At 42.3% G+C, this 72,089-nt stretch overlaps 3 protein-coding genes and 1 long non-coding RNA gene across 10 annotated transcripts; 1 reads left to right on the top strand and 3 right to left on the bottom strand.

Annotated features, from left to right (window-relative positions):
* Positions 1 to 7,628: 7,628 nt before the first annotated feature.
* On the bottom strand, positions 7,629 to 22,442 carry LOC109908447 (sorting nexin-10B-like). 6 transcript variants are annotated; one of them, XM_031793136.1, is made up of 7 exons: positions 22,049 to 22,442; positions 13,324 to 13,363; positions 12,543 to 12,629; positions 12,259 to 12,339; positions 11,121 to 11,219; positions 8,987 to 9,193; positions 7,629 to 8,769 (listed from the first exon to the last, which is right to left on the bottom strand). In XM_031793136.1, the coding sequence occupies exons 3-7, from the start codon at positions 12,584 to 12,586 to the stop codon at positions 8,586 to 8,588; spliced, it is 615 nt and encodes a 204-aa protein (XP_031648996.1). In that variant the 5' UTR covers positions 12,587 to 12,629; positions 13,324 to 13,363; positions 22,049 to 22,442; the 3' UTR covers positions 7,629 to 8,585. The 6 variants fall into 6 exon arrangements, with proteins under 6 accessions (XP_031648996.1, XP_020362671.1, XP_031648995.1 ...); XM_020507082.2 differs by having other exon boundaries at positions 12,259 to 12,359; positions 22,049 to 22,380; XM_031793135.1 differs by lacking the exon at positions 22,049 to 22,442 and adding an exon at positions 19,107 to 19,168 and having other exon boundaries at positions 12,259 to 12,359.
* A 475-nt stretch (positions 22,443 to 22,917) lies between these two features.
* On the top strand, positions 22,918 to 56,989 carry LOC116354330 (uncharacterized). Its single transcript, XR_004203553.1, has 3 exons — positions 22,918 to 23,011; positions 49,814 to 49,888; positions 56,940 to 56,989. It is a non-coding gene; the product is annotated as an uncharacterized LOC116354330 (long non-coding RNA).
* Positions 35,624 to 39,451, bottom strand: LOC109907267 (chromobox protein homolog 3-like). Of its 2 annotated transcripts, none has more exons than XM_020505145.2 (5): positions 39,274 to 39,451; positions 37,809 to 37,957; positions 37,427 to 37,595; positions 37,158 to 37,252; positions 35,624 to 36,868 (listed from the first exon to the last, which is right to left on the bottom strand). In XM_020505145.2, exons 2-5 carry the CDS (start codon positions 37,949 to 37,951, stop codon positions 36,742 to 36,744), a joined length of 534 nt encoding a protein of 177 aa, XP_020360734.1. In that variant the 5' UTR covers positions 37,952 to 37,957; positions 39,274 to 39,451; the 3' UTR covers positions 35,624 to 36,741. The 2 variants fall into 2 exon arrangements, with proteins under 2 accessions (XP_020360734.1, XP_020360733.1); XM_020505144.2 differs by having other exon boundaries at positions 37,809 to 37,987; positions 39,274 to 39,418.
* On the bottom strand, positions 48,892 to 60,009 carry LOC109907268 (endoplasmic reticulum membrane sensor NFE2L1). Its single transcript, XM_020505146.2, has 5 exons — positions 59,138 to 60,009; positions 56,227 to 56,331; positions 55,871 to 55,978; positions 55,198 to 55,678; positions 48,892 to 50,725 (listed from the first exon to the last, which is right to left on the bottom strand). The coding sequence occupies exons 1-5, from the start codon at positions 59,648 to 59,650 to the stop codon at positions 49,953 to 49,955; spliced, it is 1,980 nt and encodes a 659-aa protein (XP_020360735.1). The 5' UTR covers positions 59,651 to 60,009; the 3' UTR covers positions 48,892 to 49,952.
* Between the last annotated feature and the right edge of the window lie 12,080 nt (positions 60,010 to 72,089).

Genomic DNA, 72,089 nt, shown 5'->3' on the forward strand with positions numbered 1-72,089 from the left:
TTCAGAATCCGTTAGAGATGTCTATCATAGTCGCTCCTGATGTGTGTGTGTGGTGTATAGTGAGGAATGGGTGTAATGGTGGTGGGGTTGGTTAGAGTTAGGGATATCCCTGAGATAAAACATCATGACAGCAGAAGCAGTAGAAAGCTCATGCCTTGCCTTCCAAATGGTTCCCTATCTAGTGCCCTACTTTTGACAATTTAGGGAATACAGTGAAAATAAAGTGCCATTTGGAACACAGCCTACCTCAAACACAGAACGAGGGAGGTCCTTTACAATTGAAAGCCCAGGTCATTGTGACATTGACAGCTTGCTATACACTGAGTGGACAAAGCATTAGGAACACCTGCTCTTTCCTTTTTGTGTGCATTGCATCATCCATGACTTGATCCAGCTTGACTTGATGTGTTGTACAGGTGTGCAGAATGCCTCTCTGAAACTCCACAGGGTGAGATAGAGAGAGCAGATGGAAGGAAAGCGATGGAGAGAAAAAGAGGGAGAGAGAGGTACAGCATGTACCAAACAGGAGATGGTCTCATGCTTCCCCTCTCTCTCGCACTCTCAGCCACAAATCTGCACATCACACATATCAAATGTAGGCATACATTTACAAACGCTCGCACACAAACACAAACTGAAATTCACACATTTGTATGGGTTGTTAAACTGTGTGCTATGCAGAGTTAGCATTCTGATCAGAAGAGCTCACTGTTCCACACTTGTGGCCTGTGTACTATTGCATAAACTGGGACGGTGTCCCCCAAATGGCTCCGTTGTCCCTATATAGTGCTCTACCACTTTCCCTATATAGTGCTCTACCACTTTCCCTATAGAGTACTCTACCACTTTCCCTATAGAGTGCTCTACCACTTTCCCTATATAGTGCTCTACCACTTTCCCTATATAGTGCTCTACCACTTTCCCTATATAGTGCTCTACCACTTTCCCTAAAGAGTGCTCTACCACTTTCCATATATAGTGCTCTACCACTTCCCTATATAGTGCTCTACCACTTTCCCTATATAGTGCTCTACCACTTTCCCTATATAGTGCTCTACCACTTTCCCTATATAGTGCTCTACCACTTTCCCTATATAGTGCTCTACCACTTCCCTATATAGTGCTCTACCACTTTCCCTATATAGTGCTCTACCACTTTCCCTATATAGTGCTCTACCACTTTCCCTAAAGAGTGCTCTACCACTTTCCCTATATAGTGCTCTACCACTTTCCCTATATAGTGCTCTACCACTTTCCCTATATAGTGCTCTACCACTTTCCCTATAGAGTGCTCTACCACTTTCCCTATATAGTGCTCTACCACTTTCCCTATATAGTGCTCTACCACTTTCCCTATATAGTGCTCTACCACTTTCCCTATATAGTGCTCTACCACTTTCCCTATATAGTGCACTACCACTTTCCCTATATAGTGCTCTACCACTTTCCCTATATAGTGCTCTACCACTTTCCCTATATAGTGCTCTACCACTTTCCCTATATAGTGCTCTACCACTTTCCCTATATAGTGCTCTACCACTTTCCCTAAAGAGTGCTCTACCACTTTCCCTAAAGAGTGCTCTACCACTTTCCCTATATAGTGCTCTACCACTTTCCCTATATAGTGCTCTACCACTTTCCCTATAGAGTGCTCTACCACTTTCCCTATATAGTGCTCTACCACTTTCCCTATATAGTGCACTACCACTTTCCCTATATAGTGCTCTACCACTTTCCCTATATAGTGCTCTACCACTTTCCCTATATAGTGCTCTACCACTTTCCCTATATAGTGCTCTACTTTTCACTAGAACATGTTGAACACTGCTGTGAACGGACATATTTGGAGGTTTGCAAAAGATGTAATAGAGTGTCATTTTTGTAGAATGTGTTGTATGTAGCAGAGGTGGTGAACTGCACTAATGAGTATCTTTACCTATGACTTGGTTCTCCCAGAGCTAAAGCCAATAGGGGGTTATCAAAGTGACTGTTGTGGGGTTAAACTAGTTTTCAGAGTGTGTGTGTGGGGGGGGGGGGGCGATTAGCTGGTTTTAATGGGAAAATAACGTCAGAGCCAGTGGGACGTTTAATCCATCTGGGCTGATTCTGTTTCCATCACAGTTATTGATCACTAGTCAGATGACAAATCAAACAGGGGGCCGCTCTGCTGTGCTCGCTGTGAGGGTGTATGTGAAAGAGAGAGAGAGAGTGTGTGGGGCATGTCTGACACAGCATGTTAGTGTTTCTCCATGCATTACAGCATCAATAGTAACAGAAACAACTGCTGTAAGAAAGTCTTTTAGTGTTTTAAGACAGTATCAAGTTGGATAAAAGGCCTCTGTCAGTGAAGCCTGGTTAGTAACATATATTTGGACAGTAGGTACAACTAACCTGTACATTCATTGACAACAGTAAACTAATGTTTGAATGCACCCATCCTGATCTGTGTGTTAAACTCAGCTTTTTCTTCCATTTTCTCAGTCTCTTCTCTCTCTTACCCTTTCTCTGAAAAACTTTCTCCTTCCCTCTCTCTCTACCAGTTTCTCTCTCCTAGACACGCCCCCCCCCACCCCCCACCTCCCTCACCCTCTGTCTCTAAGTGCTATTGGCTTTAAAGGGCAGCAGATCAGCAACAGATTAATACTGCATTTTGGGGCCATTTGTCTCTGCTACTCCTGACTCTAACACCCTCCTCTCACCTCCTCCCCCCTCTGCCCCACCTCCATCTCACCTCCTCCCCCTCTGCCCCACCACCTCCTCCCTCTGCCCCACCACCTCCTCCCCCCTCTGCCCCACCTCCCCCCCCCTCTGCCCCACCTCCGGCTCACCTCCTCCCCCCTCTGGCTCACCTCCTCCCCCCTCTGCCCCACCACCCTCCTCCCTCTGCCCCACCTCCTCCCCCATCTGCCCCACCACCTCCCCCCAAAGCCCCACCTTCTCCCCCCTCTGCCCCACCTCCATCTCACCTCCTCCCCCCTCTGGCTCACCTCCTCCCCCCTCTGCCCCACCTCCTCCCCCCTCTGCCCCACCTCCTCCCCCCAAAGCCCCACCTCCTCCCCCCAAAGCCCCAACACCTCCCCCCTCTGCCCCACCACCTCCCTCACCTCCTCCCCCCTCTGCCCCACCACCTCCCCCCTCTGCCCCACCACCTCCCCCTCTTGCCTCCCTCCTACCCACCCCTCTGCTCCACCACCTCCCCCACCTCTCACCTCCCCCCTCTGCCCCACCTCTCACCTCCTTCCCCCTCTGCCCCACCTCTCACCTCCGCCCCACCTCCCATCTCATCTCCACCCACCTACACCCTCCACCCCCCCTCTCACTTCCTCAATCTCACCCCCCACCTTCCTGCCATCCCCAGCCGCTGCTGCCCATCTGTGACACCCCCCCCCACCTTTCAATGGAGACGAATTACCCACTCTGTTGCTAGGAGATTAGAGTCGTCACGGTAACCTGTGCCTTGACAAAGTGGTTGTGATTGGTGACCAATGCACTTGAGGGCAGGGTCATCTCTCTCTGTGTTTAAAACAGAGCACGTTTTGTGAGTGTCACTGTGCATATCAGAGGTTGTATGTCAGCAGGTTCTTTGTGTGCATTTTTTTTTTATCAGGGCAGGGTTAGGTCCTGGCCATATGACACTGATCCTGGCAGACAGAGATTGGCGAGGGCCACATAGGGAAGTGACTACTGTGAGACCGGAGAAACCTTTTACTGGCCGCCGCCGGACACTGATGAATGGACACGGGCTGTTATCGAACACTACCCTAATCAGCCCAACGATCCAACAGCAACAACATTTTTCAATTTTGTCCCAACTCATAAGGGGAGGGCCATCAGCCACGTCAGGTTTCATTGGCCCAGCCCTCTGTCACTCGGAATAGACCATGATTAGGTACATTACCAGATGATCAAACACAAGGTGCTGATCTGGGGGGGAAGGGTGTTTAGGGCTCAGGTGCGGAGGAAGGGTTGTGTGAGTGCGCGTGGATGGGTGTGTAGGGCTCGGGTGTGGAGGAAGGGTTGTGTGTGCGCGTGGATGGGTGTGTAGGGCTCAGGTGTGGAGGAAGGGTTGTGTGTGTGCACGTGGATGGGTTTGAAGTAGGATGGAAATGGAAAAAGTGTGTGTGTAGGGTTAGTGACACATGGGGCAAAAACGGAAAAATACAAATGAAGAGGAATATTTGATATTCACAGTTCGACATTCCATCTCTGTAGGGTTGTCAAGAGATGTAAAATGTAAAACAGCCATAAAATAAGTTTGTCCATTTTGTTTTTGTCTCCCTCCATTACACACATACAGATGTAACAGACACAGGGTACAAGACTCCCCATCCGAACGGGAAATATCAAGTGTGAAAATGTGAAATTTAATCTGTCGCCTAGAAAGCCAGTCACCTGCCCAGCCTGGGATGTTGACTAATGTGACAGAAAATTAACAATTAAAAATATCACACAAGCCTGGAGCATCGGGCGACGCAGTGCAGCTCGTTCACAATTCACTAGACACCCTAATTGCTTTGTAGAACATTCGGGTTGAAGTTTTGTTTTGTAGGTAAGGAGCGCATCGATGCACACCGTAAATTGAGTTAGAAATTACTGCTCTGCAACAGACTTACTATGAATACGCAGATATCTGAACTGTACACACACCCACCCCTTCCTTTGAGGACCGTGAAGCAGCATTTCCTTTCAGAAGGAAATTGACTATAGGCCCTGGAGGAATGAAACGGGTTCTGTGCGGTGTGTGCAATGCTCAGGTATTACCCAGCGTGCCCGTTAATAAGGTCAAACAAACACTTACTGTACAGTTTGAATATCACGCTTTCTGTACGAGTGTGCATGGTGCATGTGTTAAGAGTGCCATATGAATATCATTAGGTCTCTGTACTACTGCAGAGTAGGGACTCATATCATCTCACAGCTTCACTGGCTTAGAAAACGCGGCAGGTAGACACACGGTTAAGAGCGCTGAGCTAGTAACCGAAAGGTTGCTGGTTTGAATCCCCGAGCTGACTAGGTAAAATAAATCTGTTGAAGTGCCTTTAATTGCTCCTGAAAAACCGCTCTGGATAAGAGCGTCTGTTAAATCCCTGCGGACGGGCTGGCTAGGTCTTTGGTTAAAGTGGTCTGCAGGACAGGAGTGGAGGGAGACCGATGCCGTCTTATTTGAGCCTTCACCTGTTTTCCCCATTTGCCAATTTACGTGCTGCACAGTATTCCTACTAGCCCCAAATTGACACATAGAAGCACACACAGGTCCTGCTGCTGACAGGTAAATCCTTGGAGCGTTTAATAACAGATGAATCCCCCCCCCCCCCCTTTAAATGAGTGCAGAACTGACTGGGTGCTGCAGGTGACCAGCTCAGGAGTAGTGTAGCAGGAAGAAATACACCAACATTAAAAATAACTCATCAGCATATACAAACCAAGGCGTGTGTTCAGTCTGCTGGCCTGTCTTTGTGAGAGGGGAAGTGACATTAGCCAGCTACCGTGATCCATTGTCAGAACACCCAAATCACAGTCCAGTCAGCACTCTGCCAGACCTGACACACACTTTAATAAGCTAGGTAGCCTACACACATGCAGCCCCCCTCCCCGTCAAGGGAGAAATACTCCCAGAGCTTAAGACATCTCTAAGCAGTGTGTGAGAGCGAAATAGATGGGAAACACTCCTCACACCACTTCAAATACAGAAATTACTTTTTCGGAGGGTAGAACTCACGGAGAAGGTTAGTCAAATTAAGCAGTTGGAGACTGAGGTTAAGGTTAGGAAAAGGGCTAGCAAACAGAGTTAGAGGGGAGAAAGGTTGACTCACCATGACAAAGGGTTTGGACTATAGAATACTGTCCAGCCATCCCTACCACAGAAGACCCGGGATTTCAAACCCACAACATGCCTCAGAAGCACAGACAACACCAAGTTACTGACCCAGAAAAGCTACATCTTGGCAATATGTCACCGAGTTTCTAAACCCAGAGGTGCAACATCGCGAGACTTCAGGATACGATTGCAAAGCAGACCAGGCCAGAGTTTGAGAAGTCAATAAGAGAAGTGAAAAATGATTCCTTAGTTCATTCTCACAAGCTAGAGTCGGGCTAATCCAAGGCGTGCCTTAGATTTGACAGCCTGCATATGCACAGTTTGGCATGAGACGGCCGTTAGACCCGATTGTGTTTATGTGCATGAGTTCATCTAGCCAATGTCACCTCCAAGTGTGACCAGGGATTTCCATTGGAGAAGCAGTTAAGGCCGAGCTTCATACTTTGTCTGACTATAGTTTCAGGATTTCATTGAAGACGCAGATTCTTTTGAATCTCCAAATCAGACAAACATTGTGCATCTTAAACTGTGGACATTAAATGAAAAGGATGAATATATTGAACTGGTTTAATCTCCAAGGGAGCTCATTTTAGATGTTACAACACCCTCTACAGGGCTGATAGCACAGGACATCTGGTGAGGCATCCAAAAGCCAACTACACTGAACAAAAATAAAACAAAAAAATAAGATAGAGTTACAGTTCACAAGGAAATTAGTCAATTGAAATAAATTCATTAGGCCCTCAACTATGGATTTCACATGACTGGGAATACAGATATGCATCTGTTAGAATTCATTTAAAAAAGTAGTGGTGGATTAGAAAACCAATCAGTATCTGGTGTGACCACCGTTTGCCTCATGCAGCGTGACATCTCCTTAGCATCGAGTTGATCAGGTTGTTTGTGGCATGTTGTCCCACTGGTCAATGGCTGTGCAAACTAGTTTTTTTTATTGGCTTGAACTTGCTGTCATAAACCTCAATTCGGATCCAAAACATGCACAATGGTGACATTTCTGGTGAGTATGCAGGCCATGGAGGAACTGGGACATGTTCAGCTTTCAGGAATTGTGTACAGATCCTTGCATTATCATGCTGAAATGTGATGGCGGCAGTTGAATGGCACGACAATGGGCCCCAGGATCTCATCACGGCATCTCTGCATTCAAATTGCAATTGGAAAAAAATGCAATTGTTCATAGCTCTGCATGCCCATACCATAACACCACCATGGGGCACTCTTCACAACATTGATATCAGCAAATCACTGACCCATAACAAACTAGGTCTGCCAGTTACAGTCGAAACCAGGATTTATCCGTGAAGAGCACACCTCCAGCGTGCCAGTGGCCATCGAAGGTGAGCATTTGCCCACTGACATCAGTTGATGCCGAACTGCAGTCAGGTCAAGACCCTGGTGAGGACAACGAGCACGCAGATGAACTTCCCTGGGACGTTTTGACAGTTGGTGCAGAGGTTTGGGTTGTGCCAACCCAGATTCATCAGCTGGATGTGGTTCTGGGCTGGAATGGTTACACGTGGTTGTGAGGCCGGTTGGACGTACTGCCAAATTCTAAAACCACGTCCCTGCAGTAGCACGTCAATTGCATGGTCCCTCAACTTGAGACATCTGTGGCATTGTGTTGTGTGACAAAACCGCACATTTTAGAGTGGCCTTTAGTCCCTAGCACAAGGTGCACCTGTTTAATGATCATGGTTTAATTAGCTTCTTGATATGCCACACCTGTCAGGTGGATGGATTATCTTGGAAAAGGAGAAACACTTGAATTGAGAAATAGGCTTTGTACATATTCAACATTTCGGGGATCTTTTATTTCAGCTCATAGGACCAACACTTTACATGTTTATATTTTTTGTTCAGTATAGATCGTCACTCATAACAGAAGACATCTAGGCCAGAGGCTGGTGGGAGGAGCTATAAGACAGGCTCATTGTCATGGCTGGAATGGAAGTGTCAAATGTGGTTTCATATGTTTGATACCATAGCAGCCATCACAATAAGTCTTACAGCACTTCCCACCAGCCTCTAAGCCTGAAGTTAATGCTGAAGGAAAGCCCAGGGATAACCTTAAAAAGAAACCAAAGCACATTTCAACAAATTACTTGGACATTCCAGGATTTCAAAGGGCACCAACCAAGTAAATAAAGTTAGTTCTTAAAAAAATAAAAAAATAATTGATACTTGGAATACTTAAAAGTTAGCCTACACAACTCGGCGTCCCTTGCTAACCTTATAGCAGTTTAATCGTGCAAATTATTATAATATTTTTTTTAAAGTATAATTTAAGAACCTTTCCTAGTATGACTGCAGGTAAACCGATTCACATACAAAGGAACAAAATGTAAGGCACAAGTTAGATTTCAAGAATGAGATATTGCATTAAGACAACGTTCTGTTTTGGACAAAACTCATTCACTAGAAACACCAGTTGGTCCACAATAGAGGGAATGTCAATAAAATATCCTTTAAGAAAACATGGCTCAGTCATTTTAAAAAGGCCGATGGGGACGCAGAGAGAAATCCAACAGAACCACATAAAAATACCTTTCTACGCCACCAGTTAATCAGAGGTTTGAGAAGCACATCAGGAACAGTAGCAAACAGTCTTTTGAGTAGTTTCCCAGACAAAGATTGAGCCTAGCCATGGAATAAAAGCACTTGAAAGAATCTCCATTTAGCATGCAGGACTAGGCTTAATCTTTGTCTGGGAAACAGCCCCTTTGTGCCTGTGTGTGGAAGTGGTGTGTCAGGGCTCCATGTGTTCCTGGTCACACGATGACTCTGACAGACTGCAGAAGAATCCCGCATCCCGGATGCGAATGTTGCCGTCAGAATTTTCACAGGTGCTGCAGTCAAAGGGTAGAGGGCTGGGGCTCTGGGGGACCCCAGAGTCATGGCTGTGGCCCAGACTTGATGTGGTGCTGGTGAGGCTGAAAGTACGGAATAAAAGGGGCAGAGGTCATGTCGGCTTGCGTCGTTTCTCTGACAGCAGCTGATATCAAATCATGCATTTTTTCATAGACAATCGCTGTTGAGAGTCAATGGATGTCATTGAAAAAAAGTCTTAATCAATCTGTAAAATTTAGTACGAAATCTGTAGCTTCTTGATATGCCACACCTGTTAGGTAAGTAATGGTATGAACTCACCTTTCACAGTCTGAGTTGAAGTACACCTTGCTGCCCTTCTCTATGGGGAAGCGTGTGCGGTGACAGTCGCTACACATCTGGATGGCCTGTGCCACTGTGTAGCGTGTCCGACCCAAGACGCATGCCTCCATCTTGGTCGTACTCAGCTGGGATTGGAGGAACAGGTGCACTCTACTGTCAGACAGCAGCAGGGGGTCCTGGAGGATCCTGGGGACGAGGAGAAAAATATTAATTTGTTGGCTAATTAATGAACAGTAGATACATACAACTATCAAGAACACCACACAAGCCGTATTTTCAGTTTGTTTTTGAAGTTCAGTGCTCCAGGTTACAAAGTGTGGTAGGAGATTAAGTGAATTGTTATTCTAAGCTCTGGTACCCTATGCCAATGCTCTATGACAGGAGAAACTAGGCGAAAATGAGATCAACATTGTAATCAGTACATAAATGGCTTCTGTTTCAAGTGGAGGAAATGAATGAAGTTGCTGGTAAAAGCCACTGGATGGCGTTTGGTGCCATAAATATAACATGTTATACAGGGCAAGCAGAGGTCTTACTAGAGGAAAATCTGAATTCATGTGATGAATTATATTGCTATTCATTTGGGATAAAAATATCCCCCCCAAAATTATTCCTAATGTACAAAAGGGGATCTACACCAGAGTGCTATGGACTCTGACCAGTGGTGTAAAGTACTTATGTAGTACCTGAAAGTATCTTGACAACTCTATACATTCTCCCGACACCTAAAAGTGCATTACAGTTTGAATGCTTAGCAGGACAGAAATGGTTCAATTCACACATAACATTCCTGGTCTTCTACTGGTCTTCTACTGGCTCTGATCTGACATGTTTTGTTTGTACATTTTGTTGTTCGCGCGTGCCCCTGGCTTTCCCTTAAATTTAAAAAACAAGAAAATGGTGCCATCTGGTTTGAAATTAGGGAATTTGAAATGATTCACACTTTTGATACATTTGATCAATTACATTTACTTTTGATACTTAAGTATATTTTAAACCAAATACTTTGACTTACTCAAGTAGTATTTTACTGGGTGACTTTGACTTGTCATTTTCTATTAGCGCATCTTTGGTTTGGTATGGTAATGGATATTTTCCACCCTGCAACTAACCAACATTTCATTTTTGGGTTATTAAACTAATTGACCAACTTCAGTTCAATTACTTGAATTCCATTTAGTTTGTGAGGACAATGCTGAGAGAAAGATATCAAGTCAGGGGCTATGTGGGATGCACGCCTGAAGGGAGTTGCAGTTTTCATTAAGCAAATATTCAACCTACTTCAGCGTAGAAACGTGGTAATTAACTAATAACCATAATCCATTTGAACCTGATCTAACATCTCTGGAGAGACCTGCAAATAGCTGTGCAGCGATACTCCCCATCCAACCTGAGAGCTTGAGGGGATCTGCAGAATAGAATGGGAGAAACTCACCAAACACAAGTGTGCCAAACTCAAGAAGATTTGAGGCTGTAGTCGCTGGTTCATCAAAGTACAGATTAAAGAGTTTGAATACTTATGCAAATGTGATTTACGTTTATTTTTAATACATTTGCAAAAATATAAAAACCTGTTTTTGCTTTGTCATTATGGGTCATTATGGGGTATTGTGTGTAGATTGATGAGGGAAAACATTTCATCAGTTTTAGAATAAGGCTGTAAAGTAACAAAATGTGGATAAAGTCAAGGTTTTGCACCGTATAGCTGCTACTGCCTGAGATGGTGACTTTAAGGAATGAAAAGTAATCAAATAGAAACTAAGTCATTATTTTATGTCATATAAGTTAATGTTCACCATTTCTGGCTCCATTTCCATTAGGAAGCTCAACTCATTGTAATGTCATTTCATAATGTATTTGTTTTAAAATTCGAACCTTAAATCAAATGCAGTGATTTTTTTCAAATCTAAACTAAACGACTTCCAAAAGCACTAATTGTTCATCACTATTGACCGGACAACCACTTGAGGTAGGAAAAGATCTGACAAACTGACTTTGGTTGCATCAGACCCATAGATGGGCTATGTCTGGATCATCCCTTCAAACCCTTTGGACATGCAAAACCTGGCAGCCATTCATAAGGCTGAGGAGAGGAATAAACAAGGACACTCACATCTCTAGAAACTCCCGCAGGCCATTCATCCTCTGGTTGACCTTGTAGGGGTTTTTCATACTGAAGAAAGGGTTCCGGGGAGGCAGTTTGGGCAACTCTCTGGAAAGGGACAACAGTGGCTTTCAATGTGGCACTGTCATAGGATGCCACCTTTCCAACAAGTCTGCCCTGCTAGAGCTGCACCTGTCAACAGTAAGTGCTGTTATTGTGAAGCGGAAACGTCTAGGAGCAACAACAGCTCAGCTGCGAAGTGGTAGGCAACAAGCTCACAGAACAGGAATGCCGAGTGCTGAAGAGCATCTATCCTCGGTTGCAACACTCAGAGTTTCAAACTGCCTCTGGAAGCAACTTCAGCACAATAATTGTTCGCTGGGAGCGTCATGAAATGGGTTTCCATGTCCGAGCAGCAGCACACAAGCCCAAAATCCCCATGCACAATACCGAGTGTTGGTTGGAGTGGTGTAAGCTTGCCATCATTGGATTTTGGAAATGCGTTCTCTGGAGTGATGAATCAGGAGAATGCTACCTGCCCCAATGCAGTGCAAACTAAAGTTTGGTGGAGGAATAATGTTCTGGAACTGTTTTTCATGGTTGGGGAGAGGCCCCTTAGTTCCAGTGAAGGGAAATATTAACGCTATAGCATACAATGACATTCTAGACAATTCTGTACCTCCAACTGTGGGAGAATGACAATGCCCCCGTGCACAAAGCGAGGTCCATACATAAATCGTTTGTCAAGATCAGTGTGGAAGAACACAGGCCTGCAAAGCCGACATCAACCCCATCAAACACCTTTCGAATGAATTGGAATGCCGACTGCGAGCCAGGCCTAATCACTCAGTGACAGACCTCACTAACGCTCGTGGCCGAATGGCAGCAAGTCCCGCAGCAATGTTTCTACACTAATGAAAAGCCTTCCCAGAAGAGTGGAGGATGTTATAGCAGCAAAGGGGCGACTAACTGCATATTAATGCTCACGATTTTGGAAAGAGATGTGGACACCTGCTCGTCGAACACCACATGACCAAAAGTATGAATAGTCAACCCCTGAAAGACAAGTGCATACATCATTGCAGGAGTGATCAAATGATGCAGTGAAGAGGGCCTACAGTGAACTATCACTATGGATTATACGTACACGAGCATAGTGTTGTCCTGCAGACGCTGCCGGAGCCAAACAAACTCACTGTATCGCCTCCGGACAGAGGAAGTCTTCTTCCTAAAACACATGCTATTGGTCTTAACACAGGAAGAAGGTAAATCAAATTAGCAGAGGGTTTATAGCCAATATTACCCCACTGCAGATTGTCATGAAGTTAGAAGTTGCCAATAAATACACAGCTTCCTCAATCTCTCAGAAGCTGAAGATGTTAATGTTTAATGAGGTTCATCAAGTGAAGCGTGCCATGCAGTAGTACTCACATGTAAACAGATCTCATAGTCAACGTGCGTGTGCCAGAAGTCATCTTTGTGGAATTGTGGCTCCTGGACCCAGATACTGACAAACTCCTGCAAAAGAAAGAACAGTGTTCAGAGGGGAACTGTGTGGCAATTTTTTTGCTCAAGAGCAATGAAGTCACAGGAGAGGAAACATTTCAGCAGAAATGTTACACAACCTGTCAGTGTGATTTTAAAAAAAAGTTGTGCTTTTCTATAAACCAATTTCTGTGTTCATGCAAGTGACTGAACGAATCCTCACTATCAGTATCTGCAATTTGGCAGTACGCCGAGAACCTTGTTTAGAGAAAGAAATCTCAGTTTCAACGTCCCAGCTTAAAGAAACCTTGAGGTATTGGTCGGTCACATGAGTATAGCAAACATTATGAATGATAAGCTAAATCATGCAAATTTAGCTTGTCAGTATTTAAGGGAACTAATGGGACTGCCATGTTAAAGCTCACTTCAGACCGGTACTTTATGCACTGAAGATTGACTGACCTCCATCTTGCTGACAAAGAGTATTAATTTAAGACCGTGTGCAGTGTAATCATTTTCACAACAAGGAAAAACTAAACAGTATAGGTTTAATAGAGAGTTAATGTTCACCAGCTCTGCCTTCATCCTTGACAACTACAGCATTTGCTTTCCAGACCAGCACTAAAACCCAATAAGGTGTATTAGCTCTGGGCCAAGAACAAAAGTCAGCACATCCTATAGCTCTCCATGAGCAGGATTAGAGAGTCATGACAGGTCTATCACTTGCCTGTTTCATTAGACTGTCAATCTCCATCGTAGACTGGAATCTGGGGGAGATGGGACAGAACCGCATTCAGTCAATTGGCAAACTGGCAAGAATGAAGTTGTGCTTCTAGTAACGGTTTTTCTACAGTTACTTTACTGACAGTCAGTTCTATTACGTAAAACCATCAGAGAGAAAAAGAAAAAAAAGGCAATGTTTAGTCAAACACCTTCTCTGGCACACAAAGCCTACACGACCCTTTCAAGTTCTCCTCTAAACTAGGGCTGAGAATGGCCAGGTAACTTGTGATACGATATCGGGACACTTAGGTGGCGATTCAATTGCAATTTGAAGTACCAAACATATAGCTCAATACATGTCTACTGCAGTGAGACAATAGAAATGAGCTGATCAGTCAGGGAAATAAAAAGCTGAATTATTGGCTCACCATTTAAAAAAAGATTGAGAACAAGTTACAGGATATAGATATATATACAAAAAAATGTAAAGAGTTTTAGAGCAGGTACAGCCCACTAGCGCTAGCTAACACTAACAGAAAATATTGTTACTTGTCAAAGTATCAATATACTGTCCAAAATAATATTGCAATACGTAAGTGATTTTTCACCCATCCCTACTATAAACCAGGCCGCAGAGTCAACGACTGTTGATTCTCCATGCACCTGGATAAACGACATTCATATGCCAGAATCATTTGGCAACTTCCTGTATTCAACACAATACATCCTGATATTCTGTTGCAAACTTGCAACCATGGACGCCAATGTGCGTCTCAAGTCAGTGGGTTCTCACCAGTCGGGTCAGAAGTGCTGTTCAATGCGAACACATCAGACCCACAAACCAGCAATACAGGTGTACCCCATGGCAGTGTCCTTTTGCCAGTTCTGTTCACTCGACACCAACAATTGTACCCCTATAAGAATCAGGATGCGCACAGTAAAATATGCTGATACAGCAATCGTTGATTTAATAGGTGACAATAAGGGATCATAGACTGATCAGGTGAAAGCTACGGCAGTTTCCCAAAGTCGGTCCTTGGGACAACCCTGGGTGCACGTTTTGGTTTTTGCTGTAGCACTACACAGCTATTCAAATAACCAACTCATCATCAAGCTTTGATCATGTGAATCAGCTGTGTAGTGCTAGGTCAAAAAACAAATCTGTACCAAGGGAGGCCCTAGGACAGAGTTTGGGAAACCTTGGTCTACGGCACAGAAAGAGCATGTTTTGCAAAAATGTAAAGTTCAGTCAATTGGGTTCTATTCGCCGGCTACAGTAAAATGTTTAACGTGTGCAATGATGTGCCAAAGGAATCTGATTTGAGTGCATTATAGGGTAAACCGTTAAGTGATATGTCAAGGTGCCGATCCATCATTATTGTGTAACTAATGTTAGGGAATTATTCTAATGGAGAAAGCTGATCAGAGAGCAGCCCTACCTTTATTTTGAACTATCAGTAGCAAAATACATGATCCAGTGATGCACTCACAGAACGTTCTCACTGCGTGGCGTTTTTGAGAAACACATGTTACGTCGTCGGCTGTTGTAGGACAGATGCATTGTTAAAACGAGTTCCATAGCTATCAAGAAACCGGGCCCAGATCTGCAAGAGACATGGGGCCCATCCACATACCATTTCAATTTCCTCTTTGTATTAAACTATGTCACTATACTTGACTCAAACCTCACCTGGACAACTAACAGAAGTTGACAACTACAGTACCAGTCGAAAGTTGACACCTACTCATTTTACAGATGCACAAAAAGCTACCACCAACTCAGAGGCTGCGGCCTACATAGAGAAGTCATTGGCTACTTTAACAGATCACTAGTCACATCAAACAATGCACTCTAATGTTAACATACCTTAGTCATATCACATGTATATACAGAATGTTATACCATCTATTACACCTTGCCGCTCAGCCATCCATCCATATACAGTTGAAGTCGGAAGTTTACATACGCTTAGGTGGTAGTCATTAAAATTAGTTTGTTAACAAGGAATTTGTGGCGTGGTTGACAAACTGTAGTTTTGGCAAGTCGGTTAGGACATCTACTTTGTACATGACAATTGTTTACAGCTTGGAAATAACCAAAAAATGTCATGGCTTTAGAAGCTTGATAGCTAATTGACATAATTTGAGTCAATTGGAGGTATTAAGGCCTACCTTCCAACTCCGTGCCTCTTTGCTTGACATCGGAAAGGCAAAAGAAATCAGCCAAGACATCAGAAAATAATTGTAGACTCCACAAGTCTGGTTCATCCTTGGGAGCAATTTCCAAACACCTGAAGGTACCACATTTATCCGTACAAACAATAGTATAGAAGTATAAACACTATGGGACCACACAGAAGTCATACCGCTCAGGAAGGAGATGCATTGTCTCCTAGAGAGGAACTTACTTTAGTGTAAAAAGTGCAAATCAATTCCAGAACAGCAAAGGACCTTGTGAAGATGCTGGAGGAAACAGGTACAAAAGTATCTATATCCACAGTAAAACGAGTCCTATAGCGACATAACCTGAAAGGCCGCTCATCAAGGAAGCCACTGCTCCAAAACCACCATAAAAAAAGCCAGACTACAGTTGGCAACTGCACATGGGGACAAAGATCATATTTAAGAAATGTCCTCTGGTCAAATGAATCATTATGGTAATTTTAAGAGGAAAAGGAAGAAGCTTGCAACAGGAAGAACACCATCCCAACCATGAAGCACAGAGATGGCAGCATCATGTTGTGGGGGTGCTTTGCTGCAGGAGGGACTGGTGCACATCATAATAGACTGCATCATTAGGGAGCGAAATGTGGCTATATTGAAGCAACATCAAGACATCAGTCAGGAAGTTAAAGCTTGGTCGCAAATGGGTCTTCCAAATGGACAATGACCCCAAGCATACTTCCAAAGTTCGTGGCAAAATGACTTAAGGACAACAAAGTCAAGGTATTGGAGTGGCCATCAAAAAGCCCTGACCTCAATCCCAGAGAAAATGTGTGGGCAGAACTGAAAAAGCGTGTGCAAGCAAGGATGCCTACAAACCTGACCAGCTCTGTCAGGAGGAATGGGCCAGAATTCACCCAATTTATTGTGAGAAGCTTGTGGAAGGATACCCAAAACATGTGACTCAAGTTAAATGTAAAGGCAATGCTACCAACTACTAATTGTGTATACTTCTGACCCACTGGGAATGTGATGAAAGAAATAATTATATTATTCAGACATTTCATTCTTAAAATAAAGTGGTGATCCTAATTGGCCTAAGACAGGGAATTTTCACTAGGATTAAATGTCAGGAATGGTGCAAAACTGAGTTCCTGCATTGGTAAACTTCTGACTTACTGTACATATTCTCATTCACCCCTTTAGATGTGTGTATTAGGTAGTTGGAGAATTGTTAGATATTACTGCAGTCAGAACGAGAAGCACAAGCATTTAGCTACACTCACATTACCATCCGCTAACCATGTGTCTGACAAGTTGATTTGAAGGGTTTCTTTATTTGTACTGTTAACACAAGATTCAACAGACAAACTGAACAAGTTCCACAGATGTGTGACTAACAGAAATAACATGTCCCTGAACAAAAGGGGGTAAAAAAAAAGTCAACATAGCTGGTGGCCACACCAGATACTAAGTACTGCAGTGCATCTCCTCATGGACTGCACCAGATTTGCTAGTTCTTGCTGTGAGATGTTAACCCACTCTTCCACCAAGGCACCTGCAAGTTCCTGGACATTTCTGGGTGGGGAAATGGCCCTAGCCCTTACCCTCCGATCCAACTGGTCCCAGACGTGCTCAATGGGATTGAGATCCGGGCTCGTCGCTGGACATGGCAGAACACTGACATGCCTGTCTTGCAGGATATCAGCCACACTGCTTGTTCTGTAAGTGGTGGCATTATCATGCTGGAGGGTGAAGTCAGGATGAGTCTGCAGGAAGGGTACCACATGAGAACATCTTCCCTGTAATGCACAGCAAGCTCAGTCCGATGATGCTGTGACACACCGCCCCAGACCATGACGGACCCTCCACCTCGATCCCGCTCCAGAGTACAGGCCTCGGTGTAAGGCTCATTCTGTCGACGATAACAATAAGCGCAAATCCGACAATCACCCCTGGTGAGACAAAACCGCAACTCGTCAGTGACTAGCACTTTGCCAGTCCTGTCTGGTCCAGCGACGGTGGGTTTGTACCCATAGGAGACGTTACCAGTGAGGTCAGGTGAGGAACTGCCTTACAAGCTCTCACTCCTGCCTCGCTCAGCCTATTGCGGACAGTCTGAGCACTGATGGAGGGATTGTGCGTTCCTGGTGTAACTTGGGCAGTTGCCATCCTGTACCTGTCCCGCAGGTTTGACGTTCAGATGTTACACGTGGTCTGCCACTGCGAAGACGATCAGCTGTCCGTTTTGTCTCCCTGTAGCGCAGTCTTAGTTTATATTGTAGAATAGTGAAGACATCAAAACGAAATAACATCTGGAATCATGTAGTGACCAAAAATTTGACTAATCAAAATATTTTAGATTCTTCAAAGTAGCGACCCTTTGCAAACGCTTGGCACTCAACCAGCTGAGTTCCCATATATGCTGAGCACTTGTTGGCTGCTTTCCCTTCAGTCGGTTTGGGTTGAGTTGGACCACCATGTCAATTTGGTTGAGGTCGGGTGATTGTGGAGGCCAGATCGGGTACAGCACTCCATCACTCTCCTTGGTCAAATAGCCCTTCCACAGCCTGGAGGTGTGTTTCAGGTCATTATCCTTCTGACAAACAAAATGATGTTTCCACTTAGTGGAAACAAGATGGGATGGTGTATCGCTGCAGAATGCTGTGGTTGCCATGCTGGTTAAGTGTGCCTTGTTTTTTTAAAATCACTGCCAATGTCCCCAGCAAAGCACCACCACACCATAGTGGGAACCACACATGTGGAGGTCCGTTCACCTACTCTGCATCAAAGACACGGAGGTTGGAACAAAAAAATTGCAAATTTGGACTCACACCAGAAGGACAGACTTCCAGTCTATTGTCCATTGCTCATGTTTCTTGGCCCAAGCAAGTCTTCTTATTGGTGTCCTTTAGTAGTGGTTTCCTTGCAGCAATTCAACCATGAAGGCCTGATTCAGTCTCTTCTGAACAATTGATGTTGAGATGTGTCTTACTTGTACTCTGAAACATTTATTTGGGCTGCAATTTCTGAGACTGGTAGCTAATGAATGTATCCTCTGCAGCAGAGCCAACTCTGGGTCTTCCTTTCCTGTGGCACTCCTCATGAGAGCAAGTTTCATCATAGCACTTGACGGTTTTTGCGACAGCACTGAAATTTTCCAGATTAAGACATAAAGGTCAGTCAAAGTAATGGACTGTCATTTATCTTTGCTTATTTGAGCTGTTCTTGCCATAATATGGACTTTGTCTTTCACCAAATAGGGCTATCTTCTGTTGATCACCCCTACCTTGCCACAACAACTGGTTGGCTCAAACGCACGAGGGAAAGAAATTCCACAAATTAACAAGGCACACCTGTTAATTGAATTGCATTCCAGATGACTACCTCATGAGGCTGGTTGACAGAATCCCAAGAGTGCAAACCTGGCAAGTAAAACATTTTATTTTATTTTTTATTTCACCTTTAACCAGGTAGGTAAGGTAATGAGGTAAGGAAATAAATAGGCCATGGTGGCAAAGTAATTACAATATAGCAATTAAACACTGGAATGGTAGATTGGCAGAAGATGAATGTGCAGGTAGATACACTAGGGTGCAAAGGAGCAAAAAAATAAATAAATACCAGTACGGGGATGAGGTAGGTCGATAGATGGGCTGTTTACAGAGGTGGTATGTACAGGTGCAGTGATCTGTAAAATCAGTGGTGTTTGTTTGGTTAGCATGGAAGCACTCTTCATGGAGTGGCACGGGCGGGGTTAAGGATTGCCACCGACCGCCCACCCCCACGCAACAGTCAGGCTGATGATACGCATTGATTACATCCCACAGTGACCGTATGCACATATACCAACCAGAAGCCATGGATTACAGGCAACATCTGCACAGAGCGAAAAGGCGAGAGCTCCCGCTGTCAAGGAGTGAGACACTAACAAGAATTCCTGCTGGGCTCTGACGAATCATCAAAACATGACTAAGAGCAAAAATCCTACTACACCAGTTCTGATGCTTGGATGTGGCAGGGCTTGCAAACTATTACAGATTACAAAAAAGGGAAACCCAGCTGCACCAGTGACGCGAGCCTACCAGCCTCTATGCTCATGTCGAGGCAAGCAACACTGAACCATGCGTGAGCGTACCAGCTGTTTTGGAAGACTTATTACGCTCTCCGTACCCAATGTGATTAAGACCTTTAAATAGGTTATCATTCAGAAAGCCAGAATGCTTACTCTGCGCATGAGCTGACCAGCTAACAAGTGTCTTCAGACATTGTCAACCTCCCTGACCAAGTCTGTAATACCTACGTGTTTCAAAACCACCATAGTCCCTGTTCCCATCTGCAATCATGAAACTCTTAAAAAAAAGTCACCATCATCCCAGACACCTTGGAACCACGCCAATTCGCATACCGCCCCAACAGATAACGCATTCTACACTGCCCCTTCCCACTCAGTGTTCTACACCATAATGCCCTCCAAACTCATCACTAAGCTTGGCACCCTGGGACTGAACACCTCCCTCTGCAAATGGATCCTGGACTTCCTGATGGGCTGCCCTCAGGTTATGAGGGTCAGCATGGCAGATGGGTTGTTGCCCCCTCAGGAATGTGCTTAATACTCCTCCTGGACTCTGTTCACCTATGACTGCGTGGCCGCGCACAACACCAACATCATTACGTTTGACAACACGATAGTGACAACCGACGATGAGACAGAGCCTGACAACCGACGATGAGACAGACCTGGCAGTGTTGACAACCTCTCCCTCAATGTCAGCAAGACAAAGCAGCTGATCGTGGTCTAGATTAATTTTATTAGTCACATGCGCCAAACACTAGTGAAATGCTTACATACGAGACCCTAACCAACAGTGCAGTTGCTAAAACAAATAAAGCGCAGCAGTAAAAATGATTAAAAAACACATACACAGGAGGTGCCGGTACAGAGTCAATGTGTGGGGGCAGCAGTTAGTTGAGGTAGTATGTACATGTAGGTAGAGTTATTAAAGTAACTATGCATAGAAGACAAGAGTAGAGAGGGGAGGGGCAATGCAAATAGTCTGGATAGCCATTTGACTAGATGTTCAGGAGTCTTATGGCTTGGGGGTAGAAGCTGTTTAGAAGCCTCTTGGACCTAGACTTGGCACTCCGGTACCGTTGCCGTGGATCTGAGGACTCATGCCAAATCATTTGTCTCCTGAGGGGGGAGCGGCTGGTAGACAGTGTCCTTAACCTCAGCCTGTCAGGCACCATATTCCCGCAGTTCTGTAAATGACACAGGGGGCAAAGTAAAACTTATTTCCCCTTTGACACATGCAAAAGAGCCACAAGTTTGACTACCTCACGGTCAGCAATATCCACAGTTTGCGATATTGCTCATGATTTACATAGTGCATAAATACATTCAACAATGTTTGAGAGTCAAGACAAATTTCCCTAAAAGGGACAGTGTTCAACCAAAGACAACCAACAGTTCAGACCAGGCATATTTTGTCACAACAGCAAACCGCAACTGCTTAGAGAAAAACTTCAAAGTAAACACTCATGTGGCACCCTACTAAAGTGACCCTACTACACATTGCGAGATATTTGGCAAAATATACCAGCATGCCTATCCATGCTGGATAGGGGGGAGCACAGCGGTCAAATGGCAAAGGGTATTTCAGGGCTAGCGTTTAACGGAGTACACTGCCCAGTATTACATAATTAGGAGATTGGACACCATGTTAATCATGACAATTACACACACACATACATACATATATATATATATATATATACATATATACACACACACATATATACATACACTGCGAGATTCGGCAAAATACAGACAAACTTATATTTTCCTATAGGAAACAATGGGACAACCTCAGCGTTCCATGAGTAATTGTCGTTTACATTTCAACTAACAGCAACGTGGGCAGGTCTCATTTCCAACAATAGCGAAGCAGGCCTTGTGACGTAGTACAATAGGCTGAGAATAGAACTTTCAGAAGGCGAGATGGTGCCACAGTGATCAATAGCACTAATAGCTGGCGGGGGGAGGGGGAATTCCCTAAAGCCTGTTTTTTCATGATTACTTAAACTACGTCAAGCAGCTGGGACATAAAATAATATTATGAAACTGTGCTACATGCCAGATGAAATGAACTAGCTTTTATCATGAAATAAACATTGTTAAAAATGTAATGTGTTCAGCCTAGCTTCGGTTGACCCCAAAAGGCTAGGGCCAGCTCTGACTACATGTGTGGGTATGGATGTGAAGATCCTTGAACCACTGCAGCCCCTCATGAGTTCCTTTTGAGGCCCAACCCTAGGCTGAAACGAAATTGAGGAAGCCGAGGTTAGACCGCCTGCAATAAACATTTTGCAAACAGAGACAAATAGCCACGCTCTTGAAATACAGAACAATACTGGAGAAACGGTGATTGCATTCCACAGGTTTGTTTGGCATTTGAACCGTTTGCAAACGCACCAGAGTCAATACATGGGAAACTTTACTTTTTTCACAACATTAAAAGCATGTTTATCTCTAATAAAAGGCATTGTAAGCCTACGTGTCTTACCTTTTGTATCTGATTATTTATCCTTCCAGCTGGCAATTGGTTAGTGCCGCATGAGCAGCCTATTCTTCACCGAGTGCTCTATTTCGCGGGTCTGCCGACTGCAGTTCGTTTGAATATGATAATGAGGCGCGCGCGCTCTGTTTCCTTTGGTACGTGCACGCCCCTGGTCTGAAATTGTGTGATTATTTTGGACCTATTAAAACTGGTGTAAAACCAAACCACGCATATAAAATAAAAAAAAATACAATCAAATACAATTATTTGACTGCGCTATAGGAGCGGATGGGTCTTTCTTTGCTGACTTCCCCCGCACAGACAGCATGTATTGTTTACTGGTAAAATAACCGCTGACTTTAGTCAGATTTAGTTCCAGTGCACACCTGCCCCTAATTGCAATTAGCAGATAGTACATGGCAAGATGATTGACAATATGGGGTGCATCTCAATAGTCAAGCTTGCTTCCTCCCCTTGTATTATTTTCAATCATTAAGGACAATTTTATGTTAAAATAACGATTTATCAACGATCGTATGCAAACAAAAATAAGAAAATGGATGAGAGCAAATCCCCCTCATGCTTCTGTCATATCGCTTCAATCTGTCTGTCCTGTATTTTCAGATCAGTGCAGCTGAAGAAAAAACATTAAAGGAAAGGAGCCAGGAAGAGGAAGCCATTTAGACTATTTAGGCCACTTATGACAACCACAAGACTTGGATGAAAGCTATAGAAGAACATGTTGACTCTTATCCGTACAACTTAATCTATGGCTGTCTCATGGAGATCCTATTAAATTACTAGAGGGGCTACTCTCTTGCCGGACAGTCTTTATTTCACCGGAGGGCGGTGCCATACGTCGCAGTGGGCGTGGGATTCAATGTGGAACTACAGTCCAATGCGCGTTCACGTTCAACCAAGAACCTCCGCCTGGGACATTTTCATAACTTCTTCGTCGACATCACTATGGTGGGTTTATACTTTATAGTTTATAATTTCAGCTTCATATTATTACAAAAAAATTCTTTAGGCTATTTGAACTAAGGATAGCTAGCTGGCAAGTGTCTGGAGCAGTTTTCCCAAAAGTAAACGATGTGTAACGTCAATGCCACTGTCAAGCCAATCTACTAAATTTACATGATTGAAATATATGAAACTGATCATGACTATATTTAATCTAATTTCACTGCGATTGGTTAGTCAACATGCAATAATACCTATATACTTTGAATCATAGAGATACATTATTTGGGTTTAGATTAACAAAATAAAATTAACTGAGCCTACCCTTTCCCCCGTGACTGTGATGCAAACCAATACAAAAGGGAAGTATGATCAGTGATTATGCCTATATACATTGATATTCATGTTATGTGTGAGTTGTACAGTAGTAGAACTAGCTGCATAAGCTGTATGTGAGTGAGCATCTCACTCTCTCTCTCTTTCACACAGTCCTCTCAATTCAGTTCAAGGGGCTTTATTGGCATGGGAAACATATTTTAACATTGCCAAAGCAAGTGAGGTAGATACTATACAAAAGTAAAATAAACAATAAATATGAACAGTAAACATTCCACTCACAGAAGTTACAAAATAATAAAGACATACAAATGTCTTATTATGTATACAATCGGTATGAAAAAGTTTGAGCACCCCTCTGAGGCTGCATAATAATTTACTCTGTCGTCACAGAAGCTGATCACAGTGGGTTGCCATTCATTTTCCAATAAAAGCTGAGTACTGGGGTATTGTCCAGACAAAGATTTTTAGTGTAGCAATATTAAGTTGTATGAAATTAAATCAGATGTGAAAAATAGGCTATGCAAAAATGTGGGCACCCTTGTCATTCTGATGATTTGAATACCTGTAACTACTTAGCACTGATTAATTGGAACACACAATTGGTTTGGTGAGCTCATTAAGCCTTGAACTTCATAGACAAGTGCATCCAATCATGAGAAAAGCGATTTAAGGTGGCCAATTGCAAGTTGTTGTTCTCTTTGACTCTCCTCTGAAGAGTGGCAACATGGGGGCCTCAAAACAACTCTCAAATGACCTGAAAACAAAGATTGTTCAACATTATGGTTTAGAGGAAGGCTACAAAAAGCTATCGCAGAGATGTAAGCTGTCAGTGTCCACTGTGAGGAACATAGTGAGGAAATGGAAGACCACAGGCACAGTTCTTGTTAAGGCCAGAAGTGGCAGGCCAAGTAAAATATCGGAGAGGCAAAGGCGAAGGATGGTGAGAACGGTCAAAAACAGCCCGCAGACCACCTCCAAAGACCTACAACATCATCTTGCTGCAGATGGTTTCACTGCATCGTTCAACAATTCAGCTCACTTTGCACAAGGAGAAGCTGTATGGGAGAGTGACGCAGAAGAAGCCTTTCCTGCACACACGCCGCAAACAGAGTCGCTTGAGGAATGCAAACGCACATTTGGACAAGCCAGCTTCATTTTGGAATAAGTTGCTGTGGACTGATGAAACAAAGATTGAGTTATTTGGTCATAACAAGCGACGTTATGCATGGCGGCAAAAGAACACAGCGTTCCAAGAAAAACACTTGCTACCCACAGTAAAATTTGGTGGGGGTTCCATCATGCTGTGGGGCTGTGTGGCCAGTGCCGGTACTGGGAATCTTGTTAAAGTTGAGTGTCGCATGGATTCCACTCAATATCAGCAGATTCTTGGGAATAATGTTGAAGAATCAGTCACAAAGTTGAAGTTACGCCGGGGCTGGATATTTCAACAAGACAACGACCCAAAACACTGCTCAAAATCTACCTGGGCATTTATGCAGAGGAACAAGTACAATGTTCTGGAATGGCCATCCCAGTCCCCAGACCTGAATATCATTGAGAATCTGTGGGATGTTTTGAAGCGGGCTGTCCATGCTCGGCAACCATCAAACCTAACTGAACTGGAGATGTTTTGTAAGGAGGAATGGTCCAAAATACCTTCATCCAGAATCCAGAAACTCATTAGAGGCTTATGAGAAGTGTCTAGAGGCTGTTATTTTAGCAAAAGGAGGCTCTACTAAATATTGATGTGATTTTTCTATTGGGGTGCCCAAATTTATGCACCTGTCTAATTTTGTTTTGATGCATATTGCACATTTTCTGTTAATCCAATAAACCTCGATTTACTACTGAAATATTACTGTGTCCATCAGTTATTTGATAGATCAAAATGAAATTGCTGATCCAACACCCAATTATTTATAAATGGAAATCATGGAAACTGTCAGGGGTGCCCAAACTTTTTCATACGACTGTATATACAGTATTGTAATGATGTACAAATGGTTAAGGTACAAAGGGGAAAATAAATTAGCATAAATATGGGTTGTATTTACAATGGTGTTTGTTCTACACTGGTTGACCTTTTCTTGTGGCAACATGTCACAAATCTTGCTGCTGTGATGGCACACTGTGGTATTTCACCCAGTAGATATGGAAGTTTATCAAAATCGTGTTTCCTCTCTCTCTTTCAGTCTCTCTCTCTCCCTCTCCCTCTCTTTAACAGTCTCTCGCTTCCAATGTGCTAACAATTTTTTTAAATTAATTTGGTATCAGCTTTGCAGGTTTAATTAAAAATGGTTTATCTGATGGATTTTGGATGACCTTGGACTTAATTATTTGTTTCAGGGCTTGTTGATAAACAAGGACAACTTTACCATATTATCCTGGAGGCATACTTACACACCCAGTCTCATTACTTTGTGTAAACATCTCTCAACTAAAAAAAACAACAACAGAAATAGAATATGACATAATTTGTTTAGCGACTTCAGCAGTGACGTGTTTACTTAATCTTTGTAGCTCCCTGATGAAACATTAGGCCTAACATCCATTCCTGTAGTTAAGCATAATCCGTCATTCAGGACACCTATTTTGAGCCCTACATTTTTAGCAAAACAATTTTTGGGGGAGGCTTGCCTGTTTTTTATGTTATTTTGGCATAAGTACGTGTCACATATCAGTTTGCAAACAATGTAAAAAATATATACACTACCGGTCAAAAGTGTTAGAACACCTACTCATTCAAGGGTTTTTCTGTATTTGTACTATTTTCTACATTGTAGAATAATAGTGAAGACATCAAAACTATGAAACAACACCTATGGAATCATGTAGTAACCAAAGAAGTGTTAAACAAATCAAAATATATATTAGATTTGAGAATCTTCACATTTTTTATTTATTTTATTTGACCTTTATTTAACCAGGTGGGCAAGTTGAGAACAAGTTCTCATTTACAATTACGACCTGGATACATATACACACCGTTTGCCTTGATGACAGCTTTGTACACTCTAGGTGTTCTAAAACTTTTGACCGGTAGTGTATATCATTGAGTTAATAAAGCCGCATACAAACACGGTCTCTTTTTTGTTTTCTTGAGTAAGGCAGCTCCAGAATGCAGGTTTTTCTGCATAGCTCAGTGCTTTCTGTGGTGGTGGGGCAAGCCAGCAGCAAATAAGGAGCGTTGCACCATGATTGGCTTAGTGCTCTGTCACTCATGGGGATTCTAGCCCATTGGGTGCTGCCATATACATACATTAGAAGTGCCCATCCAAGAAGGCTCAAGGTCATTGGCCACAGATAAAGTGATGTCAAATCACATTGTATGTACAGTAGTTTTGATTGGACTGATCATTTCAACATCATACTTATAAAAAATGTAGCTAGCAGTCATCATGAAACAAGTCTACAATCTACTAGAAAATCCTTTTTAATCCTTGTCATATGAAGAGAAATAATGAAGAGAAATTATAGATAAAACGTATCGGTGCTCATCAGCCATTGGACATAAACATTACACAACAAGTTGGAAATCGCAAATTCAACAATGAGTGTTTTGGAAGGAATCAGTGACAGTAGCTGTGTGGTCCCAAATCTGGGATTAAGGGGCTCTTTTCCAAATGATAAACATTCAACATTGGCCATGTTGTCAATGAAGCATGATTTGTGCTGCACTCAAAACAACTGTTAACTCTGAACTACGAAAACTTGACTTCAGTGAGATCAAGGAAACTGGGAAGTGGAGAATTAACGAGCTCCGACTGGGAAAATACGTTTCGAACGATCATCCAACTTGGAATTGTAAATCCGTCCCCTTTCTAGAGCTATGACCTGAAGATCAATGACGTCATCGTGATTCAACCTTGTTTTTCTCCGAGCTCCCAGTTGTTTTGAAAGCACCATAAATCCAGAGAATGCCAGACTGATGACAAAATTTGCCCACGAAGGACTGCCGCGCCACATTCCTGTTCAAGTGAGCACAGCACAACAAGGTGCGTCCCAAAAAATGTATTCTATGCTGCTGCAGAAATGATGTAATATGCCAGGGAGACATGTATACTGTAGCTAAGAAAGTAATACTAAGTGTATGTTGTGTCGTAAGATGTTCGTTGCCCATGTGCCTCACCCTAATAATTTGGTATTTTTATCCCTCTTAATTTCACCTAAAGTTCTGGCTGTTCTACTGTAACGTTAGCCTTGGTGTACAGGGAGAATACTGTAAGAACGGCCCATGTTCTGAATTCTGTCGCTGTACATTTCAAAAGTGCTAAACAAATAGTTATAATGACTACGTCCATCCTAGCTCGCTCATTAATGTCTTAATCGAAATTACGGATTGCCTCTTATCTGCTTGTCGTCCCCTTATGCCATAGTTTGTTCATCTCAATTGCCATTAGATACTACATTTGTTTAAGCAAGTCAGCCATATCAGCTTTAAAAAAAAAAAAAAGTTAATTAGTCCGAATGAACGGTTTCGCTGCCAGACAAGGCTCCGCTGATAGCCAGGTGTAGCAGTGGTAATATGTTGGGACTGCTGTCGGGACAGCTTTATGTAAGCCCTAACAGTTTGTTCACTGTTTGTCACCGTTATAGTGCAATTAATGTATTATTTCATTTTGTGTTGTGCAGTGGCTTTGCTGGCATGCATCCAACTTTTTTAAATGTTTTATTCCCACCAAGATTTACATGCTAAAATCGCCACTGGGCATAACTAGATTTACTCTAGGTAACCTATAGCAGGATCATCAACTAGATTCCATGATTTGGATTTGAGAAAGTGCTCGGCTCGTTCTCGACACTGTTGCCGCGTTCAAAACAACTGGGAACTTCGAAATGGGAACTCGTAAATATACAACGTCTGACTTACAGTTGAAGTAGAAAGTTTACATACACTTAGGTCATTAATACACTTAGGTCATTAAAACTTGTTTTTCAACCACTCCACAAATTTCTTGTTAAGAAACTATAGTTTTGGCAAGGACATCTACTTTGTGCATGACACAAGTAATTTTTCCAACGATTGTTCACTGTATCACAATTTCCAGTGGGTCAGAAGTTTACATACACATGTTGACTGTGCTTTTAAACAGCTTAGAAAATTCCATAAAATGATGTCATGGCTTTAGAAGTCAATTGGAGGTGTACCTGTGGATGTATTTCAAGGCCTACCTTCAAACTCAGTGCTTCCTTGCTTGACATTATGGGAAAATCAAAAGAAAACGGCCAAGAACTCAGAAAAACAATTGTAGACCTCCACAAGTCTGGTTCATCCTTGGGAGCAATTTCCAAATTCCTGAAGGTACCACGTTCATCTGTACAAATAATTGTATGCAAGTATAAACACCATGGGACCACGCAGCTGTCATACCGCTCAGGAAGGAGATGCATTCTGTCTCCTAGAGATAAAAATACTTTGGTGTGAAAAGTGCAAATAAATCCCAGAACAACAGCAAAGGACCTTGTGAAGATGCTGGAAGAAACCGGTACAAAGTATCTATATCCACAATAAAATGAGTCCTTTATCAACATAACCTGAAAGGCCACTCAGCAAGGAAGAAGCCACTGCTCCAAAACCGCCATAAAAAGCCAGACTACAGTTTGCAACTGCACATGGGAACAAAGATCGTACCTTTTGGAGAAATGTCCTCTGGTCTGATGAAACAAAAATAGAACTGTTTGGGCATAATGACCATCGTTATGTTTGGAGGAAAAGGGGGAAGGCTTGCAAGCCGAAGAACACCATCCCAGCCGTGAAGCACAGGGGTGGCAGCATCATGTTGTGGGGGTGCTTTGCTGCAGGAGGGACTGGTGCGCTTCACCAAATACATGGCATTATGAGGATGGAGACGTATGTGGATATATTGAAGCAACATCTCAAGGCATCAGTCAGGAAGTTAAATCTTGGTCTCAAATGGGTCTTCCAAATGGACAATGACCCCAAGCATACTTCCCAAGTTGTGGCAAAATGGCTTAAGGACAACAAAGTCAAGGTATTGGAGTGGCCATCACAAAGCCCTGACCTCAATCCTATAGAAAATTTGTGGGCATAACTGAAAAAGTGTGTGCGAGCAAGGAGGCCTACAATCCTGACTCCGTTACATCAGTTCTGTCAGGAGGAATGGGCCAGAATTCACCCAACTTATTGTGGGAAAGTTGTGGAAGGCTACCCAAAACATGTGACCCAAGTTAAATGTAAAGGCAATGCTACCAAATACTAATTGTGTAAACTTCTGACCCACTGGGAATGTGATGAAAGAAATAAAAGCTGAAATAAATCATTCTTTCTACTATTATTCTGACATTTCAGATTCTTAGTATCACCACTTAAAATAAAGTGACCTAAGACAGGGAATTTTTACTAGGATTGTCAGGAATTGTGAAAAACTGAGTTTGTATTTGGCCATGGTGTATGTAAATTTCCGACTTCAACTGTTAGTGCGTTCAAAACATCTGGGAACTTTGGGGGTACAAAACAAATTCCGACTGGGAAAAATCCATTTGAACAGTCATCCAACTCGATTTTCCAACTCGGGAACTCTGGCCTCTTTCTGGAGCTCCGACTCTCCGACCGGAAGATAACTGACGTCATGATTTGACCTCGTTTTTCCGAATTCCCAGTTGTTTTGAACGCAGCATAAGTGCACCAGTATGTGCGCTTAAATCTAAACACACTGTGATGTATAGCATTGCACAACAGGAAAAATGGAGTGAAAAGTGTTGGTTCCTTTTGTGTCATTCACTCTCAAAGTTCCAGAATGATTGAAACGGCAGCCATATTGGTCAGGGAGAAATCCAAACCAGACTAATTAAAATCAATGGCAGTGGAGTCATAATCTTGTGAGAGTGCTATTATATGTGCTATTATATGATACAATAGCAGCACTGGTTGCATTTACAACTTGTTTAAGTCTTATCATTAACTGATTTGAGCCAGTGAATGGCTGTGGATTGACTGTATTGCTTAAATGGAATATTGGCAAATTGGCAGTTAATTTTACAGTCAATTGCAGGAATCATTCCTCTAAAACTGTCTGGCTAACTAGCTAACAAACAGTGCTGATAAATTCTCAGAATTATTCATATTTGTCTAATAATGGTGGTCTTAAGGAAAAATTGGCAAGTGTGGGGTCCTCTAGAAAAACATGGGCCACTAGCTAACTAAACTATATTGGCCTGATTGAACATAGGACTGTCTGACCCCAAGCTGCAACCTGGAAGCCTGGATGCCATTGTGATGCTGCAACATCAACATTCTACGTATAGCCCAGACATAATGCACTTGCCTATCCTAAATAATCATCTGTCTCTCGTAACATGTAGAAAGTATGTTGTGGACGTAGAGATAACTGATAACTTGTTGACGTTAACAAAAGTGTCCATATGGAATGCTTTTGGAAAAAAAGGTCCATAGGTCTATGCAATATGTCTTGGGAGTAAAAAGTTATTTGGCCATCTCGCAATTGATTTTCAGATAGTTCTTTCAGGGATAAGTTAAACGTTGTTTTTGTAATAGAGTGCATTTGGTATATTGAATTGAGTGAGACAGTGTGCTATTACTTGTTTCTCTGCCTCAATTTAATATCTACTCATGTTGCCATGGCATGAAAACATTTAAAGTATGTACCCATCCACACTGTCTAGTACAGTCACCTATACCCAGTGTGTTTGTTTTAAGCTCTCTCTATTAATTCAATTCAAAGAGCTTTATTGGCATGGGAAACACATGATTACATTACCAAAGCAAGTGAAATATATATATATATATATATATATATATATATATATATATATATATATATATATAAGCAAAAAATGAACTGTTGACATTACACTCACAAAGGTTCCAAAGGAATAGCGACATTTCAAATGCCACATTATGGCTACTACATACAGTGTTGTAGTGATGTGCAAATAGTTAAAGTACGAAAGGGAAAATAAATAAACATGGGTTGTATTTACAATGGTGTTTGTTCTTCACCGGTTGCCCTTTTCTTGTGGCAACAATTAACAGATATTGCTGCTGTGATGGCACACTGCGGTATTTCACCCAATAGACAAGGGAGTTTATCAAAATTGGATTTGTTTTCAATTCTTTGTGGGTCTGTGTAAGCTGAGGGAAATCTGTGTCGAATATGGTCATACATTTGGCAGGAGATTAGGAATTGCATGTCAGTTTCCACCTCGAGCATGTCTTCTCTTGAGAGCCAGGTCTGCCACTGTGTTCTCTCTGTTTAGTGCCAAATAGCATTCTAGTTTGCTCAGTGTTTTTGTTAATTACTTGACACATTGGAAATAAATATATTTTTATTTTCTCTTGATTTGGTTGGGTCTAATTGTGTTGCTGTCCTGGGGCTCTGTGGGGTCTGTTTGTGTGTTTGTAAACAGAGCTCCAGGATCATCTTGCTTAGGGGACTCTTCTCCTTCTTCATCTATCTGTAGGTGATGGCTTTTTATGGAAGGTATGGGAATCGCTTCCTTTTAGGTGGTTGTACAATTGAACGTCTCTTTTCAAAATTTGGATCATTAGCAGGTATCGGCCTAATTCTGCTCTGCATGCATTTATTGTTTTACGTTGTACACAAAGGATATTTTTGCAGAATTCTACATGCAGTTTCAATTTGGTGTTTGTCCCATTTTGTGAAATATTGGATGGCGGGCGGACCCCAGACCTCAAAACCATAAAGGGCAATTAGCCAGATCCTAATTGGTATGTCAAATTTTATGTTCCTTTAGAAGGCCCTTCTTGCCTTGTCTCTCAGATGGTTCACAGCTTTGTGGAAGTGACCTGTGGGGCTGATGTTTAGGCCGAGGTATGTGTAGTTTTTTGTGTCCTCTAGGGTAACAGTGTCTAGACGGAATTTCTATTTGTGGTCCTGGCAACTGGACCTTTTTTGGGACACCATTATTTGTGTCTTATTGAGATTCACTGTCAGGGCCCAAGTCTGACAGAATCTGTGTAGAAGATCTAGATTCTGCTGTAGGCCCTCCTGGGTTGGGGATAGAATCACCAGATCATCAGCAAACAGTAGACATTTGACTTCAGATTGTAATAGGGTGAGGCCGGATACTGCAGACTGTTCTAGTGCCCTCGCCAATTCGTTGGTATACAGTGCATTCGGAAAGTATCCAGACCCCTTGACTTTTTACACATTTTGTTACGTTACAGCCTTATTCTAAAATTGATTCAATAGTTTTTTTCCCCTCATGACACAATACCCCACAATTTACGTAATTATTCAGACCCTTTACTCAGTGCTTTGCTTAAGCACCTTTGGCAGCGATTTACAGCCTCGAGTCTTCTTGGGTATGTCGCTACAAGCTTGGCACACCTGCATTTGGGGAGTTTCTCCCATTCTTCTTTGCAGATGCTCTCAAGCTCTGTCAGATTGGATGAGGAGCGTCACTGCACAGCTATTTTTAGGTCTCTCCAGAGATGTTCGATCGGGTTCAAGTCCGGGCTCTGGCTGGGCCACTCAAGGACATTCAGAGACTTGTCCCGAAGCCACTCCTGCGTTGTCTTTGCTGTGTGCTTACAGTTGTTGTCCTGTTGGAAGGTGAACCTTCACCCCAGTCTGAGGTCCTTAGAGCTCTGGAGCAGGTCAAGGATCTCTCTCTACTTTATTCCATTCATCTTTGTCTCGATCCTGACTAGTGGAGTGCTGCAGAGATGGTTGTCATTCTGAAATGTTCTCCCATCTCCACAGAGGAACTCTAGAGCTCTGTCAGAGAGACCATTGGGTTCTTGGTCACCTCCCTGACCAAGGCCTTTCTCCCCTTAATGCTCAGTTTGGCCGGTCGGCCAGCTCTAGGAAGAGTCTTAGTGGTTTCAAACTTCTTCTATTGAAGAATGATGGAGGCCACTGTGTTCTTGGGGACCTTAACTGCTGCAGAATTTGTTTGGTACCCTTCCCCAGATCTGTGTATCAACACAATCCTGTCTCTGAGCTCTACGGACAATTCCTTCGACCTCATGGCTTGGTTTTTGCTCTGACATGCACTGTCAACTGTGGTACAGGTGTGTGCCTTTCCAAATAATGCCCAATCAATTGAATTTACCACAGATGGACTCCAATCAAGTTGTAGAAACGTCTCATGGATGATCAATAGGAACAGGATGCACCTGAGCTCAATTTTGAGTCTCATAGCAAAGGGTCTGAATACTTATGTAAATAAGTTTATTTTTAATTTTTAATACATTTGCACAAATGTATAAACTTTTTTTTCTCACTTTGTCATTATGGGGTATTGTCTGTGATTGCTGAGGATTATTTATATATTTTTTAAATACATTTTAGAATAAGGCTGTAACGTAACAAAATTTGGAAAAATCCAGGGGTCTGAATACTTTCCGAAGGCACTGTAGATAACATACAATATATTACACACACATATAGATTAGTCACATAGATAATATACAATATATTACACACTCACATAGATAATATACAATCTATTACACACACATATAGATAATATACAATCTATTACACACACACAGATTTACAGTTTATTGACATCTACATTTGTCATGTGGTCCTGTGTAGCTCAGCTGCTAAAATAGTGGCGCTAGCAATGCCAGTATAATGGGTTTGATTCCTGCTGGGGTCACACATACTACAATGTATGTACTCAATGTATTTGTAAGTCACTTTGTTTAAAAGTGTCTGCTAAATGGCATATCCATATCTGTCTAACTCTGTGGTCTTGTGGTTAGTGTCCACCCTGAGATTGGTAGGGAAACAATACTGTTGGATAGAATACGCTTCGGTCTCATGACAGAATGGAATAGAAGGCTTGAGAATCTAGACTAGGAGAGATTCCAGGAATCCCATTGATAAAGCGTTCCTATTGAGTTATTGTCTCAACATGCCTTCAATGACCTTCAGTCTCTCAATCAGCTGATCTTTGATCATCTGACAGTCCCCAGTGAGTAGGAATCAATGGTTTTCTTCATAAACTGATCAGAGTGCAGTGTGAGAGAACTGATAGATAAGGTACAATGGGCTGTACCTAGAACCTACCCAACACAATCTGTTTACATGTTCTACGATGTGTATGTGTTATGTCTCAACACAAGTCTTGTGTGGTTGTTACTTCCCTGTGAGATTAACACCTGATAAAGGTTGAGATGCAATCAGAAGCTCCAACATTCTGAATGAAAGGCTTAAATAGTGGAAAATGTGTGGAAACTTTTTCTCTTGCTTGCTCTGTCACTTTGTCTCGCCTTCTCTTTGTGACCATAGTTGATCACAAATCCGATTCTCCATCTACCCTTCCATTCCTTTCTTTGCCGGTCACTCTTCCAACAGCCTCTCTGTCACCAAGGTCCCATTGACAGTGTGACTGTGTTGCATCCCAAATGGAACCCTATTCTAAAAGTAGTACTCTATGTAGGGAATGGTGTGCCATTTAGAATGCAACCTGTGAGATTCCACAACCAGTTGAATGGGGTAAGATATGAGGAACTTTCTCTGTTATATATTTCCCACTGGGCACAGACAATTCAACATAATTTCATTGAAATGGCATGGAAAGAACGTTGATTCAACTAGTGTGTGCCCAGTGGGCGTTGTCCCGCTGAGTGATAAATTGTCTTGAGTATGACTGACCTATGACCCCTTAGGTAAGAGTAATGATCAAAGAGCAGTGTCACACAGCAAATATGCTGAACACACACAGGGACAGAGGGGTTTTCTACAAAGCAGAATCAATGAGTTAGCTAGCTAACTTTGATAAGCAACCAGGAATAATTATTGATTTTGTGGTCCATTTAAAAAGCTAAACTTAGATATTTTTTCTTCATTTAAATTAATTAGACCATGCCTATTTTAAGCTTCTTTCTACTAAATATTTATGCAAGTTAGCTGGTGAACACCGTGATCCTGTTTAGTGTCTCCTGAGGTGTATACTAAGTCTCTATACCCTGATATGACAAACTGTGACACCTGAAATGTCCTCATCACCTCAGGCAGTGACATCGGTGGGGTCTGTCATTTTGGAGAAAAAAAAAAAGTTGCATGAAGGAAGCCCCAGTGTTGATGTTGCTTCGGAAGCTTTCTGAATTGTATCATTGAGGTCTAAAGTCAAATCTGTGGGATTCTATCGTGCAGGACATTCCCTAATTTGGCTTTGGGAACCTGCGACTGTCACTTCCCGAAGAGGCCAACTTCCAAGTCAGTGTATTCTATAATGTTCAATTACTCCAATGCATTGTATTACGCATATTTACGAGGAGCCTGCTAAACATCCAATAAGAACCAAGAGTTACAGCGGGCCCATGTTTACATTTTTATTTTAATATTCATAGGTCAAAGAATGAGGTTCAAAGCATGATTCTAAATAGTCAATCATAACACCATCACCAGTGTAACTGATGAGCAGTGAGAAATCTGCCTCATTTAACTCTGGCTTTGAGACAGTTCTATCTGGAAACAAAGTTGGGTGTCAAGTTCAGATGCTTAAATAAAAAAGCTGCACCAGTATGAGAACTTTGGCCAAGCTAAGGAATGGGATTTAAAATGTTGGTTATCCCAAATGGAGCAAGCTGCATGTATTTCAAATAGAACAGCTTCACATTCCGCTGTAGAGTCCAGTGTGTATGGGTCATGTCAAAGTAAGCCAACAGTCAATCCACCTCTAAGCCATACTTTGTCTTCTGTAATATTGCTTTTCAGACTGTGTTCCCATTGGAAATACACAACAGTAAACATGTGATCAATTTTCAAAATCAGCAGCTACTACTACTGGGTATAATTTCACCGTGCACATGTTGAGTCAGTAGGTCAAACAATGAATCTGGCAGAGTCTATGGTTACAATTGGTTGAAGTCAGGGTGCATAAGTTACAACCAGTGTTGTCAGCGCTATGTAACAAACCTTAGCACAGGCAGAGGGGGTGGTAAAATGAAGCATATAAACCTTTATTGAACAGCTTTTTGAAAAAATATTTACAAAGTGAATATACAGCAAAAGACATACTGTTCAAGGGATTCAAGTATGCAACATGGGGGAGATGGAAAAAGAAACTAGGTGAATGTGAGGGAGATGTCAAACTACATGGATTATACAAGATGTACATTTCCAACAGTAACTACATATCAGTTGAGGAACCAGTCCCTACCAGTACTGGATGAGGAATAGGTTCATTAAAAAGCGACAAATCACCCATCCATTTCTCCTCACCGGTCTTATTCCCAGTAAATATCATCCTATCACTAAAAACATGTACAAAAGCACAGACTTTCACCTGACTGCTCTGCACTAATACTATGGCTAAACATGCTGTAAATGACAACAAAAAAGTGGAGACATGAACAGTCCTGAGAGGCAGGAACAGGGACGGGATCGAAGGTCTGGGGGAGCCACAAGGGACGTCAGTTGGTTGAGGAAGGGGTGCTATTGGGCCTCGTCCTCGGGACAGGAGTGCCAGGTCAGCCTCTCCTCGTAGAAGGAGATGACCACCTGAGGGCAGCGGGTGTTGGCCTCGCGGGCCGGGACCAGGTCCGCCTCATCGGAGTCTTTCCTGTAGAGTGGCGGGACAGTGGTTGGTGGTTAATAGTAGCTATTGAATAGAATAATAAGACTCAACTATTTAGCAAGTAGCACTGTTCAGGATAATAAAGTTCAGGTGCACATCTAGAAAACTAAAATGTGGCGGTTACGAAGGCACACGTACAGTCATTTTAGGAGGCGAACAACATACCAGGGGAGATAAATTATGAGGAATGGCTCTTGGGCTGTGCAACCCTGAAAAGGGGTGATATGAGAGCAACAGCACAGGTGACGAGTTAATTTCACAATTTGAGACTCACCACTTCATCAAGAACATAAGTTCTCCACTGCTGTCTGTAGCACCAATTATCCTCTCTGGATCCAGGCTCCTGGCAAAGCCCCGCGGCTTGTCACTCTGAAACACACAGTACAGTCAATACAGCTCCCATGCAACCAGTCTGGAAACCACAACAAACTGATCAAATAACTATTGCACTTGCATACTAGCCTATACACAAAAAAGGACTACAAAAACAAAATCCTACAACACTGATTTGAAACAAAACTCCAGGTTAATTCGTACACTCACCACATCCTTCTTCTTCTTGGCTTTGTTTCCCTCTGTCTCTGGCTCATCTGTTGAAGACTTCCTCTTGTTAGAGTCAGGATTCTCCACCACGGTCTTCTGTGCTTCCAAGAAAGCAGAGATCAGCTCTGGACAATCCAGGTTATCCTCTGGCTCCCAAGTGTTATCCGCTCTGAAAGGAAAGATACAGAAGTCGGTGGGCTTTTCTTCTCCTGTGTATTTCAAAAGACTATCAGCATACTGTTGAGTAAAACATGGCTCTAGAAATGCAGCAAATTAAGACATTTCACAAGAGGTATATCTGTAACTAAAATGTCAGTCTTTGAAATTCAATTCAAATGCAGATTTCAACTAGCTAGGTTCTCCAGGATAAGTGTGCACTCACTCTGTAAATCCCTTCCACTTGAGGAAGAATTCCACCTTCCCGTTGACAATGCGTTGGTCCATCACCTTCTCCACAACATACTCCTCTGGCGGCTCTGCCTCCAATACCTCCTTCTTCCCCTTGCCATTCTGCTTTTTACCCATGTTAGGCTGCGAAACAAGAGGGGAGGAGGTTTTCATCTTTTTAAAGAGACGAATTTGGGTTTTAATAACATGACAATGCTTACACAGACTAGCAATACAATATTAATATCAGATTGTTTTTCAAGTGATACTTTGACACCCAACGTGCCATTCCCTTATAGGGGTTGACATCCTCCTGAGGAGGATGAGCTGGTCAATCAGCAGTCTACGTGCATACATATTTTTTGGCCCAGTATACAACCACACCATAGAGATCACAAGCTTGTAGTCCTAAAAACCAGCAGTAAGTTAGCATTTTCTACCCCTGGTTCATTGGTCATTCCTATGGGGGGAAATGGATGAGTTTTTGGTCTATACCCCAAAAATATGTTTTTTTTATTTAACCAGGCATGTCAGTTAAGAACAAATTCTTACTTACAATGACGGCCTACATGTAGACTGAGCCGTCGGAAAAAGACGTGAAAATGTGTACAGTCTTAATAAAATCATTTCAGCCACCATATAGGGCAGATCCAGCGCCCACTATAGGCTGCCTAGGCTGTACGGAACTCGTGCGTTTCACTCTTCATCAATCATGCCTATCCTCACAGACAATGCTAACAAAATAACTTTTTTAGCTAAATTAAACGGGCGCATAGGTTGTCATTTTATTTTCTGTAACGTTACTGTTAGCTATATTGGCTTCTAGCCAACGTTAGATTCTGTAGATGTAACTAAACGTTTAGTTACTGATTTCGCTAGGCCCCCTCGTCCCCCCCCCCCCCATCTAGAACCTATTTTTTCCAGGCCTAGGGGCTGGTCCAATGCTTCCAATTGTACATACAAGCGAAATAGTTCCTCAAAACGAACTACTCAATTGAACACAACTAAACTGTGTTACCGTTAGTTAACTATACATGGTGTGTTAGTTTGCTAGCAAACTAGAATTTGCCATCTTAGTTAGCAAACTTCCACGGCTTAGCTAGCTACCAGATATTAAGGTTGGCACAATGGCCGGTCAAATTGTGATTGCAAGGCCCAAAAGCTGCAAATTGAGTATCCCATTAGCACTTGTTATTTGATTAGACTGTGAGAATCAGATATTCCTTTGATTAAAGGGCAGCTAGCTGACTATCAAGCGAAGTTATAGTTAAGCGTGCTAGTTAACTAGCTAGCGCAATGATATCCCTTTGTCAGCGTAGCTTTGGTAACATTAGCTAGTAAAGCTGTAACGTTAGTAACTAAATTGGCTACCGTGGCTAGACACAAATATGCATAACATCAATTATCAGTCTACACTACACCTTGCATAATAATTCGAAGTTGGATCTTGAGGGACTCACCTTGCAAATCAATAAAAAGCTGATGTAGAATGAACGACGGAAAGCGAGCAACCAACTTCGTTCTCTTCTCACCCGCGTGTGGTGCAGAATGTTGCTGCTGCGCGAGCGCCAAAAAAACCCTCTGCCTTTTTCTACGGGTGCCGCTAGGGTAACTGTTAACTTAACTTCGTACTCTGGATGTTTCCAAAGAAATCGTTGAATCCAGTCCCAAACAAGGGACTTTAAATACACATTCTGTAAGATTCCCAGTAATGAGAATTAATGGCATAGGCTTAGCTACCCCCTTAGCCTTTGAAGAATATATACGAAGTGGTGAAATGATCAGAATTCAGAATTAACTTAATTCGCCAAGTAGGCTACATTTGCACATACTCCGAATTTTACTTTGTGGTAATATGGTGCTGCTAGTGATAGACAACATTTAGATACAGAAGACAGACAAAGGAGTTTGCATACATTATGCAAAAATTGGTAGAGTGAGCATAAAACTTTAATAGAATGAGCAGTTGATATACAAATATACAGTTGATATAGGGTGCATTATAAAAAAGTGGGCCATTATATCAACTGGGGACAGTTTAATCCTGAAGAGTTTATTTCATTGTCTGACAAATACATATCGAAACTATTGTTACTGATGCCGCATTCAAATACAACTGGGAACTCGGAAATACGAGGTCAAATCATGACCTCGGTGATCTTCAGGTCTGATAATCAAAGCTCTAAAAAATAGTCCCATTTTCCGCGTTGAAATTTCGAGTTGGATGAATGTTCAAATCGATTTTTTTCCCAATAGGAGCTCGTTTCTCCCCCCACGAGTACCCAGTTGTTTTGAACGCAGCATAAGCCCTTGCAGAGAAACCACATGATCAAAATAATTTAATTGGTGTGACATCATAGAGGGGGGAAGAGCAAGCTTCAAACAGGGAGCTCACACCGCCAGGCATTGTGCAAAATTGTGATGTAAATGTGTGCTTCTATGTACTGGTTCATCAAAATAAATAAACAAGTTGCCAATATTATGTTACAATTTTGTAATTCAGTCAGTTGTCCCGCTTTACCAACCATAGCTAGCTAAAGTAGGACAGCATGGAGTAGCTAAAGTGGGACAATCTTATAGGCTTTTCCAATGGAGGAAAGATATCCAGTTTACATTAGGGACCCCTGTACTTAGGTTAGGCAGGGCTCTGGTTCTTGTAATGCTGTTATTTTGCTAATTTTTGGCACCAAGTAGAACTACAGCAGGTTGAATTCAGGAAAAGTGGGAAACCTTTTGCATTTCCGTCTTCTGTAACCACTTATGTACAGTTTGTCGGTCCTGTTTTTTTTTTTATAAAGAGCACCTATCAACGCATGTGAAGCTTGGTTATGTACAATATGCTGTACGAGCTTTCGTCTCCAAACCACTGCAGTGTAAACATTTTTAGGGATTTGGCCATGTTTCAAGTGTGTGCAAACAGACAGAGTATACTGAAGAACGGTGTGTAGTAAAAGGATGACAGTGTTGCAATTGTGGTGGGGATCATAATCCCAAATTCCTGGAGTGCCCTGTAAGGGTGAAGGGGATGGAGGTGTCAAAAGTTAGAGGCCAATCGATACTCCTATGCAGAGGTAATTAAAATAGTTGAGAAACAGTGGAGGCTCCTCAGTGGAGGAAGGGGAGGACCATCCTACCCAGTGAATTATAAAAAATAAAATTGTGAAACTTACATTTTTTTTGTTGCCTTTTAGATAAAACTATACTAAATATATTAACGTCACCAAATAATTGAATGAAACACACTGTTTTGAAATGAAGGTCTACAGAAGCCTCAACAGCACTCTGTAGGGTAGCACAATGTTGTAGCCGGAGGACAGATAGTTTCATCCTCCTCTGGGTACATTGACTTCAATACAAAACCTAGAAGGCTCATGGTTCTCACCCCCTTCCGTAGACATTACTGCATGATTGTAGCAGGTTTACTAACGCGTTAGTTCTAGTACCTACACTACTGTTCAAAAGTTTGGGGTCACTAGGAAATGTCCTTGTTTTTGAAAGAAAAATACATTTTTTGTCCATTAAAATAACATCAAACTGATCAGAAATACAGTGTAGACATAGTTAATGTTGTAAATGACTATTGTAGCTGGAAACACATGTTCTGTTAGCTATTCCAAGTTTATAATTTTAAAAGGCTAATTGATCATTAGAAAACCATTTTGCAATTATGTTAGCACAGCTGAAAACGGTTGTTCTAATTAAAGAAGTAATAAAACTGGCCTTCTTTAGACTAGTTGAGTATCTGGAGCATTAGCATTGGTGGGGTTGATTACAGCCTCAAAATGTCCAGAAACAAAGAACTTTCTTCTGAAACTCGTCAGTCTATTCTTGTTCTGAGAAATGAAGACTATTCCATGCGAGAAATTGCCAAGAAACTGAAGATTTCATATAACGCTATGTACTACTCCTTCACAGAACAGGGCAAACTGTCTCTAACCAGAATATAAAGAGGAGTGGGAGGCCTCGGTGCACAACTGAGCAAGAGGACAAGTACATTAGAGTGTCTAATTTGAGAAACAGACGCCTCACAAGTCCTCTACTGGCAGCTTCATTAAATTGTACCCGCAAAACACCAGTCTCAACATCAACAGTGAAGATGCTGGCCTTCTAGGCAGAGTTGGAAGAAAAAAAAGGCATATCTCAAACTGGCCAATAAAAATAAAGATTAAGTTGGGCAAAAGAACACAGACACTGAACAAGTGTTTTGGACAGACGAATCTCAGTTTAAGGTGTTTGGATCACAAAGAATAACATTCGGGGTGAAATGTCTTCAGATTACCTCAACAAATTGACAACTAGCTTACAATGTAAGCTGTGTGTAGCGGTTAGCAGTAATGATATGAAGGTTTGGCTGGGAAATGTTTTTTTGCTTGGCCACAGAGAGCTCATGTGTTGTGCACTGAAGTCCATAAGCGAAGGGAAAAGGTGAGAAAAGGACAGCGCGTAGATGCGACAAGTAATAATAAAACAAGCAAAATGTTCATGCTGTTGTTTGTATGTGGCTGCTATGAAAGTGAACCGTGTTTGCATGCGATCAGGGGTATATTCATTCCACTGATTCTGTTGAAAAACATTTCTTAAACGAAAGCAAGCTGATCGAAACGGGGATAAACATACCTGAATTTGTCCAAAAGAAACTCTCGTTTGCAACTGTTGGACTAATGATTGCACCCTAGATCAGCTAGATGCAGGCAAGTGTGTTCATGGCGGTATTGAATGTGTCACTCTCTGTCTGTCTGTCACCTTGATTACAAAATTATCTCGACCTGTGCACCTACGCTGTACATTTTCATTCATAGGCTAGGTTGTAGCAACCCCAGCTGAGTGTATGGAATATAAATGACAGTCATCCAATATGCTGTAAAAAAAATAAGGCCATGTTCATAATTGTTTTTATCTTAAACGTCACCGACTGCCACTGGTATCAAGAATGGTCCACCACCTAAAGGACATCCAGCCAACTTGACACACCTTGTCGAGTCCATGCCCGACGAATTGAGGCTGTTCTGAGGGCAAAAGGACAGGGGTGCAATTCAATATTAGGAAGGTGTTCCTAATGTTTGGTTTACTCAGTGTATAACTAAATGCTGAGAGATGATCAGAGTGCAAATGCAGGATAGTGCAATGATTTTTTTGTACAGTTCAAATGTCTTGACGTGGTGTGCAGCATAGAGTGCATGGTCCTTTAGTCTCTATTGGCTAGATGGCTGCTAGGTGAGGGCCACAGCACAGGGAAAGAAACTGTTCAGTTGGTGGATGGTTTTGGCTATGATTTACCTGAACCGCATGCCACAGGAGAGTTTTTGTAAAACGGAGTGATTGGGGTAGGATTTGGCGATAATTTTTTCTGCACACTTCCTTGCTCTGGAGTCATGCAGGACCTCGGTGGATGGCAGATGGCAGCCGATGTCCCTCCCTGCAGACCGGACATGTAACGCTCAAAGAGTGACTGGGTGTGGCGCAATACACTCCACCCAAGTACACACTGGTATCTCACCGGACAGTGGAAAACCCACAATAATAAAGAACACCTCTTTACATAACAGTAACAAGCCCGCACAAACACAGGCGGGCTAACCAAACTTAAATAACCCCAACCCAAAAAACCCAACAAGGAACAGGTGAAACTAATTAGACAAAACCAAACGAAAAGGGGAAAAAGGGATCGGTGGCAGCTAGTAGACCGGCGACGACGACCACCGAGCGCCACCCGAACGGGAAGGGGAGCCACCTTCAGTGATATTCGTGATAGGACAATGCATTGCAGCATGCCCTTGGAGTGTGGGCAGACCCAAACCAGACAGTGATTTGTTTTGGAAACCCTGATGGGGGTCCGGGGGCATGCATCCCCGGAAAAATAATGAGATTTGAACAATGTAACTGTCTTCCCTTATTGTAAATCAAATAATCTATGAATTACTACATTGTTTGTTTTTATCCTATAAGTCACAGCCGCACCAAAGGATGCTAAAACAAATGTTCCCTTATGGCGTATATTTCATTGCAAGGTTGTGGTTCTCCTGATCATGTTTTATACCTAAATAGTGATATGTTGGCTAAGGTTTCAGAAAGTATCTCAATTACTAAGCAAACCCTTGAAGTCATAGTTCTTCTAACAGAGGTGTAGAAAATGTCATTTGATTTGTCATTCTGATTTTACAACAAACTCCGATCACTCAGTTTCTCTTATCACGCAATTTAATTCTACCAATTTAATATGGACCTGCTCCAATAGAGAAGCTTGTGTGGATATTCAGTGTGGATTCCAGGTTGTTCTTGAAAGGTGGGATAAGTCTTGAGAGGTGGGATAAACGTACAGTAGATAGGATTCCACATAGAAGTGTTCAACCTAAAGACCTACCAGAGACCAAACACAGGCAACTTAATAATTGTTTTCATTTAATTTATTTTCTCGCATCAGTTTCTTATCCTTCCCCATACAGCTTTTAACACAATCAATCCCAGTTGAGCAACAACTAAACTCAGCAAAAAAAGAAATGTCCCATTTTCAGAACCGTCATTCAAAGATCATTTGTAAAAATACAAATAACTTCACATAGCGTAATTGTAAAGGGTTTAAACACTGTTTCCCATGCTTGTTCAATGAACTATAAACAATTAATGAACATGCACCTGTGGAAAGGGTCGTTAAGACACTAACAGTTTACAGACAGTAGGCAATTAAGGTCACAGTTATGAAAACTTAGGACACCAAAGAGGCCTTTCTACTGACTCTGAAAAACACCAAAAGAAAGATGCCCAGGGTCCCTGCTCATCTGCGTGAAAGTGCCTTAGGCATGCTGCAAGGAGGCATGAGAACTGCAGATGTGGCCAGGGACATAAATTGCAATGTCCATACTGTGAGATGCCTAAGACAGCGCTACAGGGAGACAGAACGGACAGGTGACCGTCCTCGCAGTGGCAGACCACGTGTAACAACACCTGCACAGGTTCGGTATATCCGAACATCACACCTGCGTGACAGGTACAGGATGGCAACAAATGCTCGAGATACACCAGGAAACCACAACCCCTCCATCAGTGCTCAGACTGTCCGCAATAAGCTGAGAGAGGTTGGACTGAGGGCTTGTAGGCCTGTTGTAAGTCCGGTCCTCAGCAGACATCACCGGCAACAACGTCGCCTATGGACACAAACCCACAGTTGCTGGACCAGACAGGACTGGCAAAAAGTGCTCTTCACTGATGAGTTGCGGTTTTATCTCACCAGGGGAGATGGTCGGATTCGCGTTTATCGTCGAAGGAATGAGCATTACACCGATTACACCTGTACTCGGGAGCGGGATTGATTTGGAGGTGGAGGGCCCGTCATGGTCTGGGGCGGTGTGTCACAGCATCATCGGATTGAGCTTGTTGTCATTACAGGCAATCTCAACGCTGTGCGTTAAAGGGAAGACATCCTCCTCCCTCATGTGGTATCCTTCCTGCAGGCTCATCCTGACATGACCCTCCAGCATGACAATGCCACCAGCCATACTGCTCATTCTGTGCGTGATTTCCTGCAAGACAGGAATGTCAGTGTTCTGCCATGGCCAGCAAAGAACTGGGATCTAAATCCCATTGCGCACGTCTGGGACCTGTTGGATTGGAGTGAGGGCTAGGGCCATTCCCCCCAGAAATGTCTGGGAACTTGCAGGCGTCTTGGTGGAAGAGGGAGGTAACATCTCCCAGCAAGAACTGGCAAATCTGGTGCAGTCCATGAGGAGATGCACTGCAGTATTTAATGCAGCTGGTGGCCACACCAGATACTGACTGTTACTTTTGATTTTGACCCCCCCCCCCTTTGATCAGGGACACATTATTCAATTTCTGTTAGTCACATGTCTGTGGAACTTGTTCAGTTTATGTCTCAGTTGTTGAATCTTGTTATGCTCATACAAATATTTACATGTTAAGTTTGCTGAAAATAAACGCAGTTGACAGTGAGAGGACGTTTCTTTTTTTGCTGAGTTTATATATTTTTTATATACACACACACTGTCAAAAATGTCACATCTACTCATTCAAGGGTTTTCCTTTATTGTTACTATTTTCTACATTGTAGAATAATAGTGAAGACATAAACTATGAAATAACACCCATGAAATCATGTAGTAACCAAAAGTGTTATGCAATTCAAAATATATTATATATTTGAGATTCTTCAAAGAGCCACCCTTTGCCTTGATGACAGCTCTGCACACTCTTGGCATTCTCTCAACCAGCTTCACCTGGAATGCTTTCCAAAAGTCTTGGATATCCCACATATATGCTGAGCACTTGTTGGCTGCTTTTCCTTCACTCTGCGGTCCGACTCATTACAAATCATCTCAATTTGGTTGAGGTCGGGGGATTTTGGAGGCCAGGTCATCTGATGCAGCACTCCATCACTCTCCTTCTTGGTAAAATAGCCCATAAAAAACCTGGTGGTGTGTTGGGTCATTGTCCTGATGAAAAACAAATGATAGTCTTACTATGCCCAAACCAGATAGGATGGCGTATCGCTGAAGAATGCTGTGGTAGCCATGTTGGTTAAGTGTGCCTTGAATTCTAAATGAAACACTGACTGTGTCAATAGCAAAGCACCTCTCCTCCATGCTTTATGGAGGGAAATAAACATGCAGGGGATCATCCGTTCACCCACACCGCATCTCACAAAGACACAGCGGTTGTAACCAAAAATCTCCAAAGGACAAATTTCCACGGGTCTAATGTCAATTGCTGGCGTTTCTTGGTCCAAGCAAGTCTCTTCTTATTGGTGCCATTTAGTAGTGGTTTCTTTGCAGCAATTTGACCATGAAGGCCTGATTCACAATCTCTGAACAGTTGATGTTGAAATGTGTCTGTTACTTGAACTCTGTGAAGAATTTATTTGGGCTGCAATTTCTGAGGCTGGCATCTCTAATGAACTTATCCTCTGCAGCAGAGTTAACGGTCCTCATGAGAGCTAATTTAACTATAGCCCTTGATGGTTCTTGAAATGTTATGTATTGACTGACCTTCATGTCTTAAAGTAATGATGAACTGTCGTTTCTCTTTGCTTATTTGAGCTGTTCTTGCCATAACATGGACTTGGTCTTTTGCCAAATAGGGCTATCTTCTGTATACCAATCCTACATTGTCACAATACAATTGATTGGCTCAAACGCATTAAGGAAAGAAATTCCACAAATTAACTTTTAACAAGGTATACCTCATGAAGCTGGTTGAGAGAATACCAAGAGTGTACACAGCTGTCATCAAGTCAAAGGTTGGCAATTTGAAGAATCTCTAATATAAAATATATTTTGATTTTTTTGACACTTTTGGTTACTACATGATTCCATATGTTTTATTTCATAGTTTGTCTTCACTATTATTCTACAATGTAGAAAATAATACAAATAAATTAAAACCCTTGAATGAGAATGAAAACTTTTGACCGGTAGTGTGTGTGTGTGTGTATATATATATATATATATATATATATATATATATATATGCACCTGCTCGTTGAACAGCTCATTCCAACACCATGGGCATTAATATGTAGAGGCTGCTATAACAGCCTCTACTCTTCTGGGAAGGCTTTCCACTAGATGTTGGAACATTGCTGCAGGGACTTGCTTCCATTCAGCCACAAGAGCATTAGTGAGGTTGGGTACTGATGTTGGACGATAAGGCCTGGCACCCAGTCAGCATTCCAATTCATCCCAAAGGGGTTGCGATCAGGGCTCTGCGCAGGCCAGTCAAGTTCTTCCACACCAATCTCAACAAACCATTTCTGTATGGAACTCACTTTGTGCACGAGGGCATTGTCATGCTGAAACAGGAAAGGACCCTTCCCCAAACGGTTGCCATAAAGTTGGAAGCACAGAATCGTCTATAATTATTACTCCTCATCCACCAAACTTTACAGTTGGCACTATGCATTTGGGAAGGTAGCGTTTGACAGGCATCCACCAAAACCTGATTTGTCCGTGAGACTGCCAGATGGTGAAGCATGATTCATCACTCCAAAGAACGTGTTCCCATTGCTCCAATGGCAGCAAGCTTTACACCACTCCAGCCAACTCTTGGCATTGCGCATGGTGATTTTAGGCTTGGGTGCAGGTTTACATGATTCACCGGTCCTGTTCTGTGAGCTTGTGTGGCCTACCACTTCCCGGCTGAGCCGTTGTTACTCCTAGACGTTTACATTTCACAATAACAGCACTTACAGTTGACCGGGGCAGTTCTAGCAGGGCAGAAAGGTGACATCCTATGACAGTGCCATGTTGAAATTCACTGAGCTCTTTAGTAAGGCCATTCTACTGTAAATGTCCCACTATGGAGATTGCATGGCTGTGTGCTCGATTTTATCCACCTGTCAGCAACGGGTACAGCTGAAATAGCCGAATCCACTCATTTGAAGGGGTGTCCACATACTGTTGTACATATAGTGTATATTTTATGGTCAAACAAATTAAGGCTTTGTAAAAATTCATTCAGCCCCATTTACTCCCACACAGCAAAAAAACAACATAGAAGTGACTAAGAAAAAAATAAATAGAAAATGAAAAATATAAAACTGTTCAGTGTATCTTTAGAATCTGATTGGTTTTGTCCAAGGCAAAACTAATTTCTGAGGTGTAAAGAACATTTTCAATATTCATCTAAATGAAAGGACAACTGAATAGGTGCTTTCAAATGCTTGAAGTAAGTACTATAGCCTACCTCGGTCTGTTTCTTGTAGAACTCTAGTGTTTTTTCCTGTTTTATCTTCCACTACACTTTTCTTCAATCTCTCAAAGTAATTTTCAAATAATATAAACATACATACAAGCATTCTATACTTCTGAACACAAAAGCAGGTGAATGCATTGCTTCACTAAGTGGATGAGGGTTACATCAGAAATCATCATCAACATTGACCTACTACAGTGAAGCATTTGCAGTGACTTGGGTGCACTTGTGTTCCTCAACCAACCCTCTCCCCATGCAATAAAAAATGGTCTCTCCTACAATCTGCCCAAACCATCCATATAAACCTGCTGTAGTTGAGGTAGAATGAAAAGCATCAGAGTCAAAGCCCTGCTTCATAATACCAGAGGAGAAAAGCATACAGCGCTTCAAAAAAATGGTTATTTAGATTGGTTATTTTAAACATACAAACATTGATCACACATAAAGCAATAGCCATGTACATCTGTGTTTCACCAATACACAACTATCAAAACATGATTCCAAATTCAAATAAGGCCTTTCAAATGACATGTCTAACATATCGCCAGTTAGATTGAGTTTAAGAAACATTTCAACTTAAACTCCAGAACTAAGGTCTATGAGGGAACATAGGTCAGAATCTTTGAAATCTTTATCAATAGATACCGAGTTGAAGTTAAAGGGGTACTTCAGGATTTTGGCAATGAAGCCTTTTATCTACTTCCCCAGTCGGATGAACTTGTGGATAGCATTTCTTTGCGTGCAGTTTGAAGTTAGTTGCTAACTAGCTCTAGAGTAATTGCTAACTAGTCTATGGGTATCTGTTAGTATAGACTTCCAGTCATTGAGCGAACACTGGTAAGCATTGGCTTGTGAAACTAACTTCCTTCATACAGGACACAGACATACACATGGTATCCACGAGCTGGTCTGACTATGGGGAAGTAGATGTATTTTATTTTCTCAGGTAGATATATGGCCTCATTGCCAAAATCCCAAAGGGTCCCTTTAAGATATAGAATTGGCGTTCTGTTTTTCCATTTTAACTGGCCTACAATTTATTTTTGTAGGAATTATACAAATGATACTGCAGCCTGACATCCTCAGGACAACAATATATCCTCCTTGTAAGAAATGCTTTAAAGATAATACAAACCTTTCCTTTACATAGTGAGGAAAACGTTAAGAGTCCAGTGTTTGAGGTACGATTATTTTTCTAGAAAAAAAAGAAGAGAAACTCCATTCACACGTTCTGTAATATTTGTATTTAAATGTATGTTTTTGGGTGTATTTATTTAACATACGTTTCTGCCCTTTTAGGCTCCCAAGGTCAAAGAGTCCAGACAAGGAGGAAGAGAAAGATCCGGAAACAGTCACAAGACCAGAATCTGGACTGTAAGTTCAGAAAAAAACAATAACACCCCTTAAAAAGTATCAAGTACCAGCAGCCCTTGCTGCATCAAGGCTTCTTCTCCTTCTTCCTTTTGTCCGGTTTACCTCCAGCTGTTGTCGTGGCAACACTAGGCCGCCTGATATGCTGCACCACGACCCTCCCGTTGGCCTCGCACTGCAAGGTGTATCTCTCTGGGTTCAGGGGTCGTCCTGAGCCATCCCTCAGCCTGGAGAATATGTCCCTGGAGAGGTGCTCCATGCGCTGGCCTGCGGCACCAAGAGCCTTGGCCGTGTGCTGCCTCTCCCTGAGCAGCCTGCTCCTCTGGGCCTGCAGCCTCTCCACCTCCTCCTGGAGCCCCGTGATAGCATCCAGCTTGCGCTTGCGACAGTTCTGCGCCGCTAGCTTGTTCTTCCCTCGCCGCCTGATGTCCCTCAGGAAGGCAACCTGGGTGGGCGAGAGGCCATGCCCCTCCAGGAGCTCCAGAAACTCCTCTACGGGCATGCTGACGATCTCCGCCGCCGAGAATGGGACATGCAGGGCCCGGGTGCGGAGATCGTCGCGGCTAAGCTCCCGGGCTTCGTCATCTTCCCCGTCTTCATCGCTGAAAGGCTCCTCTTTGATGGCTTTGTGGGGGAAAGTGGTGGCTGACGGTTGGGAGAAGGCTGCGGAGGAGTAGCTGTGGTCGTGCCACACGCTCTCACTGAAATCCACAGGCGACCATGTGTGGTAGTTGGCAATGCTCTTGGAGGGGAGGGAGTCCACCTCACTGCTGTAGCCTGTAGCCCCACCCTCGTCCTCAAAAAACGAACTGGAAGACGATGACGACACCTCAGATGCACCTGGGGAGTCAAGTGTACATATGAATATGTAAACTAATTTACAATGTTTAGAATGTTGCAGATATGTGATATACAGTGCCTTTGGAAAGTATTCAGTCCTCTTGACTCTTTCCACATTGTTACGTAACAGCTTTCTTTTAGAAATGGAAACCCTCAGTAATCTACACACAATACCCCATAATGTCAAAACAAAAACAGGTTTAGAAATTTGTACAAATGTATAAAAAAAAAGAAGTTTTAAATGTACATAAGTATTCATACCTAGGGTTGCAAAGTGTTGGAAAAATTTCCATGGGAAGTCAGAGAATTTTGCTTAAATTAATTTAAAAAAAGAGTTAGCTTACAACAGTGAAACTTTGTGGGATACACATAAAGGCAATTCTAGGTCTTGTGGCACATTTAGGTTAAACTATCCCCAATTCAATGGATTTGCAACCCTCTGCATGCACAGTGCACTCTTCAATCACACGTGCAGCTGATTCTCAAGATCTTGCACACCAATGAGATGCTATTGAGGCCACACTACTATACTCTCTGAGCCAAGCACTACATGCTTTCTGGCAAGTTTTGATTACAATACTGGGTGGGGAGAATATATTTTGTATGACATTCATGATTTTTTGTTAACTAATAAATGGTAGCCTGCAACAAAGTGTTTAAATAATTTCTAACTTGTTAACCATTTCTGCTAGTTAGTTTTTTGCTACCATGTGGGTTTTAGCTTGCTTGAGCCTGCTAACTGAGGAGTGTTAATTCACCTGTTTCCATACATGTTTAACATTTATCTCACAAAGGAGTTGTTTAATCTAACTGCTTAACTATTTATCTGTACTTTTATTTTTTTTTACTCATTTGTTTCTAATCTTTACAGGAAAATGCCACGGGCACTATCTGATGTGTGGAGACATTTCACTGCAGCTAATGAAGAAGGAAAAGCTGTGTACATTTGCAAATACTGTGCCAAATCATATGTGAAGAATGCAACGAATATGCAGAATCATCTGGCCAAGTGCATACAGTTCCCTCAGCCTCTGACAACAAGCAACCTCTGACAAAAGTCCCTCAACTTCTATTCGAGGTGAAAATGATGAATCAGACACCTTATCGATAGTAACAGCTCATGGTCCTCCTGGAATCAGAAGTTGTTTTTTTTACTCAATGGAGGAACGTAGTCAGAGAAATGCAGAGGAATGTCTTGCTCGAGCTTTGTATGCAAATGGTTCACTTTTGATGCTCACAGGAAATGTGTATTGGAAGAGATTTCTGAATGTTCTTTGCCCAGGATACACCCCTACAACCAGACATGCTTTATCTACTAATTTGCTGAATGCAGAGTTCAGCAGAGTTCAAGTGAAGGTGAAGCAAATCAGAGAATGCAGACTGTATTGCAATCATCTCTGATGGGAGGTTGAATGTTCGTGGGCAAGGAATAATTAACTACATCATCTCCACCCCTCAACCAGGATTCTACAAGAGCACAGACACAAGGGACAACAGACACACCGGTCTCTACATTGCAGATGAGCTGAAGGCAGTCATGCACTGGTGACAGAAAATGCTACGAACATGAAGGCTGCTTGGTCTAAAGTGGAGGAGTCCTACCTTCACATCATACCAATTGGCTGTTCTGCTCATGCATTGAATCTGCTCCTCAAGGACATCATGGCACTGAAAACAATGGATACACTCTACAAGAGAGCCAAGGAAATGGTTAGGTATGTGAAGTGTCATCAAGTCATAGCAGCAATCTACCTCACCAGCAAAGTGAGAAGAATAAGAGCACCACATTGAATGCCATCCTGACTGATGTTCAGACTGCTTGCAGATGTAAGGAAAGAAATCCGTACTGCCCTGCCCATTTCACTATTGCTCCAAGCAGAGCAAACTGCAGTTCAGAATTACACCAAAAAGCGTGAAGACTGCTGCGTGTATGTGCTTCAGGCAGAAATGTTCATGTTGGAGCCCAAGTACGCTGGCAAGAGCATCCTGTCTGGTGCAGAGATCAACAAGGCCTATGGTGTAATCACTACCGTGTCTCGCCACCTTGGCCTGGATGAGGGCAAGGTTCTTGGCAGTCTGGCGATGTACACTTCCAAGCAAGGGCTTTGGGATGGAGATGCAATATGGAAGTCGTGCCAATATATAGCCACCTGATGGAAGGGACTTTGTGGATCTGAGGCTCTTTCCCCTGTTGCTTCCATCATCCTTCAAATCCCGCCTCAGAGCGCAACTGATCCTTGTTTGGGAACACACACACACCAAAGCACGCAACAGGCTGACCAATACAAGGGTTGAAAAATTGGTGGCCATCCGGGCAAATTTGAGGCTTTTTGAGCCTGACAACAAGCCATCCTCAACAAGGTTGGAAAGTGTCAGTGAAGATGAGGCCTCAGAGTCTGATGTTCAAGAAGTGAACACTGAGGAGGTCCAGGGAGAAGACATGGAAGCCTGAGAGGAAGACAACCAAAGCTTTAGTTTCTAGACTATCATTGAAAACATTTTTGGGAGATGCGATGGATCATTGGGGATCATTCAATATTCCCTTTCTTTTGTTGTTCAGTGAAATCATCCCATGTGAAGAGTCAACTCATTTAATTTAAGTTCAAGTTGTAACAAAATTGTTTTTTAAAATTTCTATTGGAAGGATTTAATCATTTGCAATTATGTCTACTTATGATAAGGTAAAATGGTTGTTTCTGTCTCCATAGGATATGATAAATATATCCAATGCAAAAAACATCTACATTTAAATGGTATTACTATTAATTTGCATATATTCCCGTTAATTACCACAGAAAGTTTCCACCTCTGAAAATTCCCCAAAATGTGCAACCCTATTCAGACTGTTTGCTATGAGACTGGAAATTGAGCTCAGAATAATCCTGTTTACATTGATCATCTTTGAGATGTTTCTACAACTTGATTGGAGTCCACCTGTGGTAAATTCAATTGATTGGACATGATTTGGAAAGGCACACACTTGTCAAAATAAAGGTCCCTCAGTTGACAGTGCATGTCAGAGAAAAACCAAGCCATGAGGTCGAAGGAATTGTCCGTAGAGCTCTGAGACAGGACAGATCTGGGGAAGGGTACCAAAAAATGTATTCAGCATTGAAGGTCCAAGAACACAGTGGCCTCCAACCTTAAAAGGAAGAAGTTTGGAACCACCAAGACTCTTCCTAGAACTGAGAAATCAGGGGAGAAGGGCCTTGGTCAGGGAGGTGACCAAGAACCTGATGGTCACGCTGACAGAGCACCAGAGTTCCTCTGTGGAGATGGGATAACCATCTCTTCAACACTCCACCAATCAGGCATTTATGGTAGAGTGGCCAGACGGAAGCCACTCCTCATTAAAAAAGGCACATGACAGCCCGATTAGAGTTTGCCAATAGGCTCTCAGACCATGAGAAACAAGATTCTGAGGCAAAGGTTCACCTTCCAACAGGACAACGACCCTAAGCACACAGCCAAGACAACACAGGAGTGGCTTCGGGACAAGTCTCAATGTCCTTGAGTGGCCCAACCAGAGCCCGGACTTGAACCCGATCGAACATCTCTGAAAATAGCTGTGCAGTGACGCTCCCCATCCAACCTGAAAAGAGCTTGAGAGGATCTGCAGAGAAGAATGGAAGAAACTCCCCAAATACAGGTGTGCTAAGCTTGTAGTGTCATACCCAAGAAGACTTGAGGCTGTAATCGCTGCCAAAGGCGCTTCCAAAAATACTGCGTGTAAAGGGTCTGAATACTTATGTAAATGTCATCTGTTTTTTGTTGTTAATACATTTGCAAAAATGTCAAACTGTTTTTGCTTTGTCATTATGGGGTATTGTGTGTAGATTGATGAGGAAAATATTGAATTGTATACATTTTAGAATAAGGCTGTAACATAACAAAATGTGGAAAAATGTAAGGGGTCTGAAACATTTCCTTAGGCACTGTATATAGCACAACAGAGGATCATAATGTCCCCTCTCCGCAATGCATTACTTTATTTTTAAGCGGTGGTTGCAACGGTCGTGGAAGGGAGGGCTTGTGGGTGTGGCTTAAATAAGTCCGGAATTGGCGGAAGAGAGAAGTGTGCTGTTTTTCAGGTGCTATTTCCATGGCTATTTTTGTGTTCTTATGCTCAAACATTATAACAAAACCAATGGGGACCCAATCAGGGCCCCTGAGATGTACCCTGTGTGGCCAGTCAGTAATCCAGCCATGGCACAAATACTCCTAAATTCATTGATTTTTTAATTTTCAATTCTCCCCTACAGTGTAGTTTTAATTTAGGTGATTTCTAGTTCAAGGATTATATTACTTAGAAATATGTAGGTCAATTATCTTTCCTACATACATTCCGTCTGGGTTTAGTCATTTAAGTATTTCTTTTTTTGGTGTGGCGGCAACAGTTTAGCAGCGGCGGTACAGGGGAAACACTGAACATTGCACCTCCCTAAAGCAGCCCCACAAGTCTTCCAACTCACTTGGGGAGTCTGGGCCTCGAGAGCTGCTCTCCAGGGAAAGACCGGAGTCTGAGTCGAGGTCCTCCAGGACACGAGGGTCGATGCCCTGTAGAATCCCCAGCAGCTGGGCGTCCATGGTTTCCAAGCAGCCATCCAGCCCCAGGAGGTTGATCTGGTCAAACACTGCCTCATCCAAACAGCCTTCCAGTGCACCATGGGACGATGACCCATTTCGTGTTCCGTTGACCACCGCAGCGTTTGGTAGTGCAGCCAGCCCTGTGGTCGTACCAGGCGACGAGTTGGAGGAGTTTGCGGACACGAGTCGGAAGAGGGGCCCTCTTGGTTGCCGTGCCACCAGGGTCCTGACTCCACCCCTCGGGGGGATCATGTCGTAGACGGAGCCTGTTACCATGGCATCGCGGAGACTGACATCCTGGCTGATGGCGCTGGAGATGTCGGCGTCGAGGTCAGACAGCTGCTGAGGAACCAGTGGGTCTAAATCCTGAAGAACACACACACACGTTATAAAAGGCACGGACATAGACACACCCTGACATACACAGTAGCGCACAGGTAAATCCTAAAACCCTTGGGAGTTTGAAACCAATATTCGATAACTGACATTTTCAAATCACCTTCTCTTTTCACAAATATTACCAAGACATCATAATCATTATCAAGGGATACTACTTACGTCAAATTCATAGATGGGTAGGGACAGGAATTGGCTCCAGTGCTGGTCGATGTCAGGGGGGTGGGGGTCCTCAGAGCTGGAGAGAGGGGCTCCGCTACTTAACAAACCCTGGAATCAACAACACATAGTCAAATCGTCACACTGTGGAAAATCTGTGATGAAAAACATGACAAGGCAAGCACAGCGCCTATTACAAACACACAAAACATGTGGGCCATCAAACACTGAGCAAATAGTATGTTAAACAAAGGCACGCCTACAGAGCTGAACGCTTAATCTAGCTAGCTAGCCTATTCCAAGACAGATTTTTTATATTTTTTATTTAAAGACTTGTTCTATGTCATCGCTGTATGTACCTCATGTTCTAGTGTGGAACTGAGAGCCAGCTGGGTCAGGGAAACAGGTTCCTCTCTGCCTTCATCACCATACTCTTGGATCCGCCCCTTCAGTTCCTCAACCTCCTGATAACAGGAAAGACCGATAGAAAGAAGGGTGGAACAGAATACATTTAGGTACGGACCATGTTTCCATACAGTTTTTATAGGGTATACAAAAACAATTATGACAGCTGTGATGGAAACAGGAAGTTTTGGTACAGAGATATTTTTGTGGCTAAAATTGGGGAAGAAATGGAGGTGGAAATGTCTTTATGCAGAGAAATATTGATAAAATATAAAATGCAACATGTAAAGCATTGGTCCCATGTTTCTGGAGTGAAAATAAAATATTCCAGAAATGTTCCATATATTTGCACAAAAAAATGTATTTCTCTCAAATTTTGGGCACACATTTGTTTACATCCCTGTTAGTGAGCATTTCTCCTTTGCCAAGATAATCCACTTGACAGGTGTGGCATATCAAGAAGCTGATTAAACAGCATCCTCATTACACAGGTACACCTTGTGCTGGGAAAAAAGGCCACCTGTGCAGTTGTCACACAATGTCACAAATGTCTAAAGTTAAGGCAGCATGCAATTGGCATGCTGACTGAAGGAATGTCTAACAGAGCGGTTGCCAGAGAACGTAATGTTTATTTCTCTACCATAAGCTGCCTCCCGTGTCGTTTTAGAGAATTTGGCAGTATATCCAACCGGCCTCAAAACCGAAGACCACGTGTAACCACGCCAGCCGAGAACCTCCACATCCGGCATCTTCATCTGCGGGATCGTCTGAGACCAGCCTTCCAGACCGCTGATGAAACTGAGGAGTATTTCTGCCTGTAATAAAGCCCTTTTGTGTTTGGCTGGGCCTGTCTCCCAAGTCACTATGCCCCTGCAGGCCCACCCATGGCTGCTCCCCTGCCCAGTCTTGTGAAATCCACAGATTAGTGCCGAATAAATGCATTCCAAGTGACAGAAGGATATCAATTAACTGTAACCCAGTAAAATCTTAGAAATTGTTGCATGTTGCATTTATATTTGTGTTCAGTATAATAACCATCATATTGAAGTAAACTTGGAGTCATGCGATGATACGTTGTGTGTTCCTCCCACTATGACTCGGGAAAACATGCAGTTTATGACAGCTACAGATGAAATAAATGCTGAACTTCACAGGGTGGTGAAAGTGCACAGTGAGCTTGATGTTCCTATCCAAAACATATCAGGGGTCTTATTCTGGTGACATGATCAATGTTTGACTGCCTTATCCATTATAATCTCATCATGTATGACTAGCCTACCCACACTATCTTTGAGCTGTTGGCTAGAGCGCACGTGCTAAGACCCAAGTATTTAACGTAACAGTTTGGGACAAAACTACTGCTGGAGTTGAAAATGCGATGGAAACTTAAGCAAAGAAGTACATTTTGTGCACTACGTCATCACCCAAGTCAATTTGGTGGCAACACACCACTGGTGGGAAAATGAGCATATTTTATTTATGTGGATTCTAGAATTTTGGAGTGAATATATGTCACCAATTGAATGCAAAACCAGCTATTGAGAGGTAGAGAGAAAGAAACATATGTGAAGATAATGAGGGAGTCCAGAGAAAAGGGGTAAAAGATGGAGAGAAAGAGAGAATGGGACAAAGACAGTTTTGTAAGCAGTGTCAGTCATTGTGATTAAACCAACTGTTACAGGCCTATTCAAGGCTGAGTGAGTCCAGCAGCCTAGCAATCTTCTCCTAAGAAGAATGTCTGAAACATTGCAACAATGCCCCTTATATTGTAGCTTTATAGGAGGAATGGCTTAGGCATCTGCTTTCTGCTACAATGAACCAATTGTGACCGTTAAATGACTGAGGCTCCGCTTAATTGTTACTGCACTGCTGTTAACCACCACGGTTATCAATCTGTTGACAACTGTGGTTGCGGTTGTTCAACAGGTTGATGCATGAACTTGTGTTTCAACGGTGTCTAGAGCCACAAGATGATTTAGACCCAGGAACGTGTATGAGCAGGTGTGTGAGTGTAGCCTATATAAATGGGGTGTTACACAATACAGATCTCCCAATAGCAGCAAGTGAATTCGTGGGAGATAAGATAACACAGCCTTCGCCATTAGACACTCCTGAACTATAAGGAGCCTTTACCCCACAAAAACTCACCCAAGGATCAAAAGAGAAAAGTATTAAATCCCCCCACTTAACAGGGTTTCCAAAATGCCATCATGGTCACAGCCCTACAAACACACAGCTGAAACCTACAACATTAGACTAATAGTAAGTAGCAAATTAAGCTTCTGGGATTGACACACCTACAAAGTCCCAGACAAGTGCAATTTCGAAATTGGGCAGTGCATTATCAGCTCCTCTTGTCATGTTAGGTCATTGTATACCTTAGAGAGCTATTTATAAGTTGTCAGAAATGTCCAGATCAACTAGCCCATGTAAATTAACGATTTTTTCCCGGGTTTTTCAGACCAAAAAGACAGTTGTGTAATTCTTTAGTCACTCAAATATCACGACTAACAGACATAGCAAAACGTATAGAACTGAAAAATAAGCTTTAAAAATGTAAAATTCTCTCCACCAAGAAGAGGGTAGTGAACAGCTTGTCATGAAGTGCTTGTGCCCCTAGAAATAAACGTGGCGAGTGCGCACCCGTGGGGCGCTAGATGTTCCCCAATGCTTGAAGGGGGACCCGATTGAAACAGTTTGGGAACCCCTGGGTTAGCCAAATAGTATAGGCCTATCAGAATACACTTACAGTTAGCTACACTTGTTGAGTAGCTAAAGGCCTGGGGGTTAGCATTTCGTCACAATAACTTCACATTAGGTAGCTTTTAGCAAAATTAGCTAATGCCATCTCGCTGCAGCACTCGCCTCATTGGGTATCTCGCAGGCTCCAGTGCTGGGATAAGGCCCCGGCTCACTTAGCTGGGCGGCAGTATGGCTCTCGTCGACGGCGAGAAGTTCAGTGTCGTTGGCCTCTTCCCCGGTACTCTCTGACAACAGCCCCGCGCTAACATTACTGTTACTCGTGCTGTTTGGTGGCTCTCGGAACTCAGAGCTGTCAGGTACTTGGTGTACGAGCCACGCGCTCAGCTGCGTAGGGAACCGGATGGGCGACCCAAGCGCCCTCACCTCATCCAGGAGCCGACGGCAGGCGAAGAAATAATCCAACTCGGGACATTTGGGGTGCACGCTGTACCCGTCCCAGTTGTCCCTCAAACTGTGAAACGGTGTCTGGATGTAGGCTGAGCTAGGACCGTCGCTAATCTCTAGCGGTGAGTAGGAGCCCAAGTAACTGTCGACATCCACGCGAACTCCGATCAAACTGAGTAAGATCGTAAATTGGATCAGTCCTTCTGTGAAGTATTTCTTCACGTTTTGCATCTTTTTCACACTTTTGGAAGAACGTCTGTGGAGAAACGCTGGTCCCAGAGTTCACTTTAGACTACCAAACAAAGAAAATGCCGAACACGCTTTTCCAGCCAGACAAAGAGGTCCGCCTGACTGTACCCGGCCGGCGAAAGCTTTAGATAGCTAGCTACTGCACTACCGGTTTCTGATAACTTCCTGACAGAGACATGTCCTTAAACGAAGAACTGTACCACAATCAAATACAATAAATAATTTAAGCTTAGATAAAACTATGATCTACGGGAATCTCCCGTTTGTGTATGGTGTTACAAACGATTTATAATACAAGGTAAATATCCCGAACCTGTTCTTTCACTCCCTATCAGCTGCAAGGAGACTTGGGGAGGGATTTGCATAATTCACATAAAATCGACCCAAAGCTTCCATCGCAACAGGGTCCGATTGGTTGAAAATGTATTATGTTATGGAGGGAGCCAATCGTAGCGTCCCACCGGCTGTTAGTTGGATGCAAAATGTCACCCCATTCATTGGATTTCCGCCACAAACAAGACATACATTTATACTTAGAAATGATTCTTAAAACACATTTTATTCAATATTACACTGTTTCAGATAATGCATCACAAGAACACTACCGTTATTTTTAAACGGAAACTTGTTGTCAGGGGCGGGACCGGGATGGTACTTCCGGTGACTTAAAAAAAAGAAGTTTGGCCCACTGACCTACTTCGAGTCTAGTAGGCCCGACCTACCATATCAATGAATAAACCATTTTTGAATGAATGGAGAAGTTAAAAGCTACCCATCCTACAATATATCAAAATACCTTTAGGCCTTTTAAACTCAACATTACACAACATGTACAGGACAGTGTGTTCCCATCCATGTACCTGCAACAAATCTCCAGTATTTTTCCTTCATAGCTTGTTCTCCATAAAAAAAAAAAAATGGGGAGCCAATTTGTTTTAAGCCCTTTTAGTTCCAATACTGATCAAAACTTGTTTTCTCATGGCTCTCTCTTGTCCCTCTGCAGTAGACATATGGTGAGCAATATGTTGTGAACATCGAATCGCAATAAAATCACAGTATCGAATCGCAATACATATAGAATCACAATACAAATCGTATTGGAACCAAAGTATCATGATAACATTGTATTGTGAGGTCCCTGGCAATTCCCAGCCCTAACCAACAGGTCCTGTTGATCTTAGGAACTCATCTTATGCAAATCATTCAAACATGCTTCAATAAAGTCTTAGTTATGAATGATAATTACTTAATCCTCTTCATACCTATGTGGAACATAAGGCTTCCATGAGAGAGTGCCCCTGTTGACAATCTTTTGTCTGTCTAAAATATTGATTTTGAGAAAAGGAAAAGAACAAAGACAAAATTCGCTAGGCCTGTATGAAATGTTGAATAAGTGCATGACACATTCTTCTTTAAAGGTAGAGACAGGGTAATAGTAGGCCTAACTACTGCAAGTAGAATAGTCAAAGGTTTGGTTTGAAAGTACCACACTGCCTAGTGCCATCCTCTCTTGCTTGGTCAGCCCAGGCCTGACAACAGAGTCATCCCTAGTAACCACCAATGATTTATATATACACTAGATGACTGATAGGGGGCGTCGTGTTGAAACCACAGTGCCTCCATCTTGCTCCCCCACCCCCCCTCCCCCACAATGTCTACATTCGTTGTTGCTACATTTATTCTATTAGACACATTAACGCATACTTGTATATTAAATTATATTATGTGAGCTAAACATAGGGACTGAATCGCAGTGCTAGAGGCATCACTACAGACCCGGGTTCGACCCCGATCTGTATCACAACCGGCTATGATCTGAAGTCCCATACGGCAGCGCACAATTGGCCCAGCGTTATCCGGGTTAGGGGAGGGTTTGCCCGTCCATGTAAATAAGAATGTGTTCTTAACTGATTTCCTAGTTAAATAAAATAAAAAATAAAATTAACATAATACATTTTTACAAATCCTTAAAGTATAATTTTCAGAGATTACTAATGTTACTGTTCTCACTACAACAACAAAAATATATGTAATTTTGTCCTTTAAAATGTATTAAAATACTGTAGAATTCCATTAATTCCAATGGAGGACTGCAGGAGAGTGTCAATATGGCCAGTGGCTTCCAGGCCTCTTAATGGCCAATACATAGCATCAGCAATTAAGGTTTTATATGGTGAGTTGATGGCGTTGAATGTTGATATGTAGCTTCATCGAGGACCAGACTTAGTTGATTAAACTCAACTCCACGATCTACGATGGAGTTGAGCAGCAACTAGTGTTTGCAAACCGGAGCACCGACATCACCAAAAACAACATTGTTATGTGTAATTGTGGGCTATTCTTTGGATGCTGAAATCAGTAGTTTTTGATGAACTTACTTTTATGTAACATTGGATCTCCGGTCTGCCCACAGTAGTCACCGCTCAACTCCATCGATAAATCATGGAGTTGAGTTTAGTCGGCTATGCTAGACTACTTGTTCTGTAGTCTTTTGGGAAACCATAAACATAGGATGTTTTCCCTTATTATTTTACCAGGTAAGTTGACATTTGGTTTTGCTGCACAGACCTGGGGAATAGATACAGGGGGATGAATGAGCCAATTGGAAGCTGGGGATGGTTGCCATGATGGCATGAGGGCCAGATTGGGAATTTAGCCAGGACACCGGGGTTAACACCAATAATCATACAATAAGTGCCTTGGGCTCTTTAGTGACCACAGAGAGACAGCACATCCGTTTAACATCGCATCCAAAAGAAGGCACTCTATCCTGGGCAATGTCCCCATTCACTGCTCTGGGGCATTGAGGTCTCCTTAGACCAGAGGGAAGAGTGCCCCCTACTGGCCCTACAACACCACTTTCAGCAGCATCTGGTCTCCAATCCAGGGACAGACCAGGGCCAACCCTGATTAGCTTCATGAAAGTGATATAGAACAAAACAAAACATTACTTTTGGTCATATGGCTCATACACACCCCCTGCTGGTCGTTAACGGGATACTGCGAGATTCGGGCATTTACCATTTTTATGTTTCTGCGTGCAGTATGGAAGAAGTTAGTGGTAGTTTCGCTAGCCAATTCTAACTAGCGTTAGCGAAATTACTGGAAGTCTACTTGTACTTTAACATTGCTTTAAATGCCAGAATCTTCTATCCCTGGAACGTAAATATTCTATGGAACACAAGGGGTTTTGCATGGGGGTTTGCCATCACTTTCAAGGAGGACCATCCACGACCTAGGTATAGACCTAGGGTGAAAAACAAAACACTTCGGTATAGATGAACAATATTTTACTTATTACAGCATATTATGATATTTCCTCAACAAAAGATCCCATCTTTCCATTCCATAGCCTATACAGCAAGTGTGTCTACATGAACACTCTGTTAATCACCTCTTTTGATCCCATTGATTTAATTGTGTGCCATTGATAAATCTTGCTGTTTTCTAATTGCTCCAATGTATTAAAATGCCCCCCCCCCCAAAAAAAAGCCTGTAGTTGTATTCATTTCCTAAATGTGAACAACTGTCTATTTCTCCCTTTAGTCATTAGGAAGAGCTCCCCCGTTTTTACCTTTATTTAACTAGGCAAGTCAGTTAATTAAGAGCAAATTCTTATTTACAATGACGGCCTAGCGGGAACAGGGGTAGAACGACAGTTGTTTACTTTGTCAGCTCGGGGATTCGAGCCAGCAACCTTTCTGTTACTGGCCCAAGGATCTAACCACTAGGCTCTAACCACTAGGCTACCTGCCGCCCCATTTAAGGGCTCAATAATACTTTTTTTTTTCAAGCATTTCAGAAACATTTTTCAAGCATGTAGGGAAATTTGATTGGCTATTGATTTGGACTATTTTACTTTTGAAACAGCCACTTTGTTGAATACATTTCAACATTTATTTCTGAAGTGATGATTATGAATTTGTGTCTCTAGAATAATCACTATTTATATTAAGTAATTGGTCAATATAAATATTTACAATATGATAAATATAAATAACGTTAGGCTATTATTTTGTCAATAATTGCCTGTATATGTTGTTTGTTTAAAACTATAGGCTCATAAAGTTTCCCTGAAATTCCTTCACATCACTGACATTATTTTCTGTAGAAAAAAATGTGGTATTTGAAGCAGAGATTACAAAATAGGGCAGGAAAACATCTCAATCGCGCCCACTGACTGCTTCTTCGATTTTTCATTGGTTAAATTTAGTTCTGACCTCACCCAGGGGTTGGGACATATTATTAAGACCACTCCCACATCACCCTCTGATTGGTTTAATTGTATACTAGGAATGCACAGCTGTTGAATATTATGTGACCTACTTAACCACTTCGATGCTGGCGTCATCCTGTCCAGGAATTCATAAAGCATATAAATGCACATATTTCCGTTAGTTTTGCTCAATAATAAATACGTGTATTTGCATGTTAAATTGTAATTGTCTTTCCTGAAAATGTCTCCAATACATTCCTCATGTTTCTGTGAACTAAATAGGTTTACTAAACAGGCCAATATTGTTATAGCTTTTGTGGTGCAGAACTATTTACCCAAAAATGTTTAGGCAAAAATGAATGCATAAAAATACCTGCAAACTCAGCTAGGCCTTAATGTGGAATACAAAACATTATAAATATTATTACAAATGAATTACTACACAATAGACTACAAGTGTGTAAAATGACATATTTTAGTCCATTACTTTTGCTAAAACATTTTCATAATGTAAAATTGATGACTGACAAAATAATATAAGCCTACAATTTTAATAGGAACGCAGCACATAATACATAGGCCTAATTTACCTTATTTTACATGAATGACCTGGAATTAAATTACACTTTGGCCTAAGGTTATTAATCACATCGAAAAAAAACAATAACAATAATATTTTTTTATTAACACTTTATTAACAATTTGATTAGTCTATTAGATTTTACTTCAGGGCCACTGCATGACCAACAAGTATGAATTAAGTATTTAAAGTAAAGAAAACTAATTGTTTAGACTCAAACAGCTTCAATGAGTTGCCTGCTAGGCTATAACAACTCAAGCGCAACAGTTTGGCAAAGAAGAGTGACATTTAAGATAGCCTACGTCGATAGAGAACATGCCAGTTTTACAAATCGACCAGGTGCGACATGTCAGAAATGCGTAGAGGCACGATCAAGTTGTGGAGCATAGCTTTGAAATCCACTGAAGAATGATACGAGCTAGTTGATCTAACGCCAGGATCCAGGGCTTGATTAATCCACAAGTATTTTCATAACGACGCAAAATACATTTAAATCACTTCTGAGACATTCTGGACAGATTTATTGGGTAAATCTCTTAAATCACAACCTGAGCTGCTCGTAGATAGAAGGTGATTGGCCAACAAGCAAGTGACGTCTTGAAGACTGACATGAACCGTAGAGCATGCGCATAAGTTGGACATTGCCGCAAGGCATCGTGGGATCTCAAGAGTAACCAATTGTAGAGAGGAAGTAGAATTCAGTGCGCCTTAGGACTTCACTTCGGCTTCGGCCAACTCCCAAAATGTTTTCATACCAAGTTGTGGGGCCACTGAGATGTGAAAAGACACATTTTGTAAAATTATGCCTGAAAGGCCTACATTGCATAAAAATACACGGGGTCTGTCTTGATTTGCTCATATGCTATGTATAATAGAGTAAAATGCCTATAATAAACAGTACGCCAGTTGGGGGGAAGAATGAATGCATACATGTCCGTAACTATTGACTGAGAGAAACAGAAACTATAGGCTATAATATAAACAATCGATGAAAGCATGTGAAAATAGCAGCAAATGTTCAATATTTTATCATTTTCTATTATTGATTATTTAGGCTAATTGCCCAAATAATAATAACCTATTATACTAAATAACTTATTTCCAATGCTGATTGTGATGACAATGTGGTGATTTTACGATAACATTTAAACAATGGATGTAATAAATTGCATATAGATTGTATTAATTTCAGTAAATATGAATACATATTCTGATGTATTTAATATGTTTTCGAAATCTATTTCAGAATGTATTTTATCTCAATATGTAAAAACATTGCATTTTAGCCTATAGCCTAGTTTCCCCTAAGCATGATTCTACTTATTGTGACAATTTTAGTTCAAATAGATCTGTGGCCAATATTTGTGTTGTTATCTGGAAATCGCTTTTTATTTTCAAATGAATCAATCTATTAATCAAGATTAGATTAATTTTAAAACAATAATAAATAGCAACCCTCTCATCTGTTATTTGTGTATGCATTGTTTATGCATGTAGATTCAAATTTGGCTCATAAACAACAATGAAAAAAACAAGCTATTTAATGTAGGCTATTCTTGACATAATGTTTTATCGCACACAATATAAGTTTTCCCATATCTTTCCAGTCCTCGGAGCTCCGTCTCCCAAAGCTCCAAACATCGAACTGGCGGCTCTCCCCCTCGATAACCACAGCTGCAACTTGATTGACACCAAGCGCCATCCAATAAAACAAATGTGATTCAGATAAAAACATTTCATTGGAAAGTATTACTTTCGTCAGAGGAGACCTAAACCAATCACAGATGGTATATTACCATAGTTTCAAGGCCACATTTCTGGCAAGCTCTGTGGCGCCCCGCCGTGGACACATGGAGACAATTTTGAAGCGGTTGTTCTTTTCCCCGAAATGAGTAATAACAGTGAAAAATGTTGAGCAGTTTTCATTCCTGTATTTATTTGCCTTTCAATACTGGTCTTTGTTTTATGTTGATGGAAGAAGCAGCCCTCTTAACTTAGTGTTACCCAACGGTCTCTAGGAAATTGATTGAACATGCTTTAGATTTCTTTCAATCGGATAAAATGTAGAGAACTACAGCGCTTTTGCTATAATATATTTTCCCCCAACAGTTTATCCCAGGGTAATTTAATAATTGACACAAACATACGTTTGTCACCATCAGCCTATCTGTCATGCTGTTTGATAAATGCTTGTGATGTACTGACTAATTCAAATATCTAATATGGTTTTATGCTTGTAGGCTACTGTGAAACATCATCCTTTTTTCTGACAACTGCATTATTTTTGTTACCACAAGAGAGCGCTAGCCTATTAACCAAAACCAAAAACCAACCAAGGCCCCCAAACTAAGAATGATCACACTTTTGCAAATCCCATTCAAATAATTCATTGATTAAACTCTGCACCAATGCACTATATTTGTAGTGTTTCTATGGAGTTAAAATACAAAGAATGACAACCACTACACAACTAATGATAGTCCTATGAGAGCAATGAATGAAAAAGCTAAACCGGTTGAGTCCAGCATTAAGTCTCTGTGTGGGTTATTCTCTCTCTCTCTCTCTCTCTCTCTCTCTCTCTCTCTCTCTCTCTCTCTCTCTCTCTCTCTCTCTCTCTCTCTCTCTCTCTCTCTGTCTCTCTCTCTCTCTCTCTCTCTTCTTTTCCTTCATCCCTCCCTCCCTCCTGTGGGCCTCTAGAGGTCATGGACGCCAGCATTCGCACCAGGCGTTGAAAGAAGTTTTTTCAGCCTGGGCAGCGGCTGTGGATTTGATGTGGGACCGTGAGATGGCTGCCTTGATAAAGCTTGTCTGGCTCACAGAGATTGGCAGCTTTCTCCCTGGAAAATAAAATAAAAACCTCTTATGTAAATAGCAGAAAATGTCCCGACCCCGCAGGAAAACAGCCCTATGTGCCGTGATCTGTGGTGCTGTGGAGTTATATCAACTATATATACACATCATGCACACACACACACACACACACACACACACACACACACACACACACACACACACACACACACACACACACACACACACACACACACACACACACACACACACACACACACACACACACACACACACACACACACACACACACACACACACACACACAGTTCATGAAGGGTAATGTCATTTCAGTGCTGACCAGGGCCAGTGAAGCAGATGCCAGCTGTATCACTATCATAAGCTTCTCGAATACAGAACATCAGACACCTGTGTGTTCTAGAATACAGAACATCAGGCATCTCAGTGTGTTCTAGAATACAGAACATCAGACATCTCAGTGTTTATAGAATACAGAACATCAGACATCTCAGTGTTTATAGAATACAGAACATCAGACATCTCAGTGTTCTAGAATACAGAACATCAGACATCTCAGTGTGTTCTAGAATACAGAACATCAGACATCTCAGTGTTCTAGAATACAGAACATCAGACATCTCAGTGTTCTAGAATACAGAACATCAGACATCTCAGTGTTCTAGAATACAGAACGCCAGACACCTCAGAGTGTTCTAGGATACAGATCATCAGACACCTCAGTGTGTTCTAGAATACAGAACATCAGACACCTCAGTGTGTTCTAGGATACAGAACATCAGCCACCTCAGAGTGTTCTAGGATACAGAACATCAGACATCTCAGTGTGTTCTAGGATACAGAACATCAGACACCTCAGAGTGTTCTAGGATACAGAACATCAGACATCTCAGTGTGTTCTAGGATACAGAACATCAGACACCTCAGAGTGTTCTAGGATACAGAACATCAGACATCTCAGAATGTTCTAGAAGCACAAGGAGCCTTTCTTCCCCAGGACCTGAATGGTGTGTAATGCATGTCTGTTATAAAATGTGTGTTTATTGATGTAAGGGTGCCTATATGGAATCGCTGTATATGTCTGTGGCTACCGTGTCTGTTCCACTAATGGACCCTCCTAACCTCCCCTCCCTCCCCCTCACCCCATATCATATGCATGTACTCCCATGGGACCTGATTAAAAGGGTTTCCAGTCAGAGAGAGGAGGGGAGGAAGGGGTATGGGACAGTGTGAGAGTGGTCCTCATGACCCCCTGTCTGTGTCCTAAATGGCAACCTATTCCTTATATAGTGCCCTACTTTTTTACCAGAACCCTACAGAAGGGAATAGGTTGCCATTTGGGATGCACACCTATGTCGGGATTGAGGGTAGAAGGGGTGGGGTGGGTACTCTCCTTCTTGCTAATCAATACAGATACCCCACCCCCAGGTCTGCTCTCTTTCCCTTCCACACTAGACTAATGTGTCTGGTACTGAGGCTACAGTATTACACAGGAAATCTATATCAGTGCAAACAGAATGGGAAACATTCCCAGATACAGATGACTCCTAGTCCTGAACTAAAAACACCATCTCTGGTCTAAAGGAGTGCACTATAAAGATAACAGGGGGCCTTGTAAACATTGCTATGGTGCTTTCCATTGCATTCTAGCCTCAGTCAGTATTATTCCATTGTTGACCTGGAGGAAGGGGTTACCACCATCTCCCTGCCCAAGGGTTGCCTGGGTGTCAGCCTACAGGACCCAAAGGGCCCAAGACCAAGAGCCGGAAACTTCTGAGGGATGCCTAGTGTGTCTTTGTGGGATGACCTTTAATCTCTGTGACCTCCTGACCCGGGGTCAGAGAGGGTGTGGTGTTGGGGGAGGTGGGGTGGGAGTAGAGGAGAGGGAGTAATTGATGGGGTGATGGAGGGAGGCCTGGGGGTATGGGGAGGAGGGGAGAGCTAGGACACGGACACAGGGGATGGGAGTTGTGTGCGTGTGTGTGTGTGTGTGTGTGTGTGTATGACTCAATCTGAGGAAGATCGAGTTTTATGGCCAGTGTCTGATCTGTGTGTACATATGCACGTATATCCCAGGATAAAATATATATTCGGTACGAATCAATGAATATTCCTATTGTTCTTGAGTTATCTGTTAGAATCATTTAAGCCACTCAGTATAACTCAGAGTTGCATTCTTTTTGGTGAGGTCAAAGGGCAGACTGAATTGCTGGAGTCATGGAGGGGGAGAGAGAAAGTGGGGGAGAGAAAAAGACATTGGGGGAGGGACAAGGGGGGAGAGTGTAATGGCTGACAGATGTTTACAGGGGCCTGACTGCACCTCTGATTAGGGGGAGGGGTGAGGTAGCGTGTGTGTCTGTGTGTGTGTGTGTGTATGCAAGTGTGTATCTGGGAGTGAGGGGTAGTCACAACCCCCCAAAATTACATCCCCACCCCTGTCAGCCATGGAGACACCATGAATGCCCCTCTTTTCTGCAGCTCAAACACCCTAACACTAGCCTCCCCTGTCAGTCTCTTCAGCCCAACTTTGTCTAGATGGCTCAGGTCTAGCTAGCTCGGGGCCCAGGGCCCAGTGGTACTGGGTGGGCCTCCTATCCCCCACGCTCTGCTCAGAACCACCACTCTGACTGGACCCTTTCACACAGATGGGATTCCAGGATTCCTCTGCGCTCTGTATTCTACCCTGGCGTTCTTGGGTTACCAGCGGCCCAGTGTGGGTCGTGCCAAAGCTGTTTTTTTAGAGAGTTGGACCTGGAGTGGTGTGTGTGTGTGTATGTGTGGTTGACCATAATAAGTGCCTTTCCATCTAGTCTGTCTACATCACAGTAATCCACAATGTTCTGGCAACCACGTAGAGAATCGGTCACGCTGTGAAACATCTACATGCTCTCCACAAATAATCAAAACAAGGCAGAAGAAAATGTTTTGTCAATGTTCAAAATCGCTGATTCACTGTTCAGTGAAGTGTATGATTCTATCCATAATGCAAAGCTTCCCTATGTGGTTCTTTTATAGAAAACAAGCCAGGAATGGTAATACATGTATTTATAGTCAGCGTTAACAGTGAAATATTTGCTTGTGAATGGAGAACTTTCCCATCTGATTCCCCTCTACATCAACCATGCAATAGGCTTATGGGTCTCTGTTGGTCCATCTGTCAGCCCTGAAGAAGGCACTTTCCACAGAATATTTTTTTTTGAACCTTCATTTAACTAGGCAAGTCAGTTAAGAACGACAGATTTTTACCTTGTCAGCTCAGGGATTCAATCTTGCTACCTTTCAGTTACTAGTCCAACACTCTAAACACTAGGCTACCTGCCACATTGGTGCTTTCTTCATGTTAACATTGGGAGCATGTACTGAGTGTGCAAAATGTTTTCATCTGTCAAACTGAAAATGAATACATTCCTCCTCACCTCAATGTTTTCCCATGGTGGACTTTTTCAAATTCCCAGTCATCGCTGCGGCTGTTTCCTATTTACCCCAAACAGCCAGTGGATTGACATAATGACATACCGGAATTAAAATGTCAAATGTTTTAATAAAAAAAATCTAGGTATTGCCATTTTACATAAACTCCTAATGCATAATTGAATAAATGTGTTTAGAAGGTTGTTATGAATGATAACATTCATTAAGGTGTCATAACTGCTTTCATCAAGGTGAATGCTGTACGTACACCCGTACACACCGTACAAGTGTTCCCTAGAAAGAAATCATCACAATATCAAGCAGAGACTTCTGGGTATTTCCATGTCGTCGAGGGGGAATGGGATTTAGCAAACACACATACTAATGCTGATGACCCTTGATTTGCAACGCTTGGCTGAGAGAAAACAGACAGTGTTATGAGAGAAACGGTCTGGCGTGTAGATCTGTTCCCTTCTCCAGGACCAACAGGAAGTCAACCCACAGAGAGAGAGAGAGAGAGAGAGAGAGAGAGAGAGAGAGAGAGAGAGAGAGAGAGAGAGAGAGAGAGAGAGAGAGAGAGAGAGAGAGAGAGAGAGAGAGAGAGAGAGAGAGAGAGAGAGAGAGAGAGAGAGAGAGAGAGAGAGAGAGAGAGGGGATTCAGTTTGCACACATTTTAATCCATGTACTCCTGTCTGAATCATAAACACTTACAAACAAGCAAAAGCTAATTGAGGAACAGGGGTAGCATCCCAAATGACAGCTTATTCCCTACATAGTGCACTATAGACCAGGGTCCCATAGTGATCTGGTCAAAAGTAGTGCACTATAAAAGGAATAGGGTGCCATTTGGGACATAAGCAGGGTTTCCTGACCAGCGTTCCCATTTACTGAAATATTAATGCAATGTTGTATAACTTGTATAACACTCATTATAATAATAGAGCAATTCATTGTTCCCTTATTTCAATTACCATTTTAAAGGTCATATATTTATATATATACACTGTGTATATATATATATATACACTACCTGTCAAAAGCTTTAGAACACCTACTCATTCAAAGGTTTTTCTTTATTTTGACTATTTTCTACATTGTAGAATAATAGTGAATGAATTAAAACTATGACATAACACATCTGGAATCATGTGGTAACCAAAAAAGTGTTATGCAATTCAAAATATATTTTATATTTGAGATTCTTCAAACTAACACCCTTTGCCTTGATGACAGCTTTGCACAATCTTGGCATTCTCTCAACCAGCTTCACCTGGAATGCTTTTCCAACAGTCCTGAAGGAGTTCCCACATATGCTGAGCACTTGTTGGCTGCTTTTCCTTCACTCTGCAGTCCGACTCATCTCAATTTGCTTGAGGTTTGGGGAT

The sequence above is a fragment of the Oncorhynchus kisutch genome, linkage group LG17 (genome assembly GCF_002021735.2).
Source record: "Oncorhynchus kisutch isolate 150728-3 linkage group LG17, Okis_V2, whole genome shotgun sequence".
In the NCBI taxonomy this organism is placed as follows: domain Eukaryota; kingdom Metazoa; phylum Chordata; class Actinopteri; order Salmoniformes; family Salmonidae; genus Oncorhynchus; species Oncorhynchus kisutch.

Bases quoted from the DNA above. Each gene is read 5' to 3' on its own strand.
- LOC109907268 (XM_020505146.2), bottom strand. From the start codon at position 59,650: ATGCAAAACGTGAAGAAATACTTCACAGAAGGACTGATCCAATTTACG. The intron at 55,979-56,226 runs GTACATACAGCG...TGTTGATTCCAG, and splicing joins GTTCCACACTAGAACATGAG to GGTTTGTTAAGTAGCGGAGC. The intron at 55,679-55,870 runs GTAAGTAGTATC...TGTGTTCTTCAG, and splicing joins TACCCATCTATGAATTTGAC to GATTTAGACCCACTGGTTCC.
- LOC109908447 (XM_020507082.2), bottom strand. From the start codon at position 13,350: ATGGAGATTGACAGTCTAATGAAACAG. The intron at 12,360-12,542 runs GTGAGTACTACT...TCCTGTGTTAAG, and splicing joins ACTATGAGATCTGTTTACAT to ACCAATAGCATGTGTTTTAG. The intron at 8,770-8,986 runs GTGAGTTCATAC...CCGTACTTTCAG, and splicing joins TTCAACTCAGACTGTGAAAG to CCTCACCAGCACCACATCAA.
- LOC109907267 (XM_020505144.2), bottom strand. From the start codon at position 37,987: ATGAAAACCTCCTCCCCTCTTGTTTCGCAGCCTAACATGGGTAAAAAG. The intron at 37,596-37,808 runs GTGAGTGCACAC...CTTTCCTTTCAG, and splicing joins AAGTGGAAGGGATTTACAGA to AGCGGATAACACTTGGGAGC. The intron at 36,869-37,157 runs GTGAGTCTCAAA...GCCACTCTACAG, and splicing joins CTTATGTTCTTGATGAAGTG to GAAAGACTCCGATGAGGCGG.